The following is a 72,089-nucleotide window of genomic DNA, read 5'->3' on the forward strand; positions in this document are numbered from 1 at the left end:
TGGTAGCCCTCGTGCACGTGTTGAAGTCTCAGTTTGGTATGGTTGTGCTCGTTTACGAATGGGAGTCTACGTTGGGTATGGTAGCCCTCGTGCACCTGTTGAAGTCTCAGTTTGGTATGGTTGTGCTCGTTTATGTATGGGAGTCTCCGTTGGGTATGGTAGCCCTCGTGCACCTGTTGAAGTCTCAGTTTGGTATGGTTGTGCTCGTTTACGTATGGGAGTCTCCGTTGGGTATGGTAGCCCTCGTGCACCTGTTGAAGTCTCAGTTTGGTATGGTTGTGCTCGTTTACGTATGGGAGTCTCCGTTGGGTATGGTAGCCCACGTGCACCTATTGAAGTCTCAGTTTGGTATGGTTGTGCTCGTTTATGTATGGGAGTCTCCGTTGGGTATGGTAGCCCTCGTGCACGTGTTGAAGTCTCAGTTTGGTATGGTTGTGCAGTTTGGTATGGTTGTGCTCGTTTATGTATGGGAGTCTCCGTTGGGTATGGTAGCCCTCGTGCACCTATTGAAGTCTCAGTTTGGTATGGTTGTGCTCGTTTATGTATGGGAGTCTCCGTTGGGTATGGTAGCCCTCGTGCACCTGTTGAAGTCTCGGTTGTGTATGGTAGCCGTTGGGTATTTTGGCACGTGTTGAAGTCACGGTTGTGTATGGTAGCCCTCGTGCTCGTGCACCTGTTGAAGTCTCGGTTGGGTATGGTAGCCCTCGTGCACATGTTGAAGTCATGGTTGGGTATGGGAGCCCTCGTTCACGTGTTGAAGTCTCGGATTGGTATGGTAGCCCTCGTGCATGTGTTGAAGTCTCGGTTGTATATGGTAGCCCTCGTGCACCCGTTGAAGTCACGGTTGGGTACGGTAGCCCTCGTGCACCTGTTGAAGTCTCGGTTGGGTATAGTTGCCTTCGGGCACATATTGAAGTCTCGGTTGGGTATGGTAGCCCTTGTGCACATGTTGAAGTCTCGGCTGGGTACGGTAGCCCTCGTGCACGTGTTGAAGTCTCGGTTGGGTATGGGAGCCCTCGTGCACGTGTTGAAGTCTCAGTTGGGTATGGTAGCCCTTGTGAACATGTTGAAGTCTCAGTTGGGTATGGTAGCCCTCGTGCATGTGTTGAAGTCTCGGTTGGGTATGGTAGTCCCCGTGCACGTGTTGAAGTCTCGGTTGTGTATGGTAGCCCTCGTGCATGTGTTGAAGTCTCGGTTGGGTATGGTAGCCCTCGTGCACGTGTTGAAGTCTCAGTTGGGTATGGGAGCCCTCGTGCACGTGTTGAAGTCTCGGTTGTGTATGGTAGCCCTTGTTCACATGTTGAAGTTTCAGTTGGGTATGGTAGCCCTCGGGCACGTGTTGAAGTCTCGGTTGTGTATGGTAGCCCTCGTGCATGTGTTGAAGTCTCAGTTGGGTATGGTAGCCCTCGGGCACATGTTGAAGTCTCAGTTGGGTATGGTAGCCCTCGTGCATGTGTTGAAGTCTCGGTTGGGTGTAGTTGCCCTCGTGCACGTGTTGAAGTCTCGGTTGCCTATTGTAGCCCTCGTGCACGTGTTGAAGTCTCGGTTGGGTATGGTAGCCCTCGTGCATGTGTTGAAGTCTCGGTTAGGTATGGTCGTCCCCGTACACGTGTTGAAGTCTCGTCTGTGTATGGTCGTCCCCGTGCACGTGTTGAAGTCACGGTTGGGTACGGTAGCCCTCGTGCACCTGTTGAAGTCTCGGTTGGGTATGGGAGCCCTCGTGCACGTGTTGAAGTCTCAGTTGGGTATGGTCGTCCCCGTACACGTGTTGAAGTCTCGGTTGGGTATGGTCGTCCCCGCGCACGTGTTGAAGTCTCGGTTGGGTATGCTAGCCCTCGTGCACGTGTTGAAGTCTCGGTTGGGTATAGTTGCCTTCGGGCACATATTGAAGTCTCGGTTGGGTATGGTAGCCCTTGTGCACATGTTGAAGTCTCGGCTGGGTACGGTAGCCCTCGTGCACGTGTTGAAGTCTCGGTTGGGCATGGGGAGCCGTGTGTTGAAGTCTCAGTTGGGTATGGTAGCCCTTGTGAACATGTTGAAGTCTCAGTTGGGTATGGTAGCCCTCGTGCATGTGTTGAAGTCTCGGTTGGGTATGGTAGTCCCCGTGCACGTGTTGAAGTCTCGGTTGTGTATGGTAGCCCTCGTGCATGTGTTGAAGTCTCGGTTGGGTATGGTAGCCCTCGTGCACGTGTTGAAGTCTCAGTTGGGTATGGGAGCCCTCGTGCACGTGTTGAAGTCTCGGTTGTGTATGGTAGCCCTTGTTCACATGTTGAAGTTTCAGTTGGGTATGGTAGCCCTCGGGCACGTGTTGAAGTCTCGGTTGTGTATGGTAGCCCTCGTGCATGTGTTGAAGTCTCAGTTGGGTATGGTAGCCCTCGGGCACATGTTGAAGTCTCAGTTGGGTATGGTAGCCCTCGTGCATGTGTTGAAGTCTCGGTTGGGTGTAGTTGCCCTCGTGCACCTGTTGAAGTCTCAGTTTGGTATGGTTGTGCTCGTTTACGTATGGGAGTCTCCGTTGGGTATGGTAGCCCACGTGCACCTATTGAAGTCTCAGTTTGGTATGGTTGTGCTCGTTTATGTATGGGAGTCTCCGTTGGGTATGGTAGCCCTCGTGCACGTGTTGAAGTCTCAGTTTGGTATGGTTGTGCTCGTTTATGTATGGGAGTCTCCGTTGGGTATGGTAGCCCTCGTGCACCTATTGAAGTCTCAGTTTGGTATGGTTGTGCTCGTTTATGTATGGGAGTCTCCGTTGGGTATGGTAGCCCTCGTGCACCTGTTGAAGTCTCGGTTGTGTATGGTAGCCTTTTTTGGCACGTGTTGAAGTCACGGTTGTGTATGGTAGCCCTCGTGCACCTGTTGAAGTCTCGGTTGGGTATGGTAGCCCTCGTGCACATGTTGAAGTCATGGTTGGGTATGGGAGCCCTCGTTCACGTGTTGAAGTCACGGATTGGTATGGTAGCCCTCGTGCATGTGTTGAAGTCTCGGTTGTATATGGTAGCCCTCGTGCACCCGTTGAAGTCACGGTTGGGTACGGTAGCCCTCGTGCACCTGTTGAAGTCTCGGTTGGGTATGGGAGCCCTCGTGCACGTGTTGAAGTCTCAGTTGGGTATGGTCGTCCCCGTACACGTGTTGAAGTCTCGGTTGGGTATGGTCGTCCCCGCGCACGTGTTGAAGTCTCGGTTGGGTATGCTAGCCCTCGTGCACGTGTTGAAGTCTCGGTTGGGTATAGTTGCCTTCGGGCACATATTGAAGTCTCGGTTGGGTATGGTAGCCCTTGTGCACATGTTGAAGTCTCGGCTGGGTACGGTAGCCCTCGTGCACGTGTTGAAGTCTCGGTTGGGTATGGGAGCCCTCGTGCACGTGTTGAAGTCTCAGTTGGGTATGGTAGCCCTTGTGAACATGTTGAAGTCTCAGTTGGGTATGGTAGCCCTCGTGCATGTGTTGAAGTCTCGGTTGGGTATGGTAGTCCCCGTGCACGTGTTGAAGTCTCGGTTGTGTATGGTAGCCCTCGTGCATGTGTTGAAGTCTCGGTTGGGTATGGTAGCCCTCGTGCACGTGTTGAAGTAGCCCTCAGTTGGGTATGGGAGCCCTCGTGCACGTGTTGAAGTCTCGGTTGTGTATGGTAGCCCTTGTTCACATGTTGAAGTTTCAGTTGGGTATGGTAGCCCTCGGGCACGTGTTGAAGTCTCGGTTGTGTATGGTAGCCCTCGTGCATGTGTGTTGAAGTCTCAGTTGGGTATGGTAGCCCTCGGGCACATGTTGAAGTCTCAGTTGGGTATGGTAGCCCTCGTGCATGTGTTGAAGTCTCGGTTGGGTGTAGTTGCCCTCGTGCACGTGTTGAAGTCTCGGTTGCCTATTGTAGCCCTCGTGCACGTGTTGAAGTCTCGGTTGGGTATGGTAGCCCTCGTGCATGTGTTGAAGTCTCGGTTAGGTATGGTCGTCCCCGTGCGTGCACGGATGTGTTGAAGTCTCTCGTTGGTATGGTGCATGTGTTGAAGCCTCAGTTGGGTATGGTAGCCCTCCAGGCGTTCCCTCGTGCACGTGTTGAAGTCTCGGTTGGGTATGGTAGCCCTCGTGCCGTGTTGAAGTCTCGTAGCCCTCACATGTTGAAGTCTCGGTCGTGGGTATATGGTAGCCCTCGTGCATGTGTTGAAGTCTCAGTTGGGTATGGAAGCAGTTGGGTATGGTAGCCACGTGTTGAAGTCTCTCAGGTTGGTATGGTAGCCCTGGTGCACATGTGTTGAAGTCTCAGTTGGGTATGGTAGCCCTCGTGCGTGTGTTGAAGTCTCGGTTGTGTATGGTAGCCCTCGTGCACGTGTTGAAGTCTCGGTTGGGTATGGTAGCCCTCGGGCACGTGTTGAAGTCTCGGTTGGGTATGGTAGCCCTCGTGCACGTGTTGAAGTCTCGGTTGGGTATGGTAGCCCTCGTGCATGTGTTGAAGTCTCGGTTGGGTATGGTAGCCCTCGTGCACGTGTTGAAGTCTCAGTTGGGTATGGTAGCCCTTGTGCACATGTTGAAGTCTCAGTTGGGTATGGTAGCCCTCGTGCATGTGTTGAAGTCTCGGTTGGGTGTAGTTGCCCTCGTGCACGTGTTGAAGTCTCGGTTGTCTATTGTAGCCCTCGTGCACGTGTTGAAGTCTCGGTTGGGTATGGTAGCCCTCGTGCATGTGTTGACGTCTCGGTTGTATATGGTAGCCCTCGGGCACGTGTTGAAGTCTCGGTTGTATATGACAGCCCTCGGGCACGTGTTGAAGTCTCGGTTGGGTATGGTAGCCCTCGTGCACGTCCTTTGAAGTCTGCACCAGTTGGGTATGGTAGCCCTTGTGCACACGTTGAAGTCTCAGTTGGGTATGGTAGCCCTCGTGCATGTGTTGGAGTCTCGGTTGGGTGCAGTTGCCCTCGTGCACGTGTTGTAGTCTCGGTTGTCTATGGTAGCCCTCGTGCACGTGTTGAAGTCTCGGTTGGTTATAGTTGCACTCGTGCATGTGTTGAAGTCTCGGTTGTGTATGGTAGCCCTCGTGCACGTGTTGAAGTCTCGGTTGGGTATGGTAGCCCTCGTGCATGTGTTGACGTCTTGGTTGTATATGGTAGCCCTCGGGCACGTGTTGAAGTCTCGGTTGTATATGACAGCCCTCGGGCACGTGTTGAAGTCTCGGTTGGGTATGGTAGCCCTCGTGCACGTTTTGAAGTCTCAGTTGGGTATGGTAGCCCTTGTGCACACGTTGACGTCTCAGTTGGGTATGGTAGCCCTCGTGCATGTGTTGGAGTCTCGGTTGGGTGCAGTTGCCCTCGTGCACGTGTTGTAGTTTCGGTTGTCTATGGTAGCCCTCGTGCACGTGTTGAAGTCTCGGTTGGTTATAGTTGCACTCGTGCATGTGTTGAAGTCTCGGTTGTGTATGGTAGCCCTCGTGCACGTGTTGAAGTCTCGGTTGGGTATGGGAGCCCAAGCCTGTGCACGTGCTGAAGCCTCAGTTTGGTATGGTAGCCCTCTGGCAAACATACGAGTTTCCTATGGGTATGATAGCCCTCGTGCACGTATGGACGTCTCGATTGGTCCTGGTAGTCCTGGTACACGAGTGGATGCCTTGGTTTGATATACTAGCCATCCTGCACGTGTGGGAGTCTGAGTTTGGTATGGTAACCCTCGGCCACGTTTGTGAACTGTGTTTATCGTAACAGTTTACAACGTTTATCCTTACAGTTTAACTGTGTCCATTCTAACCGCTAAAACGTTTGTATTAGAAACAGTGAGTGAGTTAAAATATAACGTGACATCGGTGACGAGAACAAAGTTAGTATATATGATAAATATCTGTCACGAAGGACAGTAAAACTTTAGGAACGTATCACAGAATGCAAATCTAAAAACTAATCATTTCCAATTCTAAAAATTCAACTCGATATGACATATATTAACATTAAAACATGGACTATGGACCACCAACAACCAAAGCTAGGCCACATTACTGGGGTGTATTAGAAAGAAAGCTACAAGGAACTTTCCATGGTTATGAGAAATGGCAATGCCTTCTGGCCCACATAATAAAAATGAACGCATTCTGGTCCACAGAATAAAAAATGAACGCATTCTGGTCCACAGAATAAAAAATGAACGCATTCTGGTCCACAGAATAAAAAATGAACGCATTCTGGTCCACAGAATAAAAAATGAACGCATTCTGGTCCACAGAATAAAAAATGAACGCATTCTGGCCCACAGAATAAAATGAACGCATTCTGGTCCACAGAATAAAAAATGAACGCATTCTGGCCCACAGAATAAAAATGAACGCATTCTGGTCCACAGAATAAAAAATGAACGCATTCTGGTCCACAGAATAAAAATGAACGCATTCTGGCCCACAGAATAAAAATGAACGCATTCTGGTCCACAGAATAAAAATGAACGCATTCTGGTCCACAGAATAAAATGAACGCATTCTGGCCCACAGAATAAAATGAACGCATTCTGGTCCACAGAATAAAAATGAACGCATTCTGGTCCACAGAATAAAAATGAACGCATTCTGGCCCACAGAATAAAAATGAACGCATTCTGGTCCACAGAATAAAAAAATGAACGCATTCTGGTCCACAGAATAAAAATGAACGCATTCTGGCCCACAGAATAAAAATGAACGCATTCTGGTCCACAGAATAAAAAATGAACGCATTCTGGTCCACAGAATAAAAAATGAACGCATTCTGGCCCACAGAATAAAAATGAACGCATTCTGGTCCACAGAATAAAAAATGAACGCATTCTGGTCCACAGAATAAAAAATGAACGCATTCTGGCCCACAGAATAAAAAATGAACGCTTTCTGGCCCACAGAATAAAAAATGAACGCATTCTGGTCCACAGAATAAAAAAATGAACGCATTCTGGCCCACAGGTCGCAACCGTCACAACACATGCACAGGCATGTTACTTTTCATCTGAGACATAACAACGAAGCAACACGATACAAAACAAAAACAAAGAGAACATATTGTACAAATCAATAGAGGAAAATTGGATTTTTAGAAAGACTATGTAAGAATTAGGATAAATGTCTGGCCATGTCAGAAACCCCTTCCAGTATACTACATGAAAAAAAATGCGTCAAAGTGGTATTTCTTACACTAAGACTCGTCGCTGGACAACTATTTCAGATTCCAGTGAATCTGACGATGTTTGGTCTGTATTGGAGCCAAACGCCATGCATGAACACATGCATCTTTGTTAATGACATATCTGAATTTGCTCAAATGCCAATCTGTATTATAGTTAGCCGGAACACCTGTTGTCAACAGGCATTCATAAACGGACGATGTATCCACTTATGTCAAGGCCATAGGAGAAGTCCATAGCTGTACGTTGCCACAAAGCTTGACGTCACGACGTTTATACAAACATTTAATATACTCCGTCCTGTTGGAGTATTTGCCTGTCCCCAGCGTTAATCATCACCTATGTGCAACGTAGCTGTATTGCATAGACACTTGAATCATTCGGAATTGTAAAAAAGCAATTATGAGATGTGTATGTCCACCTTTCGAGTGTCCAATTGTGTACTCAGTCCTCCACGGTGTCAACGAGTACATTCAACCAGTAGGACATCGACGGGAAGATTGTCCGTGAGGCGATAGACTTAAGGTCAATGTGACTATGGGACTCGAACCCACGATATTGGGGGTTCTGAATCTGAAATGCACCTAACAACTGCGTAGAACATCTGAGTCACCTGTTAATTATTTTGTTGTTGTTGGCACCGTGGTTTAGATTACAGTGAATGTTTGGTCGGTTGTATTGGAAGAAAACGTTTGTACTTAGTAGGATGTACAGATTGATTAGATATTCATAATCCTCACCACTTTGTCATTCCCGATCTACCTGGGTCCGGGTTAGATCTGATCTTCAGTGACCCATACTTGTCGTAAGAGACGACTGACGGGATCAGGTGGTCAGGCTCGCTGGTTTGGTTGACTTAATGTCATCATACCCAATTGCGATTTCGATGCTCATGCTGTTGATCACTGGATTGTCTGGTCCAGACTCGATTATTTACAGACCGCTGCCATATAGCTGTAGTGCGGCGTAAAACTAAGTTCACTCACCCACTCCTCTATACCAGATGATAAAGCGGTAACGGTTTAAGCTGCATTTTGAAAGGGTGTTGTTTTGGGTCAATTATTTACAGACCGCCGCCAGATAGCTGGAAAATATTGTCGAGTGCGGCGTTAAACTAAACTCACTCACTCACTCACTCTCTTCTTGTTGATCTTCTTGATTATCATCTTTATGTTGGTGACGAGCGTTTAACAGTAATTCGTCGCTTAATACCAAGTTCAACAATATTAGAACTACTTAAGTGTGGAAAGACTAAATAGTGGTTGAAGTCGTGATCATCGATTCTCGGGGTCGATATACTATGACATGCAATGAGCCATGTCGCAGAGGCTGAGCATCCGATCCACTAAGTCATCTCTGGTAGCCTGTATTACTGAATGGAATCCCAGCAGTTGACATTCACTTTTCAAAGTAAATCATTGTGAGATGACCACACACTTAAAAACAACAACGAAAAACCCTTGTATTATTTAGACCAGGCATGGAATCTTCCGTCCCACTATTTTTATTCATTTTTGCATAATTTAGCATTTGTTTGACAATACTTAGAAACTGGTCTTGCTGGCAATGTCTATGTCACAAATTGTGGTCACAGATGACGCGTGGTCAGTTCATCTCTATGTAGCTTTACGGCACTGCATCTGAACAGGATATTTACTCAAAAGGATTTGTACTCAACAGGATATGTACTCAATAGATATGTACCCAACAGGATATGTACTCAACAGGATATGTACCCAACAGGATATGTTCTCAACAGATTTGTACTCAACAGATATGTACTCAACAGATATGTACATAACAGATATATACTCAACAGATATGTACTCAACAGATATGTACTCAACAGATATGTACTCAACAGGATATGTACTCAACAGATATATACTCAACAGATATATACTCAACAGATATGTACTCAACAGATATGTACTCAACATATATGTACTCAACTGATATGCACTCAACAGATATATACTCAACAGATATGTACACAACAGGATATATACTCAACAGATATGTACACAACAGATATGTACCCAACAGATATGTACCCAACAGATATGTACTCAACAGATATGTACTCAACAGATATGTACCCAACAGGATATATACTCAATAGATATGTACTCAACAGATATGTACTCAACAGATATGTACTCAACAGATATGTACTCAACAGATATGTACTCAACAGGATATGTACTCAACAGATATATACTCAACAGATATGTACTCAACAGATATGTACTCAACAGGATATGTACTCAACAGATATATACTCAACAGATATATACTCAACAGATATGTACTCAACAGATATGTACTCAACATATATGTACTCAACTGATATGCACTCAACAGATATATACTCAACAGATATGTACACAACAGGATATATACTCAACAGATATGTACACAACAGATATGTACCCAACAGATATGTACTCAACAGATATGTACTCAACAGATATGTACTCAACAGATATGTACCCAACAGGATATATACTCAATAGATATGTACTCAACAGATATGTACTCAACAGATATGTACTCAACAGATATGTACTCAACAGATATGTACTCAACAGATATATACTCAACAGATATGTACTCAACAGATATGTACTCAACAGATATGTACCCAACAGGATATATACTCAACAGATATGTACTCAACAGATATGTACTCAACAGGATATGTACTCAACAGATATATACTCAACAGATATATACTCAACAGATATGTACTCAACAGATATGTACTCAACATATATGTACTCAACTGATATGTACTCAACAGATATGTACTCCACAGATATGTACCCAACAGGATATATACTCAACAGATATGTACTCAACAGATATGTACTCAACAGATATATACTCGACAGATATGTACTCAACAGATATGTACTCAACAGATATGTACCCAACAGGATATATACTCAACAGATATGTACTCAACAGGATATGTGGTCAACAGGATATGTACTCAACAGATATGTACCCAACAGGATATGTGGTCAACAGGATATTTACTCAACAGATATGTACCCAACAGGATATGTGGTCAACAGGATACTGGTATTCATATTATATTAGCGAGTGCCAGTAGGGAGTGGTAAAAACACCATTCAAAGGTCATAGTATTACATTTTATTCACTGGAAGTCGGTAGATATAAATGAATGTTGTCAATTTATGAAATTTATGATTAATATTTTAGTAACCCTAACCAGCGAGAAGCGGTTGGGTAGCCAAGTGGTTAAAGTGTTCGCTCGTCGGTAGATATAAATGAATGTTATGAAATTTATGATTAATATTTTAGTAACCCTAACCAGCGAGAAGCGGTTGGGTAGCCAAGTGGTTAAAGTGTTTGCTCGTCACGCTGAAAACCGACATGAGTACAATGTGTGAATCCCATTTCTGGTGATATTGCTGGAATATGGGTAAAAGCGGATAGAACTAAACTCACTCAACCTAACCAGCGACCATGAGAACATGAATACGTGTACAAAACCCATAGGTAATATCTGTCACATTTTAGTACATTTCACTGAAAGTCTGCAATTAATTTTCTCGAATGACTTTGCCTTCAAAAGCTTGATAGAAAAGCCAGTTTTAACAAAAAGTTATCAAACTTATGAATTTATTATTAACATTTAAACAGAAGCCACAAAAATATTTCCACATCCATAAGAAATCTCTGCTCAAAGCAGAGTGGAGTGTACAATTCTGACTATGTCATTGATTTAAAAGCTACTCACCGACGAGAAACCCACAAGAAATGTAGTTGAATACCTTTGAAGAACTTTGATAGAACTACAATCTGTTTTTAGCATTTGTGAAGCAGGTTGGTGGTTGCCGAGCTATTATGTTACTTTTGTCTAGCGTCTGTAAGTTACATGTGTACTTGGTACGTTTGCAACAAGCTACGTACACATAGAGCCAGTTTATTGGTGACGCACGATTATTCATTTAGGCCCAACGATGCGTGAACAATATAACCAATGGTGGCAAGGATTCTGTGTATTTTCTGAGAAAGGATGAATAGGTTTCTCACAGTTTGGTCTGTTAGTTTGAAGGGTACATTATTTGTTCTTGGTGGAGGCTCAGTAGATAACGAAACATATGAATAGGCATATGTATATAAACATTGAATTACATACACAATATTTGGATATAAATTCAACGCCATCATCATTCCTTCAGACGTGGATTTTCTTCCAAGCTCTCCCGGACGAACATGAAGATGCTATTTGTTCTCGTGTCTTGCTGCTTGGTCGGCTTCACCACAGGCTTTGTGTTCACGTCACGTAAGTTTTGAATAATTTTAATCCCATTTTCAGTTTACCTGACAATTGTCAGAGAAGACATTTTTTCAATTAATATTATGATTAAACACAATTTCTTTAACATCATTAGTTTTTGTACTCGCTGCACAACATGATTACCGTCAGTAAGAAATTACAGAACAACCCAGTTGTTTTATAGGATTGTCCTACTGTGATCTCGATAGATTGACGATAAACATATGAATACTTGGGGGTTGTCATTTTCGAAGTATTTAATTCCAGTTTGTAATTTGAATTCGTTAAATGATGAAGCTGAGCAATACATATTCGACTGCGATAAATGTATATTTTCGAAGTGTAGAATGTTTGTGTGTGAAGCCAGATACGTTTTCCATTATGACGAATTATACCTCATCCGTTTGAACGTAAAGAACCTTAACTTCGTTTGGGTTTTATTTCTTTTATGTTTGTAAATAAATCTAACGTTTGATTGTTTAATCTGGTTCCAGTTCTATGTATGGGAAAATCTCGTAGCGACTAACGTTTGATTGTTTAATCTGGTTCCAGTTCTATGTATGGGAAAATCTCATAGCGACTAACGTTTGATGGTTGGATATTGATCAGTTCTATGTATGGGGAAATCTCATAGCGTCTAACGTGTAATTGTTGGATCTGGTTCCAGTTCTATGTATGAAAATCTCATAGCGACTAACGTTTGATGGTTGGATATTGATCAGTTCTATGTATGGGGAAATCTCATAGCGACTAACGTCTGATTGTTGGATCTGGTTTCAGTTCTATGTATGGGAAAATCTCGTAGCGACTAACGGTTGGATCTGGTTCCAGTTTTATGTTTGGGAAAATCTCATAGCGACTAACGTCTGATTGTTGGATCTGGTTCCAGTTCTATGTTTGGGAAAATCTCATAGCGACTAACGTTTGATGGTTGGATATTGATCAGTTCTATGTATGGGAAAATCTCGTAGCGACTAACGGTTGATTGTTGGATCTGCATTGATGATAGATGCGTTCGTGGATTAATATATACGTAGAACCAATCGTCAAAATGCCAACCGAATACAGATATATATTTTAGTTGTATTTGTGTAACATGGCATAAAACAACCGTTCAAAATGATGAATGGCTGATTGTTCGAATAAATAATGGATTTAGCGTTGATATATGTTCATGTAAAATTTACTTTTTCTTTCTTTTTTTTTCAGCATGTGAGACACAACAGCACACGTGCTATTCCCTGGCTTCATGTCCATCTGGCACTACATCACTGGAATCTCTGTGCTTTGATAACAAAATCTGTTGTGTTGGAACTGCGCGTATGTACAGCCTTGATAACTCGAACTAACTATACTCAGTAAAAGCAGAGGAACTTCATTATTTACTTTACGATTCAGTCAATCAATGTTGATATAATACTAATGAATGTTTTGAGAGCACATCACCACTTGCACTTCCTTATGACTGTAGTTGTTTGTACAGGAATCGGTCTTGAAAGATGATTGGTGTATGATGTGAAATTTGCATCTGTACGATTTTCATTTTCAAACAAAAATAAGGCAAAAGCAAGCACAAATAACTATGTGATGCAAGATGATTGTAATGGTCTACGGTGATTTCTCGACCTTCTTGAAAACCGTCAAAATCAAGAATGGCACCCCATGCGTTGTGTTCAGGGATGGTGATAAAGGCAAATGGTGGTGCGTTCATAAGATGTCTGTCTTTGGAAAGTTTGTTAACGCTTACACTTCCTATCCAAATTAAAAGTTCAGGTTCCCCTACTTTTTTTCTGAAGAGTATATGAAAGCTATGTATATCTCGAATCTTGTTTTAACTGAACATCTTAGAAACCGCTTCATTCACTCCCACCCCTCCCTGTAATGGTGAATAATAGCGAGGAATTTGTGTTCTTCTGAACTTGGCATGCTGTGTAGATGATACTGCGTTGTAGTTAAACTTACTGTTGTGTGTAATGTACTCTCTCTCATGTAATCGTGTAGCTGGAATATTGCTGAGTGCGGCGTAAAACTAAAATCACTCACTCACTCATATGGCCGTGGAACCTAGTTCACAATTCCTCGTGAATTTGGTCAGTGAGCATGATCCAACTGCGCATGGGTATCATACCAGCATTATTTTCAAATATGATGTGATGTATAACTGTGGTATTATTGAACAGGGCCTAGATTTTCGAAGCTTTCTTAGCGCTAAGATAGTCGTAAGTGTAATGTTAATGTATGGCACTTACGACTATCTTAGCGCTAAGAGAGCTTTGAAAATCTAGGCCCAGGTCTTAAAACCTACTTACCCTTTAGCGTGTGTTTACTTGTTTCTGATGTTACTTACAACCGTCATCTTTTGAGTTGAAATGTTCTCCTGTTCTGGCATTCTTCCTACCAGATTAGCAAAATGTTGTCTGATATTTAACCCCAACCACACCCCCTATGTGTAAGGTTGTTTTTAACAGTACCTATTTATCGTGTTATAGAGTGTTTACCCAACCCGTGCGTAAATGGAATTTGCGAGTTTGTTGGGGGAGTTAACACGTGCAACTGTAACGCTGGCTTCAACGGCCCTACCTGTGAGGTAGATGGTAAGAGTCAAGTTTTTTTCAACACAGATTTCTAAGAGGAGTCTAAAAGTTTTAACGTATTGTAGCATAATCCCTGAATAATGAGGGATTAATTAAGTACTATTTCTCTCTTTGTTATGTTAATGCATGAATAATCATTTAAAAAATGTACAAATGCTTTGAATAATTATACCTTTAAGTAGAATAAACTTGATAGATCACGAATTGTAATACGTCACAACTTGTTAGCGCTACCCTCACGAAGGTAATACTTAACAACTTGTTAGCGCTACCCACGAGACATGTAATACTTCACAACTTGTTAGCGCTACCAACGAGACATGTAATACTTCACAACTTGTTAGCGCTACCATCGAGACATGTAATACTTCACAACTTGTTAGCACTACCCACGAGACATGTAATACTTCACAACTTGTTAGCCTACCCACGAGACATGTAATACTTCACAACTTGTTAGCGCTACCTACGAGACATGTAATACTTCACACCTTGTTAGCGCTACCCACGAGACATGTAATACTTCACAACTTGTTAGCGCTACCCACGAGACATGTAATACTTCACACCTTGTTAGCACTACCCACGAGACATGTAATACTTCACAACTAGTTAGCACTACCCACGAGACATGTAATACTTCACAACTTGTTAGCTCTACCCACTGAGACATGTAATACTTCACAACTTGTTAGTGCTACTCTCACGACTTGTAATACTTCACAACTTGTTAACACTATCCTCATGTCACCATCTACGTGTCAGTTGTTGAATGTTTTCAGTATGTGCATCAACCACACCTTGTCAGAATGGCGGTACGTGCCAGGGTACAACAACCGGTTCACGGTACACGTGCATGTGTCAACCAGGATTCTCCGGTATCAACTGCGAAATGAATGGTAAGTATCAGCCATATTTATCAGGCATATGGCATATTCTCTATACGTGATTGTTTAACAGGTACATGGCAGTAGTTCATGTAGATTGCAGTTCATCATACGTACGGCACTATCTCCTTTAAATGATAGTTCATCATACGTACGACACTATCTCCTTTAAATGATAGTTCATCATACGTACGACACTATCTCCTTTAAATGATAGTTCATCATACGTACGACACTATCTCCTTTAAATGATAGTTCATCATACGTACGACATTATCTCCTCTAAATGATAGTTCATCATACGTACGACACTGTTTCTTTAAATGATAGTTCATCAGGCATACGACACTATTTCATATAAATGATATTTCATCAGGCCAACGACACTATCTTCTTTAAATGATAGTTCATCAGGCATACTACACTATCGCATATAATGATAGTTCATCAGGCATACTACACTATCTCCTTTAAATGATAGTTCATCAGGCATACGACACTATTGCATATAAATGATAGTTCATCAGGCATACGACACTGTCTCATATAAATGATAGTTCATCAGGCATACGACACTATCGCATATAAATGATAGTTCATCAGGCATACGAAACTATCTCCTTTAAATGATAGTTCATCAGGCATACGACACTATCTCCTTTAAATGATAGTTCATCAGGCATACGACACTATCTCCTTTAAATGATAGTTCATCAGGCATGCGACACTATCTCCTTTAAATGATAGTTCATCAGGCATACTACACTATCTCCTCTAAATGATAGTTCATCAGTCATACGACACTATCTCCTTTAAATGATAGTTCATCAGGCATACGACACTATCGCAGATAAATGATAGTTCATCAGGCATGCGACACTATCGCATATAAATGATAGTTCATCAGTCATACGACACCATCTCCTTTAAATGATAGTTCATCAGGCATACGACACTATCTCCTTTAAATGATAGTTCATCAGTCATACGACACTATCTCCTTTAAATGATAGTTCATCAGGCATACGACACTATCTCCTATAAATGATAGTTCATCAGGCATGCGATACTATCTCCTTTAAATGATAGTTCATCAGGCATGCGACACTATCTCCTTTAAATGATAGTTCATCAGTCATACGACACTATCTCCTTTAAATGATAGTTCATCAGGCATACTACACTATCGCATATAAATGATAGTTCATCATACGTACGACACCATCTCCTTTAAATGATAGTTCATCAGGCATACGACACTATCTCCTTTAAATGATAGTTCATCAGGCATGCGATACTATCTCCTTTAAATGATAGTTCATCAGGCATGCGACACTATCTCCTTTAAATGATAGTTCATCAGTCATACGACACTATCTCCTTTAAATGATAGTTCATCAGGCATACTACACTATCGCATATAAATGATAGTTCATCATACGTACGACACCATCTCCTTTAAATGATAGTTCATCAGGCATACGACACTATCTCCTTTAAATGATAGTTTATCAGGCATACTACACTATCGCATATAAATGATAGTTCATCATACGTACGACACCATCTCCTTTAAATGATAGTTCATCAGTCATACGACACTGTCTCAGGTGAGTAATACTACAGATCATTTCACAGTGGGGTTCATATTCTTCTGTATGTTTCAGCTTGTGCCTCGAATGGACCGTGTCAGAATGGCGCTATGTGTTTGCCTGTACAAGGTGCACCATACCAAACCTGCAGTTGTCCGGAGGGCTTCACTGGAACCAACTGCGAAACCAATTGTAAATATCAGTTGCACGCCACAGTGATGGTTTTGTTACTTAATTTATACGAGAAATGTAGAATACTGTATGGATGATTACTTCTGTATTATGAAGAATGAGATATCCTTGGTCTCTGCTAATTGAGGGCAAGTGTTGGCGGATTTGAAAAGCTTCTGCAAGTTTTCTTTTGGTGAAGCCCTGGAGGCTGTTTGGATAATATTTGGTGATTTGATTTAAGTGTTCTCTGATTCTACGGTGGGGTAGCCTAGTGGGTAAAGCGTTCGCTCTTCACGCCGAAGACCCGGGTTCGATTCCCCACATGGGTACAATGTGTGAAGCCCATTTTCTGGTGTCCCCCGCCGTGATATTGCTGGAATATTGCTAAAAGCGGAGTAAAACCAAACTCACTCACTCACAGAGAAAAGTGGACAAAACATACAAGGTTAATAAGACCATGCTGATACAAAAATGTGTCTCCTGGTGCTATTATTCAACATTGTTTTTGACTTTTATATGTGATTATATGTATTAATTATATAATTTCAGTGTGCATGCCAAACCCATGTAACACTGGATCCTGCGGTCCTGCTTCTAACGCAAACGGATACAACTGCACTTGTACCGGCAACTATTTTGGCGTTAACTGCGAATCTAACTGTACGTACCTGCGTTTCCACTGCCCTTTATCGAAGTATAAAGATTTAAACAAACTGGCTTTGATTAACGTTCTTAAAGATGTTCAGTCTACTTATAATTTAATTTTTTCTGAGACAACTATTACAAATAAATAATTTATAAAACTTATATTACAAAAATGGAAGTGAAGGAAAAGTGTACATTCTATATATTCGGTGGAACTATTACCAGTTTCTGCCAAATTCACATTTTACTATACATACATATAGGGGAATTCGCTCACACAAGTCGCGTAAAGTTTAGCCGACGTGGAATTTAACTTAAACTAACTTACGCAGAGAGAGGCGGAAAATTGTTGTGAATAGTTAATCTTTGATGATATTTTAAACACGATAACAAAATCATTTTTGATTCGGTGCGATATATAATTTTAGTATTGGGAAATATAGAAGCTCATTGAAAAAATTCCAACGTTTATGACGTCATTGCAGAACTATTTTCCTTCACGTTTGTCGTAAGCAGTAGGGGAGTAATCGTAAATATGGAAGTGTTTTGCATGGGTTTGATATTAACTCGTTTTTTTCATATTCATCCTATTGATTATTATCTGTACGTCGTAAAGACAGGGACATGTCCGCGATAAATTCACCTGTGACATGCCCTCCTGATCCGTAACATGCCCTCCTGATCCGTAACATGCCCTCCTGATCCGGGACATGTCCGCGATAGATTCACCTGTAACATGCCCTCCTGATCCGTAACATGCCCTCCTGATCCGGGACATATCCACGATAGATTCACCTGTAACATGCCCTCCTGATCCGAAACATGCCCTCTTGATCCGGGACATGTTCGCGATAGATTCACCTGTAACATGCCCTCCTGATCCGAAACATGCCCTCCTGATCCGGGACATGTCCGCGATAGATTCACCTGTAACATGCCCTCCTGATCCGAAACATGCCCTCCTGATCCGGGACATGTCCGCGATAGATTCACCTGTAACATGTCCTCCTGATCCGTGACATATCCACGATAGATTCACCTGTAACCTCTGTTGATCTGTGACATGTCCGCGATAGACTTATCTTTAACACCTTCTAAAACATCTCCTTCAAATCTGCATCTCCTATGAACTGAAAACATTATACACGGTTTGTTATTCAATATTCTCGCTTGGAAATAACTAGGATCACGACTGACATTGTTATACTTGTCCTTCAGTGTGCTTGAATAACCCCTGCAATACGAATGACACGGATGCAAACTGCACCTATCCTGATCCAGCCAATGTTCAGACAAGGCTCTGTGTATGCAATGCTTCCGCTGGATTCCATGGAGAGCTATGTGAACTCAATGGTAAGTCTTGCCTGTACATCATACATGTAGGCATGCCTGTTCCATGCTACAGTGTACGCCTTGAATATATATGCTCCTGTGCTCACATATTGACCACTGAGTTTGTAATGCAACAGTCGGATACCGTGTGGATGCTTTTTAGCATATCCACTTTTGTCTGAATTGGTGATAGGTAGGTATATTAGTCAAACTAAAAGAAATTTAACGACCAAGCACTTTATATCACCATGAGGGCAGGGTTGAAAATTCAATCCTTTGGTTTGGTGACTTCAGTACATTTCGTATTTGTGTTATTTCGATACAAGACGAGGCTTATGTGAGTCATGGCAAGATGACCCATGATCGAGAGATTGTTCAATGGTCAAGGGAGTGACACTTAACTTATCCTTCTAAATAGATTGCGACTATTCTCGCAACACAAGGATTCGTTATCTAAAGTATGATGAGCAGTCGATGCCACTATATATATAAGTCGAATAAGTAGCTCTTCTTGTTTTCCAGTGTGCCAGCCGGATCCCTGTAATGGTGGCTCATGTTCCAACATCGGCAACACAGACTACATGTGCACATGTCCCTTCAATCGGACTGGTCAGAACTGCACCGAGGCAGGTAAGTGACCACTAGGGTACAGGCGAACATTCGGACAACTGGAACGTCCTGATCGACTGGTTACTTTTTAACACATTCGAACATACCTTACAATGATTTCTGAATTATCATTTCAAAACACTCCGATGTACAGGAATGATAGCATACTAAATCCGACCCAAAGGTGCTTTGTTGACAAGTTGAACTTATTTAATTGAAATTAATATAAAGGCCCACTAGTGACGCTTCTCATAATGTTTTTTCCTTATGTGATTTTTCAGTCTGTGACGCTTTTAAAAACGTTTTATCCTTATGTGTGGTTTCTCTGCCTGTGAGGCTTTTAAAAACGTTTTATCCTTAGGCCGCATAAAAAAAATTCTTGTTTCTCATCACATTTTAAAAAAATATGGGTCGGGCGGGCGGATTTTATTTTTATGTTATATTTATTTAATGTAAAAAAAACTTGATTTCTCTGGAAATTTACACCTTCAGGGGCGTAGCTACCATTATACAGGCTTACACATGATTGTTGCTAAAAGGGTTGGGCAAGCCCTCAGCACTATCTGAATATAAAGCTTTGCAATCTATCGGGCTTACACGAAAAAATTGGCTTGCTACGCGCCTGACCTTTCCTCCGATAGAAAACTTTGAAGCGTGAAATATTCATGCACATTTTGAGAGTCAACGTTGCATTTTCTCTAGTATAAAAAATCAAAAACATCTTAGGGTCGGGTCGAATTTTTTGGTCGGGCGGTAATGAGAGAGAGGAGTATTTTCATATATAGCCTGTCGGTTTTAGTGTGCCCGGGAACTCCGACGGAGTGTAGCGGTCGAGGTATATGTGTACCTGATGGCACGACACCCAAGTGCAACTGTAGCGACGGCTTCTTTGGCAACAACTGTGAATCCCGTAAGTACACATGCGTTGAACTAAATGGATGACCACGAGGACATATGTACTTATTTGACCCGTGAAGATCCGGGTTAGAACTGGCATTCAGCGACCAATGCCTGTCGTAAGAGCCGACTAACGGGATCGTACGCAATCGTACCCCAAAGTGCGTACATCGATGCTCGTGATGTTGATCACTGGATTGTCTGGTCCAGACTCGATTATATACCGACCGTCGCCATATATCTGGAATATTGCTGAGTGCGGCGTTAAACAACAAACCAACCAACCTTCAACTACTCACCCGTGTAGTTACGTGGAATATTGCAGCGCATTCTCTTAGGTAGTTCAGGTTTCCAAGTGAATTATACTTCAATTCTCGCTGTCAATATGTTTTCAACCGCAAGGCTCTGTTTAATCCAGGTAAAAGTGCTTCTGATTAAATATTTCATTTCACTGTATTGTTATCATTACCGAGACCTTTGTACAAGTAGATTTCATTCCTATGGTGGAAAAATCGGAATGCAGGATTCTAAAATGTCACGATAGACCGATTAGTTTTCGGTGGCCCTTCTCCCTATAAACATCTTAGTTGAAAATACACCAGGTTTATTTTCCATGTGCGTGCGTCAGTATGCGTGTTCGTGCGTCTGTGCGTGCATGCGTAAACATCTGCACAAGCCTTATATACTAGTAATCTTGTACGACTGCGAGTTGATGAAGTATGACATTGGCTTCTCAGATTTCTTGTTAGTCTTCACCGGAACATCACACAATACAACTGATTGTTTAATGTGCACTTGTATAGTTTTATAAATTGTTCCAAATGCTTTACAGAGGTGCCTCCATGTGGAATACCGCTCGTCCCTCGTATCTTTGGCGGAGCACCTGACCAAGCGACAGAAAATCCTTGGAATGTGAAAATCGTCCAAACTGTTACTAATGATGTCTTCTGCAGTGGTACCATCATTGACCTTGACTGGGTTGTTTTCGATGGATATTGTGCCGCGTTGTAAGTGAAATTATCATGGAGCGTTGAGTTGAGTTGAGTTGAGCTGGGTTGAGTTGTTTTGAGTTGAGTTGGGTTGAGTTGAGTTGGGTTTAGTTGGGTTGAATTTTTTAGATGAGTTGGGTTGAGTTGAGTTGGGTTGGGTTGGGTTGGGTTGGGTTGGGTTGGGTTGGGTTGGGTTGAGTTGAGTTGAGTTGAGTTGAGTTGAGTGTCAACAAGTCAGCAAGCCTGACCACCCGATCCCGTTAGTCGCTTCTTACGACAGGCATCGGTTACTAAAGACCTGCTATTTCAGGTGCAATTTGACGAGCGTGTTTGTGTGTGTTTGTGTGTGTGTGTGTGTGTGCGTGCGCGCGCGCGCATTGACACCTGCACACGTTATACAAGTTTTCATTAAGCCAATGTAAAAATAGGTGTAGACACGTTCTGAATTGTACTTTATTTCACTCCGTTCCCTGTTCCACGCTGAGATAAATATTATCTCTGTACTCCAAGGCCACATGAGGAATACGCTAGCTGTCTAGATTCGAATGGTATAATCTGAGAAAGATAACAACAGTGGGTGCTTTAGGGGTTAAAATTAGATGAGGAAATAACTCCAGTTTAAGGTTTTTGAAGATCACAAAGAGTGAATTGACTGTTAGGTTGATTGACGGTTTATTTATATATTTTTCCAATTATTGTTTTACTGTTGGTGACTAATGAAAATACAGATATGTGTGACCAAGCTTTTAATATTACCACGTTTACTATTTATTTGTATTAAAAAGTCGATAAAAAGAGATGTAACCTTTTATATATTTTGTTGTGCATATTTTCAGTTGTGGTGGCGCTTGTCACGTCTTGTTGGGAGACGGGGCGGTAGTAGAGCAAGTGAGAAACATGTCTAACGTCCAAGTCCACCCGGACGCCAAGTTCAACACAAGTATACAAACCTTGTTCGCTGTTGGGTCTGCTGATCCTGAAAATGTTCTCCGTAAGTGCATTTACTTCAGTCACTACAGCAACATATCAATGTTGAATTCGCGTCGAGAGAGATGTTTCAGACCAGGGTCCCGTTTCACAAAGCTCTCGTAGGCCTAAGATCTCGTAACTTTTGTCGTAGCATCTGTACATCCTGTACTGGGCCTTGATTTTCGAAGCTCTCTTAGCGCTAAGATAGTCGTAAGTGCCATTCATTAACATAAACTTACGACTATCTTAGCGCTAAGAGAGCTTCGAAAATCTAGGCCCTGTAACACTGACTTACGATAGTCGTAGCTACGAGAGCTTTGTGAAACGGGTCCCAGGATTGGTGTCCTGACAAACATTAATCCTTTGGTTTGGTGACTTCAGTATATTTATGTTATGTAGACTGTTTTGATACAAGAGGAGGCTTGTGTGGGTCATGTCAAGTCCCCTGTGATCAAGAGATTGTTGATAATGTATATGACATCTTTCTTATTTCGTATTATTCTACTTCTCCAGCTTACAACGTGGCTCTGGCCCGGCTTTCGGCTCCTATTAATCCTGCCGTAGGGGTGAACCGCGTGTGCCCACCAGCTGACGTCTACAGCACATTCCGTGCTCCCAGGAACTGCAAAGTTTCAGGGTTTGGCCAACAGACCCAAATAAATGGTACGTTTCGTCATTATTATTCCTTATATTTTGGTGACTTGACTTATGTCTCTTGATTCCTCGGGGAACAAAGGGCCGCAACAACCCCCCTTTGGTGAGATTTGGGGGAACTGGGCCTGAATTGAATGGGGTGGGGTGGGATAACCAAGTGATTTAAGCGTTCGCTCGTCCCGCATGGGTACAATGTGTGAAGGCCATTTCTAGTTTCCTGTGAGTTTCTAGGACTTCAGTCCTGCCTCACAACGAAGCACAAGTGACACATGTGGTCACACTCTAGGCATGTGAGTTTGTTCAAAGTTTGCCTCTGTTTATACCAAGTTACATTATGTTCCTGGCGGCTACGGCAGCCCCGTTTCCCCGAAATGTAGTGCGCAGTGGGATTTGGGCCTTTTTGTCCCCCTCCAAAGTCATGTTTTGTTAGGTTCTGCTAAGTTTTCTCACGGTCTATCACGGTATCCGCGAAGGGCCGTTGGGAAAAACGGGCTGCTGAGTCCCGGAAGCTCAAAGGCGAACTACGGTTCGGCCCGCAGTCCACTACGGATGCCATTACGTTTCCTCCCGGCCTGTCGCACTCTGATGTGTTCCCTCACGTTTCCCACGTTTTGCGCGTTCTGTCAAGACTTTCTACGATGAAACGTGGACGCCGGCCAGCTTTGGACCACGTTTGTGCCCACGGTATAAAAATAAGCAGACATCGTATCACGAGGCACAAAAGCAGCATGAACCCCCAAGATGAAAAAGATTTTGTGTTTGTATGTTTGCTGGGGGCCTACATCGAGTCCTTGCGTCAGCAAGAAGGCCAGCATCAGCTGCAGAGAGGGAATACCAGAGAACGCAACGTGCCGTATGTCGCCTGCCCTGTAAACCGTCACACGCCTCGATGCACCGTGATGGAACGGGACGAATCGGCTACTATACACCCTAGCTTGCCGTGAGAACCGGGACAAAACGGGCAACAAGGGTGAAACAACCGTGACAAAACGCCAAACAAACGTGGCCGAACGTGACAAAACTTGAACCTTGAGATGCAGGGACGGACCGTCTACAAGTTTTGTTACGGTCTATTACGTGTTGTCACGTTTTGTTGCGTTCCCCCCGTTTTACTACATCCTACTAGGTTTCTAGCACCGTGGCTAATTTTTGAACTGTTTAAAAATCTGGCACGGCATCCACGGCAACCACGGACCGTCACGTTTGCTCATTCCGTCCCCCCACGTTGTCTCACGCGGATCCTGTTTTGTCCCGGGGCTGCCGTGGCCGCCGGGGACACAGCGTAACCCTAGCATTACCCAGCAGTGAATGGGTACCCCGTGGGATAAGTAGTATGACCTTTAACCTTCTTGCGCCTCACAAGTAGCTTGGGTTAAACAGGGTAATAATGCTTTAGCACTTTGAGCCTTGAGCATGCAGAAGTGCCTGTATACAGGCGCTTTATAAATAGCCATTGATCTTATAATTGTTATAAAATACAACCAGTGTCTTGTTTCTAGAAACGCTCTTCTCAAACGCTTCAACCGTGGTCCGCCAGGTTCTTGACGCCGTCATCCTTGATGACAGTGTGTGCTCCTTTATAAGAAACAGATCTCAACCGGCAACAACTCATTGCGGCTTTTCAACATCTGGCGCCTTGGTCTGCAATGTGAGTGTGAACAGTTCCCCTGTTGGCAGAAAGCTGCAGATAAACAATAATTGCATGTGTTTATTAGCATAATATGTAGACGATTTCACGTTCACGATGACGATATTGTATTACTTATCTGTGTAGCATTTAAGAGCTGTTATGCTGAGGAAGATTGCCAATGGGACGTTTTGGGTGTAGATGCTAATATATATTGCAATGAAGTTTGCAGTCCTTAAAACCTGTTCCGAAACATTGAAAAAAAGTATTTTTTAATTAGATGTTTGTGCAGTGTCTAAAAGTGCTTGTAGGTTTTACTGATGCCAGGCTAATAGATTTGGCTACAAATTGAGACCATTGTTTTGTCGCTAGCGACTTTGGCAGTTCTAATATCGTGAATGTTCCGAGCCAAAATTCAAAATTCCCGCTCAGAATGTGTACAATTCAGTTGAGAACTGGAGTTATTGAATAATTTTCGTATAAAGAAAGAGACGAATAATCATTAAGCTTAGTATTAACGTTATTTGTTATGAATAGTTAGGAGTATATTTTGTATTGTAATGTACTATAGGCCTGTGGCCTTATCAAGTACGGAAAAAAACATACAGTTGTGAAAACAAAAACAAATTCTTCAATTCAGGGGGACAACGGTGCTGCTGTGGTGTGCCAGAACGTAACTTCGGGCGAATGGACGATCGAGGGAACTGTATCTTACCTGCCCGATAACACGGCCAATACCTGCGCTCGCACTTTCGTCTACACTGATATGAATGCGGTATGGGCCTGGATTCAGACAGTTATAACCGCTCCCTAAACCCTGAGGGTTCAGACAGGAGGAAATAATTGTAATGAATGCGGTCAGCAGCTGTACCTGCTTCCTTAACTGATGACTGAACAATAAAATATGCATTTCATCATCGATTTATGTTGTCCTACGACCTTGAGAATACGTTCAAGCAGGGAGACTATATAACGTTGTAGATTATCTCCGGTTCAAGCTGCTTTACGAAGATATGCCGGAATTGAAGAGTCAGGCCGAATCGTGGTTTAACCCTGAGATTGCTTTGCGTGCGTGTGCGCTTTTTTTGTTGGAGTGTTTGTGTATGTGCGTGCGTGCGTGCGTGTGTGCGTGCGTGCGTGCGTGCGTGCGTGCGTGAGTGTATGTGTTGTTGTTCAACGCCACAATGTTCCAGCTCTAAGAACAATCGAATATGGACCACACAATCCAGTGATCTACTCTGTCTGGGTACAACTGTACGCAATCAGTGACCGACATTATGACCAGCGATCTACGCAATTGGGATGCGATGACATGTGTCAGTCCGGAATTAAAACGTATCACACTCTCTGAGTTGTTCCGGGTGGTGGGGTAGCCTAGTGGTTAAAGCATTCGCTCGTCACGCCGAAGGCCCCGGTTCGATTCCCCACATGGGTACACTGTGTGAAGCCCATTTCTGGTGTCCCCCGCCGTGATATTGCTGGAACATTGCTAAAAGCGGCGTAAAACCATACTCACTCAGTGACATTTACTCACTCTGACGTGTTCCAATGGTTGACAATGAAAATTATTTTCTAACTTTTAACATTCCAGTTTTGGACCTCTGACTTAAAGAAGAAGGCAATAATGGCTATAGAGCGAAAAATATCGACGTATCGAATGTAGACCTTCTAAAATTATTGCTTAGTTATTGTGTTGTAATTTCTCAAAATATTCCTTAGTAAAAAAAATTTCTTACCTGGCACGTTGAATATTGAGCATACATTTGTCTTGTTGCAAGTTTTGATTCCAACGAACACATCTGCCAATTTTCACAAAGATTTTTTACATTTTCGTTCATTCCACAGATCATGTAGATCCTTGGAGGCCAAAAGAAATTCATACAATCCCCTTATTTGGTCAAGAATGGTTTGACCATAAGTAAGTGAGCGAGTATAGTTTTACGCCGCTATTAGCAATATACCAGTGACATCACAGCGGGGGAAACCAGAAATGGGCTTCACACGTTGTACCCACGTGGGGAATGGAATCTGGGACGAGTGAACGCTTCAGCCACAAGGCTACCCCACCGCCCCGGCCACATTCCCACAGTTTTTAATGACAAATATATTTCACCCTCGTGTCATCTGATATCAAATAGTGAGTGAGTGAGTTAAAATTTAAGGTCACCTCGGCAATATTTCAGACATATAGTGACGAGAAAAGTTGTACATACACAATAAATACAAGTAATTAAACGACCAGTCATCGACGGACTGTAAAACAACTAGAGTATCACAAAAAACAGTTAAAACTAGCTAGCATATATCTTTAAAAGTAGAAAACTATTTTAGACAATACAACGTGAAAATGGGCTACAACTGAAAGCAGATGACCATACTAGGGGGCCATGGGGACATACAGTACCTTTACTACCTGCATGGACCCTAGTTGGATTTACACCATCCCTTCAGATGTTACCGATTGTAGACACATTTAGCCACAAATTAGAATGACAATAAAACTACGAGTAAACACGTGGAAGATTAAATTTTACTTCGAATGTTTTGGACTTACGTATCCTCTCAGGAGGACAATAATTTAACTTCAACCTCCCTTGAGGATACCGCCACTAACAATCTAATTTAACTATCAATAATAAAATATATATCTATATACAAAACATATCAATCAAAATTTATCAATTAGTACAATTTCTTTTAAAAATTCAATAATTCAATGATAATTAATATTGCTGTTTTTGAACTGAAATATTTATTGTGATGGAAAAATCAATACAGTCAAGCTGATATCAAATATATCAACATTCGTTGATAAAAGTAAAACTATCCTCGGCATGCCTCCCTCGGATATTTGTTACTTTATCAACTCGTGTTGACATATTTGATATCAGAAGACAACTGGGTTAGATTCTATTTATCATATGACTGATCGATTGTTATCGATGATATTAATCAAATCAATCTCCATGCATCGATTAAAAAGCATTTACAAGCGTTCTAGTATGCTTAGACAGGAGTTTCCAACTATGGAACAGCAATTGCTTTAAACAAAATTAATGTTGGCACTTTCTAATGAAGGGATGGTTTACTATAAAATTGTAGTCATGATTTCGAAAGTTCTGTGACTAAGAATAATTACGACTCAAACAACGGTTATTGTAAGAATAACTTGATGTGATCACGAGAGATTATCCTCGTGTGAAATAACACTTTAAATAACATATATTAGACATGGATATATATGCAATATGCCTGCAAAACACTATAATATATTTTCATTTATCATAATTAAATTCCATAATCACAGTTGGCTAATAATATATATTTAACATATACTCAGCAACAAAAGTTCGTGTGACGCTATTAAAAATGGTGTAGAAAAACACATAAGAAAACGAAGTTAATACAAACACTTTTGTTTCATAGAACAGACATTTGACCTGCTAATGACAACCTTAATTTCGGATAAGTGACAATTTCAAAGGGTAAAACACCAATCTGAATGCTTAGGGGGTAAAAAAAAGTCCCACTCTAATACCGGGTGTGACCACCAGCAGAATTGATACAGGCAACACACCTCCATCGCATGTCTTGTGTGTAGCCGTAATTCACCCCAGACCATCACGCTACCGCCTCCAAACCGATCAATTTCCATGACACAATTGTCAGCATAACGTTCGCCACGTCAACGGTAAACTCGCACACGGCCATCAGCTCTGTGAAGCAAAAATCTGGACTCATCCGTGAAGAGGACATGATGCCCTGACGTTGAGTCCAGCTCACATGCTGTCTAGCCCACTGTAGACGTCGTTGGCGATGTTGTAACGTCAAAATCGGCCGTCTTGATGGCGTGCGATGATCCCAAAACGCCGTAAACGTCGACGAACGGTTTGTGGTGATATCCGCCTCAGTCCAGGGATGGTTGCTGCTGTGACTGTTGCTGGCTGGAAACGGTTCCGGAGGTGTGTCTGTCGAATCCAGTTGTCTTGATGTCGGGTCGTTACCGGGGGTCGACCATTACGAGGACGGTCTCTGACGTGATTTGTTTATTGGTGTCGTTGCCACAAGTTCCATACTGTGTTTCGATGGACTTTGAATCTGCGAGCACCTTCTCGTTGTAGAGTACCGGATTGGAGCATTCCAATAACTCGCCAACGTTCATTTTCTGTTAGCCTTGGCATAACAATTGTTTAATTCTGCTGAGAATTTTGATGTTTTTTCAGGTTGCACTCCTTCAACGTGTCTTTATCAGGAATGAAACATTCTCTCCACTACCCAGGTTTAAATATCCACAGTCTAACACATTCTTCACAAAAATTCTCGTGCAAAGTAATTTTTTCATGATTTGCAAAAATTACCTTGACAGATGCGTTTGGATACTCTGTCATAGTGCCCTGAACCCGTTATTTCATGATTGTATACAAAAGTTAGTATTCAATAAAAAATATCCGTGTAACAAGAACATTTGTTGCTGAGTTTATTAGTTTATATAGTATTTGATCACTACGAATCAAAACACCACTGTCAATCAAGCACGTTTAATTACTATTACATATAGAAAATACCAAAACACCTACGTAAAATGCACTCACTTTGTCTGTACTTTTATTCAATAAACATATTGTTCACATCAATAACAATGAAATATACCATATTTTGTAGTAATGTTCGTCCAACTGCTATGTGCTCATCTAATATCTCCTATTTACAGAGAGTTTAGTTTTACGCCTCTTGAGTGGGAGATCCAGGCTAGAATTGGTCTCCAGCAGGCTCGCTGACTTGGTTGACACACTTGTCATCATATTCCAATTGCGTAAAACGATGCTCCTGATGTTGATCAGTGGATTGTCTGATCCAGACTCGATCATTTACAGACTGCCGCCATATAGTTGGAACATTGCTGAGTGCGGTGTTGAACCAACCAACCAACCAACCAACCAACCAACCAACCAAACAAACAAACCAACAAACAAACAAACAAACACACCTGTGTGGGAGAAACAATAGGAGTGATAGACTTAAAACCTGATTTGTTTAAGCCCATGAGCACGTGTATGGTGCTTTCGATCCTAGAAACATGTGTCTGGGATTAGAAAAAACGATCATATATGTTCTGTCAGGCTTCAGAGACGCAACTCAGCTCAGTGAACTATGTCACTTAGATGACTGGGTCAACCGTGCCTCTATCAGGTACAGAAAAAGAGGTCGATTGAAAGAAAGTAATACATAAATATGTGTTCTTTCGCAAGTGGCATGTTGAAGTATCACAGTATGACATTATCAACGCAAATGGCTTCCATTAATAAAAACCAAACAAGTCGAAATAGTGCCTACGTACAATCCATGATCACTGGATTGTCTGGTCCTGTCTCGTCTATTTACAGATCGCCGCCATACGGTTGTAATATTAGTGTGTGGCGTTAAAAGGTTGTGCAGGACACAATTATTGGTACATTTGGACAGGTGTGGTGCCATTGTGATATGACACCCTCCTGTTGACCAATCAAACTCGGGTTTCTTGCCAAGATGTGTTGGAATCTGTATAATGCTAAAATGGACATCACCATCTGAACCTTATGGTTCTGCCTCAGTCAAAGATATTGCAACGGCTGTTCGTTTCATTGGTGTTCGCACCGCACTCCGCAATATTGTAGCTATATGGAAGCGTAATGTAAATTATAGAGCCTGGGTAAATAGTTAATAGGGCCCGTACGTATGTCACGGCACTTCGCGAGACCTTAGAGACCGTTCATATCTTTTCGAATGGTCTCATGGTTGTCAGTTGACAGTAAGGAACCGACAATCCTTGCAGGAATAACAAATTTTCGACCTGACCATCCCCAAATTAGCCAACTATTACGACTGTAAACAGCTGTGACAGCTGGTGGTTGTACACTTGGTCCGGTTTTGTTAAGGCAACTATTATTACTAGTATTCAGAACTAGTCCTTGAATATACGCTTGTCATCGGAAATCTGGTACCGGAAGTAAGCTGGTCGCAAGTTGGCGCGCGCAAAGGGAGCTTAGTACCGGAAGTAACGCCTCGCGAGACTTACAGGCCTTATTTATATTGTAAGCGCAAGACACCGAGAATGACTTTCTTACGACCATTTCTCACGTAGAATCTGAGCAGTCTTAGAAAGGAAAACCATCGAATGCAACAACGGTCAAAAACACGACGTTTCTTGGATTGCACGCAACCTGCAAAATCGTAGAGCCTTGCTTTACATTCTCACCTCGTCTCCTCTTACAAACCGATCCTTTTTAACTCCGGTTTCAAGATGCGAGACTATATCTGAGATATAATGTTTCAGCTGTTTTACAAAGATGTTAAGAGATCCGTATTTTCATCAACATCAAAGTAACCTCCGCTTGAGTTCAAAGGATTACTATAATAGAGTGAGTGAATTTAGTTTTACGCCGCTTTTAGCAATATCACAGCTGGGGACATCAGAAATGGGCTTCACACATTATGCCCATGTGGGAATCGAACTCGGCGCTTCAGCGTGACCAGCGGACGCCTTAACCAGTAGGCTACTCCACCGCTCTTGACCACAAAGAGTGTTTGGGACATGTTCTAACCCCCATCCCTGCGAGAGAAATGTAGTTAGGTACACAACTTCAACGAGGGGAATGACAATATACTACATGCTTTAAATAGTTAATTCAAACCATCCACTCCCGTTCCGTGAGAACATTTTATACCTCCAAATATTAATCCATACATTGTGCCGTTGCGCGTTGTAAGTTGCTATGCAAACAGCTTTCGTGGCAAAGTGTAAACACATTAAGAAGAGTATGTTTACATAATGACAGCGTGTTTGAGGGCATTGGGTCTCAGTGAGAAGATTATCGTCAGTAAATAAAGAAAATTTCCCATCAATGTCAGCAAAGATTTAATTAAAATATTTAATATTAACCTCCCTTCTGCAAGGTTAAGACTTTCGTATGATTCCTTTTTTCCATCAACTGTAAGAATATGGAATAATATTTCAGAAACCAAAAGAAATCGACCTTCATTACAAAGTTTCAAGTTGTATTTAACGGGTGGGCAACCTGTAGCTCCATCATATTACTCGTTTAGCATTAGACAATTTAATATTATATACACAAAGTTGAGATATATGACTAGTCAGTTAAATTATGATCTGTATCGTTTCAACATGAAAGATTCTGCTTCTTGTTACTGTGACAATGCTTGTGAAAATGTACATCACTTCGTATTAGAATGTAGACTGTACAGCATTCAAAGAGAGATATTAATGTTAAATATTAAAAATATTGTAAAACGTGATTCTCCAATCACATTGTCGCTGATGCTACTTGGAAGTCCTGACCTGACTATTCAACAGAATGAATGCATTTTCAAATGTGTGCAAACTTTTATTCATCAATCAAAACGTTTTGATCACACAAGTCGTGTCCCTTCCTCTCTTCTCTCTTTTACTTTCCTATCTCTTCTCTGTATTCTTTCCTAAGATGTATATAATTGAAATTGTGTGTATGTAAATATTAGGGAGCGGGTATTTTAAGTTGGATAACTTGTCCCCAATCCCTTTCACATTTGTGAATAAAATATGTTTAAATCAAACATTTAATGTAACTAAATTTAAAGAATTACAACCCATCCATGTTTTATTACTACGAACTTACTGCATGTGTTATCATATTATAAGGGAGTTGAGATTGATAATACGATTTGCCGTTGAGACTGACATCCAATCATCAAGGGAAAAACAAAGCTCCTGTGAGCAGCCAAGCTGGAGCTATTTAAATAGATTATAAATGAATAAATAATAAATGATAAAAATACACTTGGTTCTTGTTAAGAATACATAGAAACAAGCATTTGTGGTTATACAACGACTCGTCAAACGAACTTGGCGTATTGTCAACATATACACATTTGATCCATTGAGAACTGTAATTGTGGCAAATCAGTGTTGTTTATGTGCATGGTCATATTCCAATTCTCCGACATGTGAACAATATCAACAAGCTGAAAAATAATGCGTATGAAGTTAAGACTGACATACAGGTTGTGTACATAGAATGATAATTTGTTGACAGAAGCTGACGGGAGTCATGAAAGGCCACACGCACAATGAGGTCGGGATGTCAGTGGGGTCCTCTGACAGTTCATGCGTGGCAACTTCCGTATCATCTTTGCATCCAAGATGAAGGTCGCCCTTACCGTCGCTGTTTGTGTTCTTGTGGTTATCACTCAGCGTGGACATTCCTTTGTGTTCAGATCACGTAAGTTGAGAATAGTTATACCTTTATTTGACAGATCACCCTTAAAACTCTAGACCGGTCACAGGTTAATCACTTCGTTTTGGTTAATACTATTATAGGCTTGCAAGCATGCCGCTACATGTAGTGTTTTGTACACTGTATCTTGAAGCGATCTCGAAGAGAATATAGGTGTCGTCTGAAATAGTCTGCTTGGTTATTGTGTTCAAGTGTTGATCATTGGATTGTCTGGTCCAGACTCAATTATTTACAGACCACCGCCATATAGCTGGAATATTGCTGAGTGGAGCGTAAAAGTAAACTCACTCACTCACTATTGTGTTCAAGGATCCGCTGATTGCGGTTTCGAATCTGAGAATATGATCATGCTACTGTCACCATGAGAAAAATAATACAGGGTTGAAAGTCAAGTTTTCATTCGACTGTTAAATTATTGGTATTATTTGTTTGCAAAACAGCAACGGCGGGAAATTATATTATTTTCGCTTGAAGTATACAACCACACACGAATGCCAGAGAATAAACAAACGGATCATAACAGATACAGATTTGTTTTGGTACTTTGTCCAGCTTTGCTTTAGTTATTGAATGAATTTGATATGGACTTAGTACATGAATTAATAGTGAAATGATATAATATCAAAGTATTTTGAATAATGAAAAGAGAATAAAATTGTTACTTCCCTCGATAATGTTAAAATATTTTACCATATTTCTAACGTAATTTATGTAATATACGCAACAGTCTGCTGTACATTCCCAACGTTTCTCGTGAGCCAAAGTAAGGGGGAATAATCTCTCAGTTTTATTTATTTATTTAATTATTTAATTATTTATTCGCTCATTCATTCATACGTTCATTCATTCATTCATTTATAACAAGTTCATTAAAGATAGTCATCGAGCCACAATGAAAGGCATGAAGTCCCGAGACCACAAAGCCTGAAATACAGACCAAAGGAAATTCCATCGTTGCCCGTCAGCAAAACAAAATCCTGATAAAACTGATCCAACAAAACATAACAGTTTTCAAAAAATGTATACCAGTGCTATATGCTTTACCATGACTGTCTTCAAGTTTGCTGCTGTGTTATGTTTCAGCATGTGAGATCCAGAAGCACACCTGCTATGATGCGAGCCAGTGTCCAACAGGCACCCAGTTCCTGGAATCCCTATGCTTTGACAACAAAATATGTTGTATTGGAGTCAAAGGTATGCATATTCTTACTTACTGGTGTATATATGAATGTAGGAGAATTTAATCTGGGGATTATCTGCATTATTCCTCGTTTCTCTAAGAGAATGGTCTTGACACCAACATGAACTGCTTTGTACATACCAGCAATGGTTGTCTTAGCTTGAATATCAAAGGAATAGACCTAATGTTTCTTCCGTGAGCAATCCAGTAACCATCTGCAACTCTGTACATGTATTCCTATGCGTGAGTGAGTGAGTATGGTTTTATGCCTCTTTGAGCAATATTCCAGCAATATCACGGCGGGGGACACCATAAATGGGCTTTACACACTGTACCCATGTGGGGAATCGAACCCGGGTCTTCGGCGTGACGAGCGGACGCTTTAACCACCGCTACCGACCGCCCCCTTATTCCTATGCATTTGATCCTGTAGCGTTTCTTCAAGATACCATGGTGTTATCAAATATGATCCCCAGCACCCTCTGCCTGTGGTGAGAGGCGACGTATAGGAATGTATGTGGTAGTCAAGCTCGTTGACACGGTTGACTTGGCGTCATCATACCAGACGGCATCAGAACGCCGCCATATAGCTGGAATAGTGCTGAGTGCGGCGTAAAACTAAACTCACTCAAACCTAGATGGCGTTGGGCGCTGCTCATGATGTCAATCACTGGTTTACTGACTAATACACAGGCGGACTATTGCTGAGGGATGTGGTAGTACATACAATAACACTGCTGATTGCAGCACACAGAATTAACAGTCTACATTTACCGTGTTTGTCATAATCATTAATATCACGTATCACCAGGTTGTACCGACTGAATTCACCTTATCTCATACGACCCGTGAAGATCCGGGTTAGAATTGATCTTCAGTCACCCATGCTTGTCGTAAGCAGCAACTAACCGTATCGGATGGTCAGGCTCGCTGACCTGGTTGTCATCGTATCCCTCTTACGGAGATCGATTCTCATGCTGTTGATCACTGGATTGTCTGGTCCAGATTGAATATGTACAGACCACCGTCATATAGCTGGAATATTGCTGGGTGCGGCGTAAAAAATAAACTCATTCACTGCTATAATGCCTCGGCAAGGATGAGCAGACAGGCAGTTGTATTGAATGATGGCAGGGGCGTAGCTACCATTATGAAAAAAGTCCGGGCTTACACATGATTTTGAAAATGAAAGAAGGAAAATCCCTCAATACTATCTAAGTATTAAGCTGTGCAACCTATAGGGATTACACGAAAAAAATGGCTTGCTACTCGCCTGGATGGTTTTTAGCGAACTCGCACATGGCATTGAGATATACATAAATAGACAGAGCGGTAAACAAAGATAAACAAGTGTAATAATGTGTTAGCAACAATCAATAAACCATGCTAAGACATTACGATATCACAAGCAGATTCATAAGTTGAACTCACACAGCATGAGATCCGTCGGACTGGCGAATAGACTCACAAAGTGATAATTGGATCCCGTCACATCCTGCTGGTGACATTCGTCATTAATGCTAGTTATATCCGTTACACCCTGCTATTTACTTATAGATACATACTAGTATTTGATTTCGTTACGAGAGAATGTATCATTACAAGTTCACAAAATGGTTTCGTCGATGCACACTTATAAATGACACCTCCGCAGGCGCTGTGTGTGCCGTAAACAAAGGTGGCGAAACAAACAAACAACAAATTTTAAAGGGAAGTCATATTTCTCAGTTTGTAACTACACTGAGGGGCAAAAGAAACGATACCAAACTTTAATGGGGGACAAATTGGATTTGAACTCAGACTTTTTAGGTGGTTTGGAACAGAAAACCTTCGCACGAACGCAACTTCGCGCCAAAATACATGCATTTGGAAATGGAAAGTCATGAAAAATGCATTTGACTGGCAATTTTTCATGCACGTGCAAAATGACGTGCATGGGTCGTATTGAGTATAAAAAGCACATGGAAATGTTCGCCAGTATCAGATTGCAACGTTAACATCATCGACCATGCCAAGATTAACAGCAGAGCAAAGAGAACGGGCACTTGGTATGATCCAGCTTGGTGCGACCCACGACCATGTTGCCCGAATCTTCAACTGTATCCGTTTGACGATCACCAGACTTATGGCACGTTACAGGCAAACAGGCAGAACGTCGGACAGACGGTAGTGGTAGGCCGCCCGTCACGACCGCCGCTGAAGACCGCTACCTACGTGTGTTACACTTACGTAACAGGTTCCTCACGGTGACGTCATCGGCAGAGACAGCGCTCGGCCATCGTGTCAGCAGACGAACGGTGTCTAGGAGGCTACGTTTGCACGACCTTCGCGCCTACCGACCCTTCCGTGGCATAGCACTGAGCCGTCAACATCGACGTGAACGTCTGAGATGGGCACGCCAAGTTGCAGGCTGGCAGAACAGGCAATGGGCTCGAGTACTCTTTACAGATGAGAGCAGGTTCCACCTTAACAGACCAGACGGCAGGATACGGGTACATCGACGCAGAGGTGAACGGACTGCACGTTGCTGCGTACAAGAAGTGGAGCCCTACGGCGGTGGCAGCGTCATGGTTTGGGGAGGCATAATTGGAGACAGAAAGACAGACTTGGTGATCGTAGACGGTAACTTGAATGGTCAAAGGTACATCGACCAGGTTCTCCGACCAGTCGTCTTGCCATTCCTGCAGCAGAACCCCGAACTGTCTTCCAACACGACAATGCTCCATGCCATAGAGCACAGCGCGTTAGGGTTTCCTTAACGCTAACAACGTTCACGTCTTACCATGGCCAGCACGTTCCCCTGACCTCTCCCCCATTGAGCACCTTTGGGACCATCTTGGGAGGCAAATTCGCGCCAGACCACATCCGCCTGCCAACAGGAGAGCTCTTGCCAGAGCACTGCAAGACGAGTGGAACAGGATCCAACGTCCGGTGATCAGACGTCTGACGTCATCTGCCCGACGTCGAGTTCGAGCCTGTATCGATGCTGGAGGAGCACACACTCGATACTGACTCTAACTTGTGGTAAAATGTGCTCAAATGACTGTTTCAGTGGGACTGTGTAAACTTGTACGTGATCGAATACTGGACAATCGACCCCACCCTCTTTAATTGTTGAATATCTGTACCTTCTTTGGTTATGACTGTATGAATTTACGATATGTTGTAGTTGTTTGATTGTTCTGAAAATATAAATTGTCACCTTATGCTTATGACGTCTTGTTTTTTCTCACGTTGTGAAATTTACTTGGTATCGTTTCTTTTGCCCCTCAGTGTATGTATATGATACGCGTGATCTCAGAGGTGAGTTTGTTCAAAAAATGCCTCTTTAACCCAGCAGAAAATGGGTACCCGGTGGGATAAGTTATGTTTGACTATTAACCTTCTCGCGCCTCATAGACAACTTGGGTTATCCGGGCAATAATAATCTGATTATATTTGTGCACTTTGAGTATTGCCCTTACGTGGTGGAAGCCAGCGCTGTACATATACTCTTATTATTGTTATGAATATTATTATTCCTTATTTCAGCGTGTTCCCCTGACTCGTGCATTAACGGAACATGCATCCAGAACACGTGTACCTGTCACGCTGGTTTCTCTGGAGCTAACTGCGACGTCGACGGTACTTATATTACACAGTTATATATTGTACACATATACAAGTTGGTAGGAATTGGCAGCATCACTTTCTTCCACTCGCTTAATGCTCCTAATATTCATGTATGTTTTGAAATAGTGAGTGAGTTAATGTTTAGCGTCACACCTGCAATATTTCAGCTATATCGTGACGCTGTTTGGAAATACTTTCAACTTACAGATGTGGAAATTGTGATGAGATTCTTAATGGCAGTTATTCATATTGAAACGTGTGAAGAATACTAATACTGCCCCGCTGCTATTTCTCTCTGATCAAGTATTATTACTTAAATGCTATTGTCTCAATGCTTTAAGCATGGGTAATTAATCGGTTCTTATTTTCATTGCCTCAATGTTTTAAGCCTGGGCAAGTAATGATTCTGATTGTCATTGCTCCAGTGTTTTAAGGATTCTGATTGCAGGTAATGAGTGAACGAGTTTATTTTACGCCTAAATGTGTTTAGGATGTACAAGTAATGGATTCTGATTGTCATTGTCTTAATGTTTTAGGAGCAAGTAATGGATTCTGATCATGTCTTAATGTCAATATAATATGTTTTCAGCTTAATGTCAGGGGCAAAATGGAGTGGGTTCTGGTTGTCATTGTGTCCAATGGTATAAACCTGGGCAAGTAATGGATTCTGATTGTCATTGTCTTAATGTGTTTAGGATGTGCAAGTAATGGATTCTGATTGTCATTTTTCCATTGTTTTAAACATGGGCAAGTAATGGATTCTGATTGTCATTTTCCCAATGTTTTAAACATGGGCAAGTAATGGATTCTAATTGTCATTTTTCCATTGTTTTAAACCTGGGCAAGTAATGGATTCTGATTGTCATTGTCTCAATGTTTTAAACATGGGCAAGTAATGGATTCTGATTGTCATTGTCTTAATATGTTTAGGATGTGCAAGTAATGGATTCTGATTGTCATTTTCCCAAAGTTTTAAACATGGGCAAGTAATGGATTCTGATTGTCATTTTGCCATTGTTTTAAACATGGGCAAGTAATGGATTCTGATTGTCATTGTCTCAGTGTTTTAAACCTGGGCAAGTAATGGATTCTGATTGTCATTTTCCCAATGTTTCAAACATGGGCAAGTAATTGATCCTGATTGTCATTTTCCCATTGTTTTAAACATGGTCAAGTAATGGATTCTGATTGTCATTTTTCCATTGTTTTAAACCTGGGCAAATAATGGCGTCTGATTGTCATTGTCTCGATTTTTCAGCATGTGCAGGTAATGGACTCTGCCAGAATGGGGGTGTATGTCAACGTAATAACACTGAGCCGAAGTACTCGTGCGTCTGTGCCCCAGGTTACCATGGCCTAAACTGCGAGGTTGACGGTAAATACACTTTGGACGCAAATGCAACAATAGATTATATTTGCATCTGTCCTTTTGTATATTATATATATATATATATATATATATATATGTATTTACTGTAAGAAAGAAGAACTAAGAAATTAAGGACCACTTAATGCTTTGTATTGCCATAGTTACATGTGTTGTGAAAGTGATGATTTGGGTCGTCCTTAAATTATTTGAATTAGTATGTTTGTTTTGTTGTCGCCGCACACAGCAATATTCCAGGATATATACCGGCGGTCTGTAAATAATGGGTCTTGACTAGACTAACCAATGATCAAAATCATCACAATTGTGATATAACATGTGTCAATCAAGCGAGCCTGACCCCCCGATGCCGTTAATCGCTTCCTACGACGAGCATATTAGGTTGTTGAAGACCAATTCTAATACGGATCTTGGGGTAATGTTTGAGTAGTACAACTGAACTAGCAACAAGTTTGCAAAAGGTGTTATATAATGCCGTCCAGTAATTCCGCGCACCTAAGCACATCGATCGCAACACGGCAACTAACGTCTCTTATTTTTTGTGGTTTACGTGACTAAAAATGCTAGTATGCATCATATTTACCTAGAAATATAAGATTCTAACATTGCGTTATGCCATACGGTTGACTGACTGACTGAGTTTGGTTTTACGCCGCTTTTAGCAATATTCTAGCAACATGACGGCGGGGGACACCAGAAATGGGCTTCACACATTGTACCCATGTGGGGATTCGAACCCGGGTCTTCGGCGTGACAGGCCAACGCTTTAACCATTAGGCTACCCCAACGCCCCCCATACGGTTGACCTTACCGGCGTTCTGTCGCTTTCTGTCCGGTAATTCTGCGCATAACTTCCAGCTGGAGATCCGAAGTATGGAAGCGTATGAGTGCCAGAATATTTTCGAAAATCACTTCATCAATGTAAGGAAGAGTGTTTCATATTAAATCCGATTAGAAATAATGAAGAAAAAGGTTTAAAAGTCTGAAGAAAACGATTTTTCATAAAACTGTCAATTTATCTGTCAGTTACTGTTATTTACTTACCTTCAGTGATTAAAAGCCAGTCCCTTGTAGAAATGTCCCGATTTCAAGCGTAAATGTGGAAGCAGACAATGTTTACCTTCGATACGGAAGTACGCTATTACAGCTGCGCAGAATTACTGGACGCGATTACCGGACTCGCTTGTACCAATATACCTATGTGTGGTTTATACTCTTCTGTATGTTTCAGCTTGTGCTGGGAATGGACCATGCTTGAATGGAGGACCGTGTAACCGCCAGGTAGATGCGCCATATTACACGTGCGCTTGTCCCCTGGGATTCACTGGAGCAAATTGTGACATTATTGATGGTAGGTACATGTATACACAGCGGTTTAGTACAACGACAACAAAACACCACTGAGGAACTCCGGAACACCGTGAACACTTCTAGAAACCTGCTTTAAGATAAATCAGTAGAGAGGAATTAAACCCGATGTATGGAGCTTATTGAAAGTAGTTCCGGCGCTGTGGTCCCAGTTGTGTATTTATCAGGGCCTACTTTCACAAAGCACTAAGGTGATCGTAAGTCGCTAAGGTGAACTTTACTCATTAAGGTGATCGTAAGTCACAAAGGTAACCTTAGTGCAATGTTAAAGAATGGGAGTTAAGGTAAACGTTAGTAAAGGTTGCTTCGTGAAAGGAGCCCACTGATAGTTAAAAATCAAGGGAAAAGACTTTGCTTCCAGCATCAGCAAAGGTTCATCATACCATCAACAGTTTTAATCGAAATAAGGCTAAGGTAAAAGGAAAAGGGACTAGTTTCTTCCTAAAAAATGTGATATTTTGTAGTAACTTCTCATTCTGTATTTAAGTCGTACCCCCGTGTGGAATGCCTGTAACTTCACGTATCGTCGGCGCATCCCCGACGAGGCATCCCAGAATCCTTGGCTTGTCAAAGTCGTTCATGCTGCTGGATTCGTTCTCTGCAGCGGTGTCATCATCGACAGGGAATGGATTGCCGTGGACGGATTCTGCGTTGCACTGTAGGTGTCAAAATAAACTAGTTTAATTGATTGAGTTTAGTTTTACGCCGCACCCAGCAATATTCTAACGATATGGCGGCGGTTTGTAAATACATGAGTCTGGCCAAGACAACGTAATTGGGGTACAATGACATGTGTCAACCACGTCAGCGAACGGGCCTAATGCTTTTTTATATCAGTCTCGAGTTTGCCTGATCTAGACATGCTGCCTTAAGAAGCTGGGCAACTGCACTGTGCGGCGATACACAACACATATTTGGGGCGTCCATGTCTACGTTCCAGTTTTCCGAAGTTCACGATACATGTCCCTATCTAATATAAAGCGGACACGTGAAGATCAGGGTTAGAACTGGTCTTCCACAAAGCAAGTTTGTCGTAACAGGCGACTAACGGGATCGAATGGTCATACTCGCTGACTTGGTTGTCATCGTATCCTAGTTGCATAGATTGATGCCCATGACGTTGATCACTGGTTTGTCTGTTTTTAGACTGCCACCATATAGCAGGACTATTACAGGGTGCGGAGTTAATACACCCCCAAAACACCCCCAAAAACAACAACCCCCCACTCCCCCCAAAAACAAAAAAACACAAAACAACCAAACGAACTAATACAAAAGGTCATGCAATCCATAATGATATCAGTCTGAGAAATTTACTTTGAAAACCCCGAGAATCCGTCTCTTTTACTTTTCAATGTATGTCCTTTATAATATAATTACTCTGTTGGTAGTTGTGATGGGATGTGTAACGTCGTGGTGGGAGACTACGATGGAGCTACTGTTGAAGCTGAAGAACAAGTACGGAGTCTGACCAACTACAGCATCCATCCCAATGCTAACTTCAACGACCTCGCTTCGTTCGGTATTGTCACCGCATCGGACCCAGATTTTGGTTTGGGTGTGTAAAGTATCTATTATTATCATTCACCCGTAGCCATCGTAGACGATGTTGCAAATAAAGCTTTATTGTACTATTAAATTAGGAGATGGTTTGAAAATATTCAGAAACTTGGAAATATTTACATCGGCTCGTGTAGCAGGGATAAAAGCGACTGGGTAAAGGAGCAAGTCGATCATGCCACCATGATTTCTGTCATGATTGTAGATTTTGATTCAACCATGACTTTTGCAAAATATTTCCTTTCACACATTAGATGACGACTTGCACTAGTTTTGCTCAAGCATCTAGATGAAACGTATTCGGCAAAACCCAAACATAAGTAACATTATCCAAACGAAGATTGACAAACACTTTATATAATTTACAGATGATAATAAATATTAATTAATTAATCAATTAATTCATTCGTCCCATATCTGTACACTTTTATTCTCTCCATGATTTTTTTTTCAACATGTTTTTATTCACATCAGTAGGTACATTCATTCTATACAAAAGTCATACACGTTGACAGGTGACATAACTAGTTGCAGTCGGTTTATACGAATATCATCCAAACAAAGTTGTATAACTGCGGATCGTCTAAGTTTGAGCAATTAGGTAATTCGGTGCTATGAGTAATATTACTTGTTTGCTCCTGGGTTCATTTGGTTCGTTTTCATAATAGCACCGCATCCTTCTGGGTAACCAAGAGGTAGAAACATTCATACATTATTATACAGATGTCATGCCTAATACAAGCTTGTACATGTTGACAGCTCACAACACATCAGTCTTCAAACATGAGAAAATACATTCAAGTATTACTGCACAAAGAACATAGATTGTATACATTGAAGAGTCATAACACATCAGACCATGTTGTGTACTGGGATCCCGTTTACTCCACATGTTTTAGGGTCAATATTAATTTTTTAATACAGCTTATGCATATAAATATGTATATATTTTCCCATCCGTGGATTGACACATATTGTAATTTGCGATCTCAAAATTCTACTTTAAGCTGTTGAAGAGTCATGACACATCGGTCCATGTTGTGAGTAGTGGTAGCCATTTACTCATACATTCTTTTAGTTGGTTTTATATTCTAGCAACATATCTCTCAACTTGAAAAATATCTTTCAAGGTAGCAATAAAGGATTTGAAAGATAGAGATTCATTTCTAATACAACTTATATATATATATATATCTTTTTCCGGCCAAAAGAATGTGGTTCACCAGTTTGAAGTTTGCGGTCCCCTGGATACCAAAGAGGATTGATTCAAGATTAAGCTGAATCTCATAACACAGATGTTGTCTCAAAAATTGTTCCAGATTGTACCCAAAATGACTAACCTGGGGACATTCAAAATATACATGCACAATCGATTCGTTTTCATTGTTACATCTTTGACAAATACTATTGTCGATCAGCTTCATTTTAAATAATTCCTTTTTGGTGTATATAATGCGATGCAAAAATCTATATTGGAAATCTTGTAGCTTGATATCTCTACAGCATTGTTTAGGAAGACTAAATATTTCCTTCCAGTTTAAGTCAGTTAAGAACATTTGTTGCCATTTACTACAAATAATAGTGAGATAATTATTTTGCACAAGTATATCATATATCTTCCGAGATCCCTTTGCTGGTTTAGTCCATTCCATTAGAAAGTTATTCATCCTAAGATCGTAGACACATATAGGTTTAGAATTGATGCTTTTCAAGTCTACAAAGGATAAGAGCCCGATCACTAGGTCTCTTATATAATGCTTTGCAGTTTTCTATAATGAAATATGATATAAAACACATTTATATCTACCATTCTCAATCCACCATTCTCATAGTTATCTTGTCAAATTCGCCCGTTTAATTTTATCAGGTTTTAGAGTTCTAAATAAACTTAAAAAAAATTGAGCTTAGTTCATCAACAAATTCTTTGGGTGGTTGCGGCAAAGTAGAGAATATGTGAACAAGAGTAGATAATGCTAAAGTTTTTATCACAGTTATTTTCCCAATAAATGTCAATCTACGTTATTCTCTCCATAATTAATGCATGAATATCAAAATGTCATGTTGCAATTGGCTTTTATTTCTGACTTGTTTAAGCTGTTGAATGTAGGAACAGGGATACTGGTACTAGCATACCTTCTGGTGCCAGTACTATTGTTCTAAACATATTTTATTGTTCAAAAGACGATGGGATTAGGCACAAGTGCACCACTTGTGGTCGTCTTCTTCATGGTCAGTTGTATAACAGAGATTACTGAAATACTGTCATTATCATATAAAGATATTTCCTCCTTTGTGATGGCACATTCTGATGATCATTTAGTTATGTGTATCGAGGAGAATCAACTGTCTTGCAACATTGTCCATGCACGGTCCAGAGCTGCGTTCTTCAGACTCGCATCATGCGTGGTGTTGTGTGGTCCTGTGCATAGAGCTCAGGCCACAAATCATTTTGAGTTAAGCAACGTTGGCGCGGAGAGTACTTGGATGGGTGACCGTGTTTGGCAGCTTGACTTCTGAGAGATTCTAAGATTTCAGTCCTGAGCCACAACGAAACACATGTGATACATTTGGCCTCACCTGAGGGAAGTGACTTTGTTCAAAATTGCCTCTGTTCACCCAGCAGAAAATGGGTATCCGACGGGATATGATATGTGACTATTTACTCCCTAGCGCCTCACGACCGCCTCCGTGGTGTAGTGGTTAGAGCGTCCGCCCGGAGAGCGGAAGGTCGCGGGTTCGATCCCCGACCGCGTCATACCAAAAGACGCTAAAATATGGTCCCTGCCTGGCGCTCGGCATTAATGGGTACAACAAGGACTGGTCGGCTTGGAGTCAGTATAATGTGTCTGAGTGGGGTATTCATGCTTCACTGCGGCATGGTATCTCAGTGAGCTAGCACTATAAAACCAGCTTCAGTCTGGGCTAGTACAAGCAGCCGCACATACACATACACATGCATTCACGTCGTCATATGAGCGAAATATTCTCCAGCGCGACGTTAAACCCAATTTCACCTCACCTCACCTAGCGCCTCACAGGCAGCTTGGGTTATCCGGGGTAATAATTATCCCATTGTGCGTTTTGAGCAGGATATGAAGCCTGGAAAGGCGCGTTATAAATATTCAGCATTCTTATTACTGTTTGGGTCGAACCAGAAGTTCGCATTGTTTTATTTATTGTTTTTATCTATTTATTTATTAGCACCATACCAATGGTTCTGGGTTTCAATCACCTGCATCCTTTCCTGCTACCCCCCTGCTCCAAGATGTCCAAGAGTCATGAAATATTGTGACAGTTGCATTGAGCGTTAAACCAAAGTCTCTGATTGATTATGGCAGAATTAACCTTAAACCACGTCAATGCCTTTCACTTGCAGCTTACAACGTGGCCATTGCACGCCTTTCTTCGCCTATTACGTTTTCGAACAGAATCAACCGTGTGTGTCCACCGTCGGATCTGTACAATGTATTCCGTGCACCCAGGACCTGTGTGATAGCAGGGTATGGAAAACAAAATACGGAGGGTGAGTTTAATTGATGGCCAAGTCATCCTAAGGGTCTGTCAACAGGAGTTGAGGGGAGGATAGTGGGTGAGTGTGTTTAGTTTTACGCCGCATTCCGCAATATTCCAGCTACATGGCGGCGGTCTGTAAATAATTGAGTCTGGACCAGACAATCCATTGATCAACAGCATGAGCATTGATCTACGCAATTGGCATATAATGACATATGTCAACCAAGTCAGCGAGCCTGACCACCCGATCCCGTTAGACGCCTCTTACGACATCGATCGGTTGCTGATCAATTCTAACCCGGATGTTCGCGGGTCAGAATATTAGAGAGGTTAAAGGGTAGGAGTGTTTAGATTGAATGTGGTTGTTTTGTATTTAATCCAGGTGTCCACTGCCTTTTATAACTCAAATTGGGATTCCGGTTAAAATGTACTGTAACCGACTAGCAATATAATATGCCTTTCTTATGATTCGACAAAATGGCGTCAGTTGTCAGGGTTCAGTGACGTGAATGCTTGGTTCGTTTGGCGGTTGACAGATTGATTGACTGATTGTGTGGCTCGATGCTAAATGGATTGTCTGGTACAGACACCATCGTTAACAGTCATTCTACCATGACTTCAGTAAACACTGGATTGTGATTGGTTAATTAAAGTCATTCAGAGGTATATAATCACGTTATACAGGTCTCTGTTTTCCGTGCGCAATCATACATGGTTTACGGTAATGCACTATTTTTGTCTACCCACTAACATGGCGGACACCGAACAACCTACCGATGCATCGATAAATTACGGCGATTTTACTGTCGGAAATTACACATATGTCTTTAAAGATGGATTTAGCGATGACGGGCACGACTCACTACTTGCGTAAATCACAGCAATAGGTGTTTATACATACAAAAGTACTTCGAAAGCATGGAAACAAATATTCAGTCGAACAAGATCAAAACACCGTCTGCTTTCCGAATAAAAATTCAGCAAAAACAAATATGTTTACGTTGATTCTATGTTATGTCAGAATAGATCCAGCAATAGACTGCTACAAAATTTCCGTGTTAAATTTATTATCAGCTTTCGTCAACGATATCGCCACTGATCTTGATCCGGTAACGGAGGATGCATTAACATCGAACGCCGAAGAAATTTTAGATTCTAATGCCTTCCGTCACATAAAATAAACAGTTGGGTTATCAATTCAAACAAAATGATATTTTGAAATTTGTACTGTTTCAAATTTAGCGGTAGTAAAACACAATTAGATCTACAGAATCTGCAAACCGTTCTGTTTAGCCCAACATATTTTTCTTCTAAATGTATAATATCGTTGAAAAAGTTATTTAGCTTAGTCATGATCCCTCTTATCCATTACACTGCTTGATCTAAAGTAGTCTATTAAAGTATAATTAATTACCTTACCGTGTTTATGCCAGAGGTACACCCTTGTGTCCTGATCCATCCTTTCGGAAATATCACCACAAATCTGGCTCTTTGTCAACAGACTCGCGAACATGCCAGCCAATCCGATTCAATTTGAATTCACTACACTTTGAAGCCACTAGGTCACAAAACACTTTCCAAAATGTAGAAAATAATATCCGTAGAATCGAATTTGAGCACAAAGTACACACATGAGTGTGTAAGTCACCACAGCTGTCGCACGCAGACGTAGAGGTGCGTGAAATCGTCAAGTTGACAGGGCGCAAAATTCAACAGTATCTAAATTCGGTACAACATGGACTTCTCGTTACAGCAAAAGCGCCCTACTCTTAAATTTTGTACCAGTACCAGTAATTATTAGATATCAAAGACTATCTCAGTCATACAATCAGGTTAACCTTGCGCAAACTGTCAGTGGCTCTCCTGTCGCATCTTTCCAAATGTAAACAATGACTTCGAGAAAAGGTCAAGGTCATGAGGTTGCTGCCACTATTCTGGTGGGGAAAGGGTCTACGGTGGAATTTTCAAATGTGAACCAAGCTTTTGAAACTTATTTGATATATGTTTTCCAACTTATCAGTTGATGATTGGTGATTGATGCATTGAAAAACAAAACGTGATTTGTTATTACTGAATCTGGAGTTTGTTAGTCATTGACGGTTTGCCACCAAACACCCGTTTCGGGCGATACCACTTGAGATTGGAATGCGAGGCCGCTTCACGTATTGACTCGTAACCAAAGAAAGAGCTCCACCTGAAATTGTTCATAAAATTGTCATGGTAGAATGGAGATAAAACCTACTGTGTGGGAAAATCAGAGGTATATAACGAAATTATAATAGCTCTAAATTGTTCATTTAAAACCTCACGCTACGCGTTCGGTTTTAAATGAAATTTAAACTATTATAATTTCGTTATATCCCTCTGATTTTCCCACAGAGTAGGTTTATCTCCTAATTAGATAACTGGGTCCTATACTCTAGTCAGGTACCCACACAGGTCCTCATGTCACGAGAAACCTATGATCTGTAATCTCCATTGCCGACAACACGTGATGACTGTAGAAAGAGCTGACTAATTTTCGGATCAGGACGCCTTGAATTGTGACCTGGCAGATTTTACCCCAATGACCTGGGCATATGTGATCTTCCTATGCTACTAATCGATATTAAAGTATTTATAACCATAACCTTATCATAATCCTAGCCCGTTCAGGATGGATGCGCTATCCCAACCTTCATCGCCGTGGTAACTGACGCCCTGCATTAATGGCATGGCAAAAATAATAATGATCAAGGAAAGATAACTCATTTCAATCATTCACTAATCATATGCAAACAAGTAGGACTGTAACCAGTATGAAATACGCAATGCCGCAATTGTGTGCTGGCGATTAGGTGCCTGACTCTGAGGATGTGGGTTCGAATCCCGGATCGGACTCAACCCAACAAAAGTACTAGAATCTGTACTTTACAAAGAAAGTGTAAAACCAAATATAACATATCTTACATGTAACCTGATGTTTATTTCAGAGAACGTTCATTTGTCGAACACCAGCATCCGCCAGGTTTCTGATACTGTTGTGATTGATGACAGCCTGTGCACCATGCTAAGAGGGAAAACAGTTCAACCTCCAGCTACCCATTGCGCTTTCCTAAAAACACCAGGCTCGGGACTTTGCGTGGTGAGTGAAAATCCAACATCGAGTGCTTTCCCAACCAAGTACACATTTAACATCTATTGCCATCGATTTTATATTGTCACTTAAATTATGCTAAAATTCATTTTTGATTTCGGTGTTAAGGGCGGTAGTGGGGGTAGCCTAGTGGTTAAAACGTCCGTTCGTCACTCTGACGACCCGGGTTTGATTCCCCACATGGGTACAATGTGTGAGGCCAATTTCTGGTGTCCCCCGACGTGATATTGCTGATATTGCTGGGATGTTGCTGTGTGAAGGTGATAATTTGTAAACATGACTACAGGTTGAAATAGTTTGAACATATCTGATGCAAGACACTGTTCACAACAAGTGACATAAAAAACCCAAACCAAATATAAGCACACAATTCACATACAGAAAGTATGTAGTTCAGCTTTCATCATCGATAGAATGAATCGGAACACACTTACGTCCGACGTCTTCAGAAAATATTATACTTGAAAACGCTGTGCTGTTGGAAGTTCGGGGAAGAGTAGTTGGTAACCTATGCTTAAGCCACGACAAACTGGAAGGCATGGCCTGACTGGAGAGATGCATGTGATTGTAGTAGGAGTAGTGCAACATAAATCACCGGTTTGTCTGGACTATTTATTGGCTGCCATCATGCTTGTTTGCCGCTCTCCTAGTCCTGTCTCACACTCACTGTGAAAGTTTCCTTTTCATCCATGGGTTACTTTCACGCCCCCCCAAATTTTTTTAAAAAGATAAAAAATAAAAATATATAAACAACAACAAAAATCACAACAACAACAAAGAACACCCCCAAAAACAAAACAACAACAACAACAAAACCCCAACATCTAATGCAGCAAGTCTAGATTTTCTCGGGCTCTGATTCTCACCTCACTAGGGCCCCTTTTCCATATTAATTGAGTTCTTCGTTTCCATCAGTTGGTTGGTGTTTTGGTTAACTCAGCAATATTCCAACGTCAGCAATAATCAACCACACAATTCAGTGATCGACAGCATGAGAATCGGTCTACGCAACTGGGATAGTTGACATTTGTCAACCAAGTAAGCGAGTCCGATCCCGTCAGTCCACCAATTCTAACTCGGATCTTCACGGGTACTGCCATCACGCAGATGGAACAGTGTTGTCTGCGAGTTTAAACTACGAACAACGTGTTGCTGAACTTTTGAGAGCGTTATCACGAAGTCGTAGCAAATGATGAAACTTTAGTGTTGTTTCAAATTCCCTTCAGGGTGACAACGGGGGTGCTTTGGTCTGCCAGAACGATACCTTGGGTTACTGGACAATAGAAGGAATCGCATCGTACCTACCTGATGGCAGCAACGGCGCCTGCAGTGGCCAGGTCAACGTCTTCACTGACATGAATGAGGTTTGGGGATGGATGCAAGACGTCATCGCGGCCGCAGTCTGAGCATCGTGCAACATCATCAGCGACTGATGCATCATCACCACAAATATGTATGTCCGCAAAGAAACGGATTAATCAATAAAATGTGCATTTCGTAATTGTTTTATTTTATTATAGAACCTTCAGAATGTAATTTTAGATGAGAACACACCTGCTCATATGAGTAAGCAACATAAAATTATATTCATTTTCTCCTGAAATTTGAGATATATAATTATAGATAACCAAGAAGCACGTGTTATCTTTCCTTGTTATCGTCCACAAGGAATCGTGCTTCTCATGTAGTACATTGATCGTTTATAACCAGTTTCTGTCTATGCGTTTCTAATGGGCTCTGTGGTATTCTCGTTTGAAAGGTCATCCTGTAGGATTTAGCGCACACTCGTACATCTCCCATTGTTTACAAATCAAAAAGGTTTGTATGGAAGTTTGAAAATTTGATGCATCAGTGACAAAAGTGATATCCGATGCAATTCACTATTTCGACTTGTACTTGTACCATACCAGTGCTTTTTCAGGTGAACAATTGACTAACCTTTGCATCTGTTTATGACGGTTGTGACGGATTCGCTAACATTTCGCTTACACTTGGTATAATCAGTGCTTAATAGTGATCCATAAATACATGACATTGTCGGAATTGTACAATCGATTCTTTTAGCAGATATTTCTTATGGATGTGAAAGGGGTTTGTACGCTTATTTATGATCTATCATACAAATCTATTTATATACAAATCTTATTATTTTCACAATAATCACTTTCCTCCAAAAAGCTACACTACATGTCATGGTAAAAGGGGCTTGGACAAGATTCCCACTCCCTGTAGCACCGGAAGATTATCTTGTCGATCCTTTTTGAAAGTTCGTAGATTTACAATCCTATAGAGCAAACTGGTTGACCTTTCTTACTGTAGCCTCAGCACAACCTTATATCAAGAGAGGAACGTAAAAGGGGCTTTCGTCGCCGATTTGTCCTAACTATATAATGGTTAGGCCGCTGACGTAAAACCGGAATGTATTTTTTAGATATACTACCCATCAAAAGATGAGACTCACTAGTGTAAATGTAGCCACTTACTTCAGTCAACTGTTCTAAACTAGATTTTGCAAAATCTTCCATACTGTTTTAAAGTGTTGTTTACACATGAACTGATGTATTGTCAAACAAATTCGTAAAGTTGAAATATTATTGTCATGATTTCAATAAATGATGAAACTCAGTGAAAAATGTATGTATATATATATACATACATACATAACATATAGTGAGTGCTTTAAGTGAGTCTAAACTATTGATGGGTAGTATATTTTATTAAAAGTAAAAACAACCCTTGGTGAAACCAACCAGTACGGAGCTGGTGCTGAAACACCAGGAAATAAACGGGACTCGAACACACACGTAGGATTAAAGCAGCTGTGCGTACAGTTGATCATTGATCGTGCATTGTCCGTTCCAGACTCCATTCTTTAGAAGCTGCCGTCATATACATGCTCAATGCATCATTTAACAACTAACAAACTGACAACATGCGTGTTGTCCTCATGTAACCAGCCTTTCTGTGTTTACTTGAAATAACCTCAGAGTGAATGCATCTCTGAATGTTGCTTTCGGGGCTGCTTTAACTTGTTATTGTCATATACCCTGGTTATAATGCCATGGTTTGTCCAGGAGAAAATATGGCATTATATCCAGGGTGGCATTATAACCAGAACACTTAGAGAACTGCTGACTGAGTTTAGTTTTACGCCGCTTTTAGCAATATTCCAGCAATATCACGGCGGGGGACACCAGAAATGGGCTTAACACATTGTGCCCACGTGGGGAATCGAACCCAGAACACTAGAGAAACAGTGCTGATACGAAGTCGGTGTATTTGGCTGAGCGAATCTTCTTGCGGGCAGGCTAGATTGAGTCATATTCAAACTTGCTTCTGTTGTTGGTGACTTCACCCACAGTTCTTCTTTTAACTGCGCCATCCCAGTTAAGTGAAGTGATCATCTATTTTCTGATGAGATGCAGTGGGATTGAATGCAGGGTAGTGGATGATATGTCTCTTTTTTCCAATGTCTAAGATGCAATGTTTGCGCTTAGTAGCCATGATTCTTTCACCATTGATGAGTTTGGTCAATTAATCTGAGTCGTGCCAATTAAACAGTTAAGGTATATATACTACAAACAGCTAATTGACATTATAACCAGGAGAATGACTTTTGTTCCAAAACCAATTGGCAAATGTTATTATTTGCACTTTACAAAGTTGTTTTGGATCCTTACACCACCACGTCTAATTCCTGATGTTTCTAATGTCTATAACTGTATTTACCTACTGATTTGATGGAACATAAGGAAGATAAACCGTGGCAAGTTGTGGTGGAGGTCACATTCTTGTCGAAAATCCATAGAATCTACCGTTTTTTAAACCCTGGTTCAGTCATTGGTTTCAGTTTGTTGATTCACCTGTTTCATTTTTGTCGTAATAGTATGGAAAAAATGTCCTCGGGACCCAAAAATGTTACACAACCAGTATATTTGCAGATGGGTTCATTTTTAAGGATTGGTACAGATGAACTGACAAATTATTCAATGAGTTGACACAACCCACCGAATTTCAATGAATGTATTTGAGAATTAAACACATGTCAGAATATAAGTAGTGAATAGTGTATGCTTGTCGTAACACGTGTAATTGCAGGTTTTATATATGTTTGTGGAAAATTACAAGGTTACCTTGACAGTCTTTATAAAAGAATGAACGATGTTTTAAATGCTTTTCTAATACTTTTGAGTTTACAGTGTTTGTGTTTGGCGGACAAACATTATCGGACAATACGTTACTCAACTTTCCGCACTCTTTAAACTGATATAAAATCAGGGGTGTTAATAATTCGTGTCATATCGGATCCCCTTCTGACGTTGTCGCCATGCTCCTCTGGTTCAAATTCTCATTAGCTCTCATCTACCTTTCCGCCTGCAAGGATGGTGCACTTTCATTTGTCTTCAAACCACGTAAGTTTTGATTTGTGTATTTTGTATGCAGAAGATAACAACAATGAACAAACGTTTAAAAATGATATAGTGCCGAGGGTTTCTTTGATTATATCTTGTTCAATTCAAGCGAAAAGACCCGGTTCATAATCATAAGGAATGTTTTCTGTTGTACCATTCCGATTACATCATTAGCATGTGAGGGGCGGTGGAGTAGCCTAGTGGTTAAAGCGTTCGCTCGTGACGCCGAAGACCCGGGTTCGATTCCCTACATGGGTACAACGTGTGAAGCTGATTTCTGGTGTTCGCCGCCGTGATATTGCTGGAATATGGCTAAACACCATACTCACACCATACTCACTCACTCACTTCCTCATTAGCATGTGGTTAAGCATTTCACTGTCTCATGACCGAAGCACCTTCCCCTTCTGCCGGCTCTTCTCGGCTCATTCGGCCCGGCTCGGTTTCACGATGTTCTTTAGGGCACGACTGAGCATTTCGTTTCCCATTATTTGTATTCTCAGTCCAATCACATACTTGGATCATTGTTTTGATTTAGGTTCGTGTGGGTGGGCAAGTGTATTCATTTATTTAAGATCTTTAGCGGTTTTTCACGCAGCAGCGGGTTTATCAAAATCAAGTTCAATGTAGATATTCCTTGATATGTACTCATGGCAACCGAACAGTACATGTACATAACTGCTTGTACCTTGGAGTGATACTAACCTGCAACCTCTTGATGTGTATAGTCCTTCACACTATCATCTGCCATAGGGAGACTTTTGACGTAAAATTCAGTCACAATTATCTCGGCTTATCTTGCTTTACTTTATTAGCTAATATTTCACCTAGTCAGTAATTCCAGGTGTTATATACAACAGATTTGCAGAGTTAATTGTAATAAATATACACCCTGTAAATATTTGATTTAACGTGCATCATGTAAATATGTTAAAATTCGAAATACGTTTCGATTAGGGGTGGTGATGGGGTGGTGTGGTGTGTGGTGTGGTGGTTTGTGTTTAGGTTGTGTTAAGGTTTTCAGACGACAGCTACTTTCATGTGTTTTGACTGTAAACTTGTTTAGATAGAACCCACCAAATGTGTAGGATTTAAACACATCCCTAATCGTGCTTAGATTAGGGATATTGTGTTTAGGCGGTGTTTAGACTGTGCGACGCTGTTTATTTCATGTGTTTTGACCCTAAACTGGTTTAGATGGAATAAATAAAATGTTTATTCAGTACAGGATCTATAGGATCTAAACCCATTTATACATTGTGTTTTACATGGTGTTTAGACTGTAAGTTTATTTCATGTGTTTGTTTAGATTATGGGACATTGTGTTTAGGCGGTATTTAGACTGTAAGATGCAGTTTATTTCATGTGTTTCGACCCTAAACTTTTTTTATATAGAACACTCCAAATGTGTGCTCAGTTTAGGATTTAAACACATTCCAAATATAAAACGTCTTCAGATCTAAACATTGTAAGCTCGCTGGTATCACATGGTAAACGTGCGTCATTCCGACCTTCTACCCATTTTGTAGCTCATACTTCTGTTATAGTTACCGACAATGTGTTGGGATGTGTTTAAGACAGATCTCGGTACAGAGATTGTTTTTGGTTCAGTTTCGTGAGCCAGAATAATTTCACTTTCTTTTTAAGCCTCAACTGATTTTGTCATCAACAATTCATAGTTAATTTAAAGTATGAAATATTTTTCTATTCCATTTTTCAGCATGTGAAATTCAGCAGCATACTTGCTATGACCAGAGCGAGTGTCCACCGACTACCGAGAGACTGCAATCCCTTTGTTTCAATAACGACATCTGTTGCGTTAGACTTCAAGGTATAGTTATATTTATTATAATATGTATGGAAATATAATAAAAAAAATATGCGAACTACCACTCCTTTCGTATCTAAGTGGAGTTTGATTGAGTGTTTATTGTTAACAAAGGCATGCAGCAATATTCCAGCTGTATGGCAACCGTCTGTAAATAATCGAGTCTGGACCAGACAATCCAGTGATCAACATCGTGAGCATCGTTCTACGCAATTGGGATACGATGACAGGCGTCCACCAAGTCAGCGAGCCTAACTGCCCGATCCTGTTAGTCGCCTCTTAAGACAAACATGGGCTACTGAAGACTAATTCTAAACCTGGATCTTCACGGGTACCTAAGTGGCGTTTAATTAAGATATGACTTCAGTTATCATTATGATATGCCTATCGAATCAATAACATATTTGTTCTGTATCACATTTCAAACCTTTTTCTTCTGTTCTTTTTAGTATGTTGAATAGATCTTGGTCGCATGCATGTGTAATATTTTTCAAACTGATTTACACCTCGAACTGATTAGAGCAATTGCCCTCTGTTGATTGTGTTTTCTGATTGTTTTCTTCATCAATACACAAATAAAAGAGTATCGCAACACCCAAATACATATGCTGTCTCTTTGTGTCAATATATGTTCTACAAAGAACAGTGAGAGCAGCATTTGTTTACACTAATAATATATTCAAATATGGATGTTGCGATACTTTTTTCTTGTGTATATGTTCAGATTTTGCATGAGTTTTTTTAAAAGGGGAATTTGTGTTTAAGTTAGCTATTCAAGCATCAGGTGGAGACCTTGTTTTGACTAGGTCTTCAGCACTTTGTTACTTCTTGTGCAAGGTAACTTTACTAAACCGGGTTGTCAGTGATTTGTAATCTACACTTACTGTCTGGTTTGATGACAGGCTGACTTGATACATCTGGATATTGTTGATAGTGGCGAAAACAAATCAAAACCAACTCATCCTAAAAGTGTAGGTCGCTCCATCACCCGCGAATACAGTTCATCTGTGTTTTAGTCGCTAGTTTTCAGTAACGAACAGTACATGTACATATGGCATATTCTCGTTCAAGTCACCTCGCAAGTCTCGTTCAATTCTCGCTTAAGCGAGATGGAAAATAGCTAGCGTTCAGTCCAGTGAGGGTCCAGATTACAAGCAGACGAACACTTAGTTTTTCTCAAATTTTTATTGGACAGAAACAAATTATTCTTTTTAAATTGAAAAAGAGCCCCAGTGAGATGGCAGATTCAACTGGACCCGAGGAACACTTTAACACTCCAGAAAGGGCTGAGCGGAATGGAAAATAATATGGTTCATGAAATGTGAGATAGACTAAAGATGACATGGTACAGAGGGCAATACTTCTCGTACAAAATCTGCCCAAGCCCTGCAGGAATTTGCTCTTGAAATTGCTCGAAAGTCAAGCAATGGTAGGTTAGACACAGCTTGTGTAGACCTCTTCTAAGATGTGAACAGATGTACGTCACTTCCACCAAGCAAAGGGGTCGTATATGTTCATGATTGATGGGGAAACGTAGTGTATAGAAAACCGTTGGAGTATTAACCATGTTTGTATTCTGCCCAGTTGAAATTGGGATGAAAACAAGTACAAGCACAAGACGTTATCTATTGTAGAGTGCTCCACAAACCCTTGTGTTAATGGAAAATGTGTCGTTAAGGACGGCGTGAATACATGCATCTGCGATCCCTTTTTTTCTGGTGACAACTGCGACATAGACGGTAAGTTTGTCCAAGTTTGGCGAAAATAGCATTACTCAATTTGTCGCTAGATTATATTACTCTGTCAGATACTTACCTTGTCATGCCAGATGTCCGAAAATATTTTACTGTTGGATATGCCAGTGTACTCCGTCAAAGCTACAATTTGAAGATATTAAATATACTGAGGGAAACAAATAAGGGAACACCACACCATCGTAGTGTTCCTATATTTATTCTCAGATTTTCACCCATAGTGCGATACAAAGCTTGTGAAGAACCCTGGAAATGAATAAAGGAACACTTGTACTTTTATATGTTCCCTTTTTTGTGTCCCTCAGTTTATATTGGTCCAGGCCCATCTGCAGCCGGCAAAATTTTGAATATTGCTGACGACGGCAAAAACAAAACAATGGGGATTAATGACATCGACAGATCCAATGGGCTTGATTTTTTGTGATTATGTGATGCTTGTAAAGTGCCTGTTCTCCTGACTTCCGTCACTTCAAACAGCAACATTAATTGTAAACCTATGGAGACATTTGATCCCATTGATGTACTGGGAGATGTTGATTTGTTTCCAGTCTGTAACCCGAGTCCATGTGGAAACCATGGGTCCTGTTCGTACGATTCCAATGCAGCAGGATACACATGCTCATGCCGAGATTTCTATTCTGGTCCAAACTGCGAAAGTACGTAACTTTAAGTGTTTCGTTGATCATCGTAGTCGAGATGAATACGTCATGCATGATGCAATGTTAAAATGGCCATGTACGAAACCTTAATGGCAATAATGACTAAACAATGAAGAAGAAAATTTTTTGTTACAAAACCGGGCCATTATTCCCAGGGTTCTTAATTTTCCGGGTAAGCACTGGGCATGTGCACCTGACGAGGTAATTGCGCGCTATTTATGATTATTATTACACTGCAGTAACAGAGAAAGTGAACTAATGCAGTACATGATCTCTGACGTGGGGCCGAGGACTAGACCATCAAACAGATGCAAAAATCACCATCGAAGTTGCATTACTGATTCTAAATAATCGAAAGTTGACTTTCAGAAAAGAATATGAAACTACATTCGATTTAAGGCTTGTTAATTGCATTCATATCAAAATGCCTTTATTCATGACTTAATCAATGAATTAAGCAAATATATACACAAAGAACTTAAGCACCCCCTCACGATTGAATGACCCAAATGTTTACCCTTTGGGGCACATCTGGGTCATGACTGGTCGTCGTGTGCAACAAAGGGATCCTCCTGTACAGAACCTGGCCCAACTGAAAGCTACTTTACAGGAGAAATGGCGTAGACTGCCCCTTCAGAGGATCAGGAGGCTGACAGGGGGTGTGAGGAGGAGAGCCATACTGACACTTGGAGGTTACACTCGGTATTGACCTTGAATTGTGTAAGACACGCAAAATGACATTTCGAATGTTATCATTCGCCATTACGTTCAACATTAAACATTCCATGGCCATACATGTACAGACATGGTTTTGTACGATAATCAATATTTTTCATGAAATCAACATGGCTTCCAATCATTTTGTCGTTTTTATGAGTCAAAGGATCGTACGGGTCGGAAAAACTCATGTTTTCCATCGTGGTCACCACGAGAAGTTATATGTCCTTGTTGAAAACACCGCGTCCGTGGTGTAGTGGTTAGAGCGTCCGCCCGGAGAGCGGAAGGTCGCGGGTTCGATCCCCGACGGCGTCATACCAAAAGGCGTTAAAATATGGTACTTGTTGCTCGCTGCCTGGCGCTCGGCATTGATAGGACTGGTCGGCTCGGAGTCAGTATAATCAGAGACCATATATGGTCTCTGGTATAATGTGTCCGAGTGGGGTATTCATGCTTCACGGCATGTTATCTCAGTGGGCTAGCACTATAAAACCAGTTTAAGTCTGGGCTGAGTACAAGCAGCCGCACATGCACATACACGTACACATGATTGAGATATTCTCAAGCACGACGTTAAACCCAATTTCACCTCACCTCACCTTGTTGAAAACCTATCTTTGCAAAATACAGGGGGGCGCTTAATTAAGTTCTTTGTGTATATATTTGCAGAAAGTGCACTGGGTACCCTTATTTACACGTGTAAGTATAAGTGAATCAACAATCGCAAAGTCAGCACAAGCAGCAGAGTTTCATATTTCTTTCTATTGATGTGGCCAGAGAAGTTAATACGTATGACGTGGCATTGGTTTCTCAGGCATACACCATATTCCCCCCAATGCCACTGATCTTCCTTCTTCCTACATAGCAAGGGAAACTATACCATCTTGCCGATCCCATGTAAAGTAGACGTGTCGTTCATTAAGATTCCAACTGTTTTAGCCCCTCCCCCTTGTGGAATGCCGCTGACAGGACGGTTCCTCAATGGAGTCGATGACGTAGCACCTGGCAATCCCTGGCTCGTCAAAGTCGGCGCGGTTTCGGGACCATTGCCATGTAGCGGTGTCATCGTCGACCTTGAATGGATAGCTTTGGATGCATTTTGCCTCGTCAGAGTGTAAGTATAATCAACACTTACGTAATACACTATTGAATTACTGCTCACGTGGTCGTAATACTGCTGCAATGGAAGGTTTGCTGTGTTATTTTAAAATGAATATCAGTGTGTGCTTCCGTGACGTGTGGGCAGTGAAAAGGCTTAAAAATACTACGCTGAACGTTTGAGGGAATGGAACCTATTAAGTTTGAATTTGACTTGGACCCTGTTTTTTATTAAAAAACCCGTTCATCTGGACCCTGTTTGTTTAATTTACACAAACATTTGGCTGTTCTTGTTATAACGGTCATACATAGCTAAGTTACATTGAAACAAACCATGCTATTTCTGGACCTTATTTGTCACAAAATTACAATGAAAACTCCGTTCACTCTTCCTGCAATGGACCCTGTTTGTCCTAAGTTACATTGAAATCCCGGTTAATCCCTTCATCGGGTTTTGGATCTGGTGCGGGAAGGTGGAAGACATTGTTATTATACCAAACGGACCGTGACGCGTGCTGCATATGAAGTAGCTTTGTAGCTGGGACAACTCTCTCTGTCGGTCTAAATCAGATATGTTACGTGTGTTTGGACATCGCACCCTAAACCATGACAGTTCCTCCGCCGAATTCGTCGACCGAATGCAATCAGATGTAAAACGTTCATTTATCCAACGGTAAACACGCTGTCTTCAATCTCGTCGGTGAAGACAAAATCGTGATTCATCACTAAACCAGACTCGCTTCCAGTTTCTAATGTTCCAGTTCCAGACTCTACGACACCACAGCAAGCGATTGCGCCGATGGGAGTCACTCAGAACGGGGGCTACAACTGGCCTCTTGGTCGAATCCCCACTTCACGCAATCGACTCCTGATAGTTTTTCGCTTTTCGGGTGATCTTGGGCTTAATTGGTCTGCAGGAAAAATCCCATAGGCGAGATATGGTGCTCTGATGAACGTTAAAATGTCGGGCAACTGCAGACTGCGTCTCCCCAGCTTCAAGGCGGCCTATGGCGATGTTTCGATTGGCGGCACTCAGTCGTGGCATGCTGATTTCCTCTTTTCCAAGCAAATACGAATGACAAAATTAAACACAACGTTTGCCTTTTTATAGTGATCGATACCGCATGCTTACTTGCACGTGCATTTATTTTGGATGTTTTCTTGGCGAATATTTCTTGAAACGCTTCTAAAACATGGGGAAAAAAGTTAAAATTGACGCGCTTTGGCGCTCAGGCTGTTTCAATCACACACATAAGACGTTTTGGAAAGAAATAGTATATTTGTATTGTTTTTGTTGCAGCTACGTGAGTACAATATTCTCAAAAACACCTATGCGTTTCTTTTTCTTGAAAAGTGTATACCCAAGGTAACCTATGTGTAATGTACAAAGCAATATCTACGGGGCCAGGAACGCTTAAATCGTGTGTCATGTAGAAGACGAAGAATCTTAATATTACGACATACGTATTTTATTCAGATAATACCGATGGACCTTTGCATCGTTCAGTTTCTTCAATTCATTAATTGGTTTTCAGTTGCGGGCTTGCTTGTGAAGTGGTAATCGGGAGCTACGATGGAGCCGCCCCCGACGGGACAGAACAACGGAGGTTCATTATTGGCTATAGTGTTCATCCATTAGCCGACCCAGACATCGGAGGTAACTTTATTCACAAATACTACAGATAGTTAGTGCCGTTGTATGAAGTGCGGACCGGAAGTACCTGTCCAACCGGAAGTGAATGGGTAGTCATAAAATGAATTCAATGCAAAACATTTTAACTCGAAATACCAGCCTGGGTTTTAAGCCACATTTATACATGTAACAACTGGCTTTTACAGTTTGTGGAAATCCGGTAAATGCATTTATCATACAGTGGATAGCGTTCTCGGCAAGATAAAGCCAACGGATATTTGCGGTATCCTCAGGGGTCATACACGGATATCAATGCAAATTAGAGAGGTCAAATGCAATTTTTAGGAACTACTTTCACAGTGTAAAACAAGCATGGCATCACGCCCATCTATCGGCGATCGTGTCCGGATTGACGGCAGAGGTTACGGTACTGTCAGTGCTTTGATCCAAGACAATTCATGTCTGGTAATGATAGATGGAGTGGATTACGAAGCGAAGACATATTTTAATATGCTTACGAAGATACCGGTTCCAGTCAGTGTTAGCAAGCATGCAGAACATGTCACGCGAACAATTAAAGTGCATTTGTTGTTCAAATGTTTAACTGAAGGTTTCTTAAGTTCCACACAAGTTTTTCAAACGTAAGCTAAGACTTGTTGACAACAGTACGTGTTTTAACATAAAAACATATGGGAACTAGATGACCCAAGGCAGTCAATTGAGTGATCAGTCGAATATTGTGTCACCGAGCTTGTGACGCAACGTATTACTACGCACATATATGTGACGTCATAGGTACCTGCGCACACTCCACGAAGTTTAGTTTCATTATTTGTGGCAATTGAAATCGCATTTTTCAAAATTATAAAATAAGAATGACATTGTATGATAAATAGGTTATCACACTCGTGTGTTTTGGGATTCATAATATCCTGCATTCGGAATAAACATTGTATTTAATATTTTTTTATTAAAGTCAGTTCTCAAATCAAGTGGGCGAAGGGCGCTGAGGTATCGTTAAATCCTTGTCAATGCTTGTCAGTTGTTCGAATTTTACTACGGTAAAGATCTGTCCGAACCATCCCAATGTTTGAAGAGTATATCAAAGTGTCTAACGTCTAGTACCTACATAACTGTAGACTTTCATACTCAGCAAGCTTACGATAGAGATAAGTATTGCGTAACACTTTAGGGTTACTTAAGTACAGTACAATACAATACAATACAATACAATACAACGTAGTTTATTAAAGTCGCACCATTTGTAAAACATGGTTTAAAATACAGCGTTTTGAATATTAAAACGTAAAAGTGCAAATTCCACCCACAAGGGTTATGAGAGACTGTTTTATAAAGTACTAAATACTTATAAAAATGGTGAAATGATATGTATACTATGTAGGTATAATTTAAAGATAAAAATAATATAAAATGTGTATGATATGATAAGACTGTTTCCCTAGCCTAGTATACTAGTAGTTGAAAAATTGATAAAACTAACTCTCTGCCCGGAGACGGAATGGCTGGTGTTTTGATCCCCTGCCACACAATGCCCAAAACACGTTAAAGTCACTGTGGTACTTGTTGTTCCCTGGCCTGTCACTCGGCGTTTAAGGGACAGCGCAAGGACTAGTCGGCTTGGAGTCAGCACACCGGGTGTGTGTGATATTCATATTTAACTTCGGTTGGTTGTTTTGTTTGTTGTTTAATGCCGCACTCAGCTATATTCCAGCTATATGGCGGCGTTCTGTAAATAGTCAGACAATCCAGTGATCAACAGCATGGGCATCGATTTACGCAATTGGGAACCGATGACATTTGTCAACCAAGTCAGCGAGCCTGACGACCCGATCCCTCTAGTCGCCTCTTACGACAAGCATGGGTTGCTGAAGACCAATTCTAACCCGGATTCTAATGGGTTTTTACCAAGGCATGGTATCTCAGTTGGCTAGAACTATATAGCCGGCAATAATTCGGACATGTGGAACCAGCAACATGTAAGTTACGTAAGTGCAGTTAACCCTCATTCATCGCACTTCAACTCTTTTACTGTTTTCTACTTTCAGCTTACGATGTGGCTTTGGTAAGACTTTCTTCCCCCATCACTCTGACGGAAAACATCAACGTAGTCTGTCCACCGTCTGATGTGTACAATGTATTCCGTGAACCGAGGACATGCAAAGTAGGAGGGTTTGGAAGAAAGGATCCCACTTGTACGTTCAGACAGTTTCAAATGAGTTTCCTTGAAGTAACCGAAATTTAATGTCTTCTTATAAATATTTTTGAATTAGTTTTAAATATGATGGTGAAAAGGGAGAGTGGGAATGTTTTTGCTGAATAGAACTGACATTTCCTTATTTTGAACTGTGTCGTCATATTTAGTGCTTCACAAAGAGAACTAAAATGATTACATTCTTAAGAAATGGGAGCGGTTAACGCCTGTCTGGTGAGTTTTGTTCCCATCATTATGAACAGTGAAATTTAATATATACACTCTGGGTCAAAAGAAACGATACCATATTATTGAGGCTAATTAATAAAAGATGACAAAAGATAAACAGAAAATCAATGTTGTAATTAGAAGACAAATAGGTGAGGAGCATGGAAAATCAAACTCATTAATCGAGGCCAATAATTGTTTGAGATAATTGCAAAAAAACACATAATATTCATATGTCCTGTATTCGATCACCCCAGTAAGATGAGATACGTCAATGTCTGTGACACAGAGACACTCCTGCGAGTCAATATCGAGTGTGGTCACCACCAGCATCGATGCAGGCTCTAACACGACGTCGAACAGATGAGGTCAGACGTCTGATCACGTGAGGAGGTATCGTGTTCCAACGTGCCGTCCGCTCTCCTATGCGTCGATGCATTCGTGTCCTGCCGTCAGGTCTGTTCAGGAGGTATCTGTTCTCATCAGTAAACAAGACTCTGCCCCATTGTCTGCGCTGCCAACCTTGAACGATACGTGCCCACTTCACACGTCGACGTCGATGGAGGCTCCTCAGCGCTACACCACGGTAGGGTCTGTAGGCTCGGATACCATGCTGACGAAGTCTCCTGGACACCGTCCTTCGGCTGATACGATGACCCAGCGCAGTCGATGCTGATGACGTCACAGTGAGGAATTGGTTGCGCAAATGCAGGGTACGCAAGTACCGGTCTTCAGCTGGGGTCGTGACCCGAGGTCTGCCACTCCTCGGCCTGTCCTGTGTCCTGCCTGTCTGTCTGTAACGGGTCATCAGCCTGGTTATTGTCAGTCGGTTACAACCGAAGATCCTGGCGACGTGATTGTGGGTAGCGCCAAGCTGGATCATGCCAATTGCCCTTTCTCTCTCTTCTTACGATAATCTCGGCATGGTCGCAAATGTAATCGTAAAATGTGAATGTCCATACCGAATATTTGTCACGTGTGTCATGTGTGCACGTGCACGAAACTATCGTGAATAAGTTCACTTTTCTGGGTTCTTGTTTTGCACGTGCATCACTGTTTCATTGAGTCAGCTTTGTTGCGTTCGGTTGAATGTTTCTAGCCATAAGTACTCAAAATATCAAAGTCCAAACACAAATTATCATTTTAAAAAGTTTGGTATCGTTTCTTTTGCCCCTGAGTGTAGTTCACAAAATTGAATAGGCTATATGTAAATGGTGAGGGAGAAGATGGTAAATGAGTGCCAACAGTGTTGTTGAAATAACATGGTGGGTAGTACAAGTATTTTATTTTATAACCCGTGAAGATCCCATGCTTATGCTAGGAGGCGACTAACGGGGTCGGGTGGTCAGGCTCGCTGACTTGGTTGACTCATGTCATCGGTTCCCAGTTGCGTAGATCGATGCGCATTCTGTTGAACATTGGATTGTCTGGTCCAGGCTCGATTATTTACAGACTGCCGCCATTTAGCTGGAATATTGCTGAGTGCGGCGTAAAACTAACCTCAATCACTCTATTTGACACATTGAACCATGCAGATTGTCGAAATAGCTAAACCAGGTATCATTTTCATAATATTTTGCTTCCTATTTTTACCTGCTTTAATCAATATTTTATCATGATTTTATTTGCATATATTTTATTTGCATAACCACGGACGCTACAATACGTTTTGAATAGCTCTAAAGCGACTTTTTGTGTATGAAGTCTATTCATATATCATCATATTGTCATCAGCCATATACACTATAAGACCACCCTGATGTGAAACATTTGCGGAATATTATCAAATGGTATTGTATTTCTAGATGTCATTGGCTCATTTGATACTGGCGTTCGTCAAGTTATGGATACCATCTTGATTGATGACAGCTTGTGCACATTTCTGAGAGGATCTCCCCTACCGGCTGGAAACCACTGCGGCTTTTTGCCAACACCTAATGCTGCAGCTTGCATCGTGAGTACCAACGAAATAGTAACTTTAACACTGGAATCTAAAAAGCTGGGTTCAAATCTGTTTAGTGTTTAGATCCTCCTGTCTGTGTATGTTCTCTTTATTCATGAAGAGTTTCTGCTATGTCAGAAAGACGATCCACACAACCTTTAAGACAGAGGAGCGGCGGGGTAGCCTAGTGGTTAAAGTGCTCGCTCGTCACGCCGATGGCTCGGGTTCGATTTCCCACATGGGTACAATGATTGGAGCCCATTTCTGATGTCTCCTGTTGTGATATTGCTGGAATATTGCTAAAGGCGGCGTAAAACTAAACTCACTTACTCACTCACTTTAAGACAAATAACCCACCCTCTGGCACCAGGGTAATCATCTTATTCGAGCTTCATGTTTATAATTAAATAGAACCCGCCTTAAATTGGGATTGGTTGGGCAGGTTCAGCGGCATGGATGATGACGAGTCATGGTTACCTCACCCAGAATCATAGGTTTTATGATAATGATCTGGACCTCTGTGAAATGTTCCCTATTCACTTCAGGGTGACAACGGTGGCGCCTTGGTCTGCCAGAATGACACGACAGGTGCCTGGTCATTTGAAGGAATTATATCCTACGATGAGGTTGTAGGCTCGTGCGGTAACCAGGTATACAGAGTCACCGACATGAATGCTGTTTGGAGCTGGGTGCAAGGCGTCATCACGGCACCGTCGGGCTGAAGGTCATGGCCACAGTTGCATCAACAGTAACAAACAGGGATATAGGTGTTGATGTCAGCATCTGTAACTGTTACATGACATAAACAAAATTGCCTGTATTGATGTGTTGGCCTCTGTGTTGGAAGGACAAAAGTGCGGACCTCTATTCCTAAAAGAGTCTCTAATGAATGTGTGAGTGACTTTAGTGTTACGCCGCACTCAGCAATATTCCAGCCATATATCGGCTGTCTGTAAATAATCGAGTCTGGACCAGACACTCCAATGATCAACAGCATGAGTATCGATCTGCGTGACTGGGGTACGATGAATGAGTGAGGGAGTGAATATAGTTTTACGCCGTTTTTACCAATATTCAAGCAATATCACGGCGGGGGACACCAGAAATGGGCTTCACATATTGTGGCCATGTGGGGAATCGAACCCGGGTCTTCGGCGTGACGAGCGAACTCTTTAACCACTAGGCTACCCCACAACCCCGGGATACGATGACACGTGTCAACCAAGTCAGCGTGCCTGACACCCGATCCCAATAATCGCGACTGAAGATCAATTCATATTATTATCATTTAATATGTAACACAGTTGTAGTTCACCAAGCAAGTCCTATAATCAGAAAGTCGGTACCTTCTAAGAGAAGTCATTTTAGACCTTTCTCTCATGGTCGCTGACAATCAGGTGAAATCAAACTGCTCCAAAACAATACTCAACAGCCGAGAGGAAGCTGTTAAAAGTTTATTTTTATTACGCGTGGTTTGCCAATATAAAACTCCAGATTTTCATCTTCATTCAAGCTGCGCACAGTTTCAAGCTGATTGTGCCAATACTCGCTATCGAATGGGCGCTACTTCAGACTATAGAACCCAACAACTGAGCCAGTCGTACAGTTGCTGTTCTCGACGTTACCAATGACCACCCGTTCCCCAGTGGTCAGTGTACTAACAACTGGCGCACCAGGGTGACCCTGAAAATAAGTATCACTCCATCAGTTCTTTTACACACATAGATATAAACATGGTGGGACACCTAATTTTATTTAAATTTCAGATTCAAAGTACCTGATTTACCAATACATCGCAAAAACACACACCAAAACAATCGTCCAAGTGCCACCTTTGGGAAAGAATACGTTCACCTTTGAGCAAACACCTGGTATTGTCAGCCTGACAGTCGGAATCATATATTTGACACAGCATGTGACCCAATTCTCTTCCCACAGAGGTTACTTGCCATATCTTCCTACGAAAGATATGACATGTAACCTCTGTGGGAAGAGAATGCACGTGACTCCAGAAGGTTTGTATTGTAACATGGAAAGGGTTTTGCAGCTTCGGGACGCCGCTTCTATTCATAATAATTATTACGAAAACAGTTTTGATTTGATTTAAAGCAAATCTATTTGCATAACTACCACCATTTTGAAATCTATCCTTGGTGGTACCGCCACTAGGATATTGTTTAGATCGGCTTAAACGCTCTTTCATTATATAACATGTTGTTTGCTTCAGGCCACCCGATAGGCCACCCGACAACCTGTCAACAATGAACGATGAATGATAAATATAGTGAATAGTGACAACAGTGAATAGTGAATGTAATATATGTTAGTCAGGAGCATTATCGCCAGAACACAACGTCAGCAATCAAACCCATTCAACCACTGTGGCTTCTAGAAAATCTGATAACTGGTAGTCTAGACCTGACTCTGAGGGTGTGGGTTCGAATCCCGGATAGGACCCAACCCAATGAAGTACTAGAATCAGTTCTTTACTGAGAGAGTGTAATCATAAATACAACATATGCTACTGTCAATAGCGACGGAATAAGCGTCACAACGAACTTATTCAGTCGACAGCCTATATGTTCAAATATGAACTACCTGAATCCGCAAACAGAATATAATTACAACTCTGTCAAGCCGAATCACGGATGTCATCTCACGTGTAAGGTAAAACGCAAAACAGCAATTGTATTACCTCACAGGAAGATCCACTCGAAGAGACGAAACAGTTGTTCGTGGAACCGGTGTCCAAGACATCGCTTTCTGACGTAGGCTAAATCAACGCCGTACAGTCGTCTAGTGCCTGGAGACTCCGAATAGGCAGAGACTCAAAGTTACTTCCTCCGTTCTGGCCTGCAATAGCAATACTAACACAGTCAACCCTCTACTCTGTACATCAAGACGCTCGAAGCGAGATCCATCAATCTTGTCTAGAACAAGAACACTACCACAGTCAACCCTCTACTCTGTACATGAAGAGGCTCGAAGCGAGATCCATCAATCTTGTCTAGAACAAGAACACTAACACAGTCAACCCTCTACTCTGTACATCAAGACACTCGAAGCGAGATCCATCAATCTTGTCTAGAACAAGAACACTAACACAGTCAACCCTCTACTCTGTACATGAAGAGGCTCGAAGCGAGATCCATCAATCTTGTCTAGAACAAGAACACTAGCACAGTCAACCCTCTACTCTGTACATGAAGAGGCTCGAAGCGAGATCCATCAATCCTGTCTAGAACTAGAGCACTAACACAGTCAACCCTCTACTCTGTATATCAGACACTCGAAGCGAGATCCATCAATCCTGTCTAGAACAAGAACACTAACACAGTCAACCCTCTACTCTGTATATCAAGACACTCGAAGCGAGATCCATCAATCTTGTCTAGAACAAGAACACAAACACAGTCAAACCTCTACTCTGTATATCAAGACACTCGAAGCGAGATCCATCAATCCTGTCTAGAACAAGAACACTAACACAGTCAACCCTCTACTCTGTATATCAAGACGCTCGAAGCGAGATCCATCAATCTTGTCTAGAACTAGAGCACTAACACAGTCAACCCTCTACTCCTCGAAGCGAGATCCATCAATATCAAGAACAAGAACACTAACACAGTCGAAGCGAGATCCATCAATCCTGTCTAGAACTAGAGCACTAACACAGTCAACCCTCTACTCTGTATATCAAGACACTCGAAGCGAGATCCATCAATCTTGTCTAGACCAAGAACACTAGAATAGTCAAACCTCTACTCTGTACATCAGGACACTCGGAGCGAGAACAGTCAATCCTGTCTAGACCAAGAACACTGTTGAGAGTGACCAGTTGAAATTCTGACGGTCGGGGCAGAGAAAACTAGGATTGCCCCAGAGAGAGGTCGCGTTACCTGTTCGTACCAACACACCTCGTCTGTCATACAGGCAAATGGAGACAAATCTATCAAAGAATACCTATGCAAGTCCAGAATGTGTGGCAAGTCTAGATAACCACAGTTTCAGAAAATGAAGAAAGTCTCTGGGCTCCTTTATATTTTATGTATAATATTTTTTATGATTATAATTTAGGGACTGTTGTTTCTGTGAAATATAGATATTTCAGAGATTAGATGTTAGTCTACATCATCCCCCAAACACCCCCACGCCATTCCTTAGCTAGAAATACTAAAAATATGGTTACCTAACAAGAACCGTTATTAATGGGTTAACATCCTGCTAAATCCAGACCCTCTTAAAAGACACTAAAGTACTGTCGGAAATGCTAGAAAAATGCTTTTTAGCCTTAATATCTTTATAAAAGTGATAAGTGTACTATGTTGTCAATATATCAACTCGTCTATTGTCTACCTAATTTTTATTTCAACCGATTTAACATTCCCATGCATTTAAAGGGCAGTTTACAGGAAAGAATTTGGTACCAAAACAGCAACTTAAGATTTTTTCAGATTTCAACAACAGAAATCTGAAATAGTCTTTACATTTATGCTAATAATACAGGTGGTGTAAAAATATGAATTAACGTGTTTCTTAAACAAATAAATGTTGAATGTTTGTGTTACTTTACTTAATTATCGTTTCTTTATTGAAGAAATATAATATAAATGTTAAGTCTTGATAAATAAGTTTCCCGTCATGCATGCACATCTTTATCACAACGTCCACTATGGCCAACGATTTGCAGTCGATTGTTGCAAAGGTTTATAGTTTTTTTCTGCTTAAAAAAGACAGAGGTAAACCTTTCATTAGTTTAGAAAGGGTTTATTACAGAACTTGTACAGCTGTTGGCATGTCTTACCAACAAGTTTAAAATATTGTAAACAAATCATACAAGACAGGGACCGTCTCAAATGCAAAACCGGGACGTAAAACCATCCTTGACAACTTCGACAAGGGAGTGCTTAGACGGGCGGTCTACAAACTTTATGAGAAGAAAAATATATATATTCTAAAGAAGCTACACCAGTGACTTCGTTAAATCTTTGGCCAATGTTCACAACTAGATTAAACTGTTCGAATTACATCCATATTTTTTCAATGAAATATACTGTTGACATGCAAAACATTTATTAAAACGTTGCACATTTCTACAATCAATCGATAAGATAACACAAGTGATAGGATTCTTTCCAATGTACAGTAATTCGCATGGGTATTTCAAAACAAAACACACATACACGACTTTAGTCGAGAAATGGTGACCAGTAACTCACCTGCAGGATTGGAACTCCATCCTGCAGCAACTTGGCACAGGTCCAAGAGAATATTACTAGTCAGTCCAGGGCTGTGGACACAAGCTACCCCCGGACAATTACTGGCATCAATGGGCGGATCTAAAGTAACAGTGACGGACCCTCCAACAGTGGTAGACGACGGGACTGAAATTCGAAATATACATTAGCTTGTAAGATTCCATCCTCAGGTGGTGTAAGCCCTGATGGTTGAAAAACGAATATGTACATACACCCGATACACCAGAAGCAAAATGTGTGGTGCCACCCTGGGCAAGTGATTTTATTCGGCTGCAGGAAACGGGTACCCGATATATGAGGTGGATGGGTACCCGATATACTAGGTGGATGGGTACCTGATATACGAGGTGGATTAGTACCCGATATACGAGGTGGATGGGTAGCCGATATATGAGTTGGATGGGTACCCGATATACGACGTGGATGGGTAGCCGATATATGAGGTGGATGGGTAGCCGATATACTAGGTGGATTGGTACCTGATATACGAGGTGGATTGGTACCCGATATACGAGGTGGATGGGTACCCGATATACAATATATAAGAAGGTGGAAGGTGGATGGGTACCTGATATACGAGGTGAATGGGTACCCGATATACTAGGTGGATGGGTACCTGATATACGAGGTGGATGGGTACCCGATATATGAGGTGGATGGGTACCCAATATATGAGGTGGATGGGTACCCGATATATGAGGTTGATGGGTACCCGATATATGAGTTGGATCGGTACCCGATATGAAACCTCCAGCTCCCCAAAGCAGTTTCTCCCGGGGATTTGAAAATGATAACAAAACATGATAATTGAGCGTTTCTATCAGGATTTGGGCATCAGTATATGGATAATTGCGGTATGGAAATGTAATATCTATAACAATTTATAAAACAAACACATAAATAATGTAAATATAGCATTTCTGGAATACAAGCTATAACAAGCATAAGCCTTAACACCGTCACTGTTTTCGACATACTGGAGACATCAGGAACGGGATCCACACACGGTTAAATGATAGAAAGCATTAACCTAATGTAGTTTTTGATGCTTCTCACCTTGCAAGTTTGTGATAAGGACCGTTCCATTTGGGGCAACGACGCTGAAACAGAAAGACAACACGCTTCACCAGTCATAACAATGTTTATATTTGCAGGAGTGAAACACTAAACGGTGCACATGTTTCTGATATTAGCCTTTCGCGCACCTGACGATTTCCAGTCTGCGGAAGATGTTATCCCACCCCAAATATCATAACACCCCCACCTCCAAAACGATCCCCTTGTGCCCCTGCAGCCAGTGCCGTCTCCTCGGTGAAGACGGGAACGTGAAAGACGGAGACGCTGAGGAGGACTCTTCTCCACACTCGTTCTTTCCATATACATCGGCGTCGATGTTCCGTCGGGCTGGGCGTCTTGCACGGATGCGATAGACGTGGTCGAACTGTTCTCTCAGATACACCTCTGCTGCCTGATATAGTGCCGGTTGTAAGGGTTGCTGGCTTGTTCGAAGCCATCGTCTTGACCCGCGGTCGTTACTGGTGGGCGGCCAACAGGGGAAGGTCTATCACTTGACTTATTTGCTGAAGACGTCGTCAAAAGTTCCAAATAGTGTTCCCGTGAACGTTAAATAGACTAGCAACGCCAAGCTTCCATCTATAAGACTGAAACATACCTATAGCTCTCCGTCTGTCATTTACCCCAAGCGTGGCGTGTCGAACTTGTTTCAGGACGATGATCAGAGGGTGTAGTCATCACTGACCCTCATAGCTCACCAGCAACTCCGAAGCTAAGGTGAGTGTGTGAGTTTTATTGATTTATGGACATTATTAGAGATATACCCCGGAGTAGAAGAGTAACGAGAGAGTGAAGTGGAAGCAGATCTCAAACGTAAACCACTGGAACCCACGATCCTAGAATTGTGTCAGATCCAA

General features: G+C 41.5%; 2 protein-coding genes across 2 annotated transcripts; both read left to right on the forward strand.

The window, feature by feature from the left end:
* Positions 1-14,911: 14,911 nt before the first annotated feature.
* Positions 14,912-57,075, forward strand: LOC124260312 (neurogenic locus notch homolog protein 1-like). The gene is made up of 20 exons (XM_046694591.1): positions 14,912-14,918; positions 16,574-16,690; positions 17,219-17,329; positions 18,533-18,667; positions 19,169-19,276; positions 20,055-20,165; positions 20,985-21,159; positions 21,978-22,132; positions 22,624-22,773; positions 24,264-24,412; positions 25,032-25,166; positions 32,529-32,646; positions 33,745-33,855; positions 37,373-37,465; positions 38,712-38,828; positions 40,072-40,191; positions 40,696-40,870; positions 41,600-41,766; positions 45,145-45,291; positions 56,960-57,075. Exons 1-20 carry the CDS (start codon positions 14,912-14,914, stop codon positions 57,073-57,075), a joined length of 2,517 nt encoding a protein of 838 aa, XP_046550547.1.
* A 5,535-nt stretch (positions 57,076-62,610) lies between these two features.
* Positions 62,611-65,720, forward strand: LOC124260339 (chymotrypsinogen B-like). The gene is made up of 3 exons (XM_046694628.1): positions 62,611-62,731; positions 64,764-64,912; positions 65,446-65,720. Exons 2-3 carry the CDS (start codon positions 64,802-64,804, stop codon positions 65,620-65,622), a joined length of 288 nt encoding a protein of 95 aa, XP_046550584.1. The 5' UTR covers positions 62,611-62,731; positions 64,764-64,801; the 3' UTR covers positions 65,623-65,720.
* Positions 65,721-72,089: the final 6,369 nt, after the last annotated feature.

Source organism: Haliotis rubra, unplaced genomic scaffold (assembly GCF_003918875.1).
Source record: "Haliotis rubra isolate DU_JTF1 unplaced genomic scaffold, ASM391887v1 Scf76, whole genome shotgun sequence".
In the NCBI taxonomy this organism is placed as follows: domain Eukaryota; kingdom Metazoa; phylum Mollusca; class Gastropoda; order Lepetellida; family Haliotidae; genus Haliotis; species Haliotis rubra.

Bases quoted from the DNA above. Each gene is read 5' to 3' on its own strand.
- LOC124260312 (XM_046694591.1), top strand. The intron at 17,330-18,532 runs GTACGTACCTGC...CTTGTCCTTCAG, and splicing joins CGTTAACTGCGAATCTAACT to TGTGCTTGAATAACCCCTGC. The intron at 18,668-19,168 runs GTAAGTCTTGCC...CTTGTTTTCCAG, and splicing joins AGAGCTATGTGAACTCAATG to TGTGCCAGCCGGATCCCTGT.
- LOC124260339 (XM_046694628.1), top strand. From the start codon at position 64,802: ATGGATACCATCTTGATTGATGACAGCTTGTGCACATTTCTGAGAGGA. The intron at 64,913-65,445 runs GTGAGTACCAAC...TATTCACTTCAG, and splicing joins CTAATGCTGCAGCTTGCATC to GGTGACAACGGTGGCGCCTT.